Below are 72,089 nucleotides of genomic sequence, written 5' to 3'. Positions count from 1 at the left end.
ACAGGTAGAGATCATTAGGCATGTGAGTCAAACCAGCAGCATGTAAGAGAAAGATCATAATTAACAAAACAAGACCCAGAGCAAGCAGAGATCATTTGGGGAACAGAAGAGAATATTAAAATTTATAATTTCTATTTTTAGAGAAATTCAGAAGTTATTATATTCATATAACCAGGAGAAAAATAATGAAAAAGAATGTTTAGAAAAAAACAGAAGGAGCTCATGGAAATTTAAAAAAAGTAAGGATTGCCAAAATATAGCTTAATGGAAGAGTTAGTAGATGAAATTGATGAATTCTTCCAATACATATGAAGAAAACAAAGAGAAAATATGAAAAAAAAAAGAGAAATAGAGGAGTACTCCAATGGCCCAATGTCTGAGCATCTTACTGGATAGGAGTCCCAGGAGACAACAAAAAATGTGAAAGGGAACAAATGATCTAAAGATAATAAAATGAAATTTCCCAGAGCTGAAGAACCAGAATGTCTTCTGATTGCAAATACTTACAATAGCCTGGCCATGTTACATGAAAATTACACACAAAGAATAAAGGCAAGATTCCAATATTTACCAGAGTGATGACAAGGAGAAAGAATAGGAAGAGAAAATAGAGGCAAAAAAAAGGAGAAAGAGGAACCCTGTTTTGAACAGTGGGGGTAGTGGAGGGAGGCTTCTAAAGTTCTGAGGGGAAAAGATTTTGAGTTTATGATTCTGTACTCAACCAAAATTGTCAACTCAGTGTGAAAGCCAAATAGAAATATTTTGAGACATACAAGGATTGAGAAGCCTACCATCTATGGATTTTTTTCTCAAGAAATTATTTAAGATGTTACTCTAGTGAGTTGTGGGGGAAAACCATAGAAGTGGAAGATCTGAGATCCAAAAGAATCAAATTCAAGTACCAGGGAAGAGGAAGTGTTTGCATGTAAGCTGGGAAGACAGTTGAGAGCACAAGTAGTTCAGGTTGGAGAAGGGGACTAGTCTGTCTCCAGGAGAAAAAAAAAAAGAGTTTCCATGCATCACATAACCAGATTAAAATAATGGAAACTCTAGAATATTGTGAAGACAGATTATTCTTTCACCAAGAGGGAAAAGAGCTGAAACTCTGGAAGAAAAAAAAATTGCATGAGTCTGTCATGGTTAAAATACAAAGAAAACTAGAATGTGGCAGAATATTGGAAAAGAAAATCCATTAAACCTTAGTTTGCAAGCATAATTTGTTCTGGAAACATGTTTGTAATCCAAAGCACTTGTATATCAAAGTGAATTTCAAGAACCATTGGCTCAGTTGCAATCATGTGACATTTGGCATCATGTTCTAATTGTATTGCAAGACACCACTCATTTATCAAGTTAAAGTTTATTCAAAATGTTTGCTCATCTTGCAGAACACTTGCAGAACAAGTTACTCATGACCCAAGGTTTTACTGTACACTTGATTTTGATGCTAGCAACATTCCTCCTTGAGTGGCGCAGGGATTAGGGATCACTTCCTGTGAGGAAGTAGCATAATTCTAATATGTTACTTGGCTTTGAAATTTAAATGATTGTATAGACCTAGTAACAAAGCAACGCATGTAGGTGTTCAACATTTAGAATAAGCCAATAGCCAGATGTATGGATCATTTTTCACTCATCTTTACATCACCCATGTCTAGCACAGTGACATGTTTCATGACAGAAGTCCAATATATATTTATCAAACTGACTCTGAGCAATGACATTATTTCCAAAATGAAAAAAAAAATCTAATTTATCAAAAGGCATTTTTCTTTAAGCAAAATTTATATACGGAAAATCTTAAAGTGATCTTAAAACATAAGTAAATATCACCCCCCAAAAAACATTTCAATGACTTCTAGTTACACTTAGAATCTAAGTTCTAAAACTTCTACACAAGAACCCATATGACTGACCTTTTTTTTTTTTAACTCTTATGTATAGGGTTTCACACTCCATTTTCAGCATCTCTCCTACTTGAAGGAGATTCCTTACCATTATCATGCATCCCTAACACTCTTTAACATTATTCTCTATTTCAGCTCAATGTTTGTTACATCATTCACTTTACTCATTACAGGTGTCGCAATTCTGCTTCTTAAAACTGGTGTCTGTTTCTCAATTACTGCTAGAATATAAGTTCAAGAGGCAAGAATGATCTCTGTCTTGGTCGCTGTTGTGTTATTGCTCTTTGTTTATTCTGGCTCTCACATGTTTGTTGACTCACTGAATAAACGCCCTGGTCTCTCCAGGTCCATGTGTGACTTGGGAAGGTAGGGTGACATATTTGTGTAAAAGAACTGAACAGAATTCCATCAATTATTGATCATTTAATATTTCTAGCAGGTTAGGCACCCAAGGCACATGGTCATATGTGAGGCTGAAGGCTGAAACAGTACAAGTTTCAGTACACATGGAATCTACATTGTCAGTGACATCTTGATGAGTGTCTTAACAATGTCTAAAATAATAACTTTGCTAAAGATCACAAAATTTGAAGGGATCTTGCTGCCTTTTGACAAAATTTCCCGAATTTGGGCTGCCTTGTCGGCACAGGTGTAATACTTCGGCTCAGGCCCATGAAGAAGTGGCTTGGCTGTGACAGAGCATTGACTAATGAGGTTCCTCATATTTAAAAAGCCAAAACAGGTTATTAAGAATGATTTATGAAATGAGTAAAGAAAAGTGTGTGGAGTTCATGTACTTGAATTATAGCTGGACTCATTTTAATGAATATGCAAATCATCAGGATGCTACTCTGATGCTATACTTCTTCTTTTATTGTACCCAAAATAGCTGAGAAAAAGAGTTTTAAAGAGGATAAAAACAGTGATCTCATTAGCACGATACCAAAGTGAATAACTAATAAAACAATAAAAACTGTCATTGAGTGTGTAAGGGACGTTGGGCACTGTGTGCTGAGCCATCAACATACGTGACTTCATTTAATTTTCCTAAAGAACTTCTGATCTCATCCCCATTGTACAGATGACACCCACATTCAGGTACATTAAATAACTTAACCAAAGTTACCAATTTAGTAAGTGACAGAGCCAAGCTTCAAGAGTGTGATGTTATAAAAGGTCAAAATCACAAGACAATGGAAAATCAAGGCAATTCAAATGAAGAGAGAGATAATCTTTCGTAAAGTATTTATTCTGTCTAGTCAAAATAATCTGAATTCACAGTTAAAAATTATAGTGTTTTTCATGGTTCCAAGAATAAATTAGCAAATTGTATGCTAAAGGCATTAAAAAAAGAGTGACATGGAGTTCAACGGATTTGATAATGAATTTTATAATGAGAAAGAAAATCCAAGAGCTTTAATAAATCCTTTTCCCTGATAGAACAAAGATTTTTTTTCTAAATCAAACACGTAACAAATGCCTTTGCTGAATAGGAGTGTTATTATTAGAATAGGACTTAATGACATTAAATGCCTTGGCAAAAATTGTAAAGAAGTAACATTTGGATATGTTGTACTAAAATTCAAAGACTAAAGCAACCAAACTTTTGGTGATCAAACACTATTTTTAATGCTTAGTTCATAGGAAAAGCAAAAGAGTGTTCTATGTTTGTTATTTTTACAATTCAAAATAATTTGGATTATGCTGCAATGAGTAAAGTCAGCTTCCCAAGCCTCCAATTATTTCTGGCTGTATAGGATATACTTGGAAATAACATAAAAAGTTTTTAGCTACCTTGTACCATGTTCCCCAGTAATGCTATAGTTATGTAAAGTGACTGTTTAGTATAGCTGATCTCATAACAACTAGCTATTTCAATTTTTCAATAAATAAAGGACTCACAAGTCTTTTGTGTTATAAAAATCTAGCTTCATGATAGATAATATGCTAGCTATGGGTAAAATTTGAGAAGCACATAAATATATTTTTACCAAAAATGCCTTACAAAACATATGCATACATAGTATACACTCCCTGTTTCAATCATCAGTCACACAGCCTGGAAATCAGACTTTAGAGATTTGCTTCTGTATCACTCCCAAAGTCAAAACTTTCTGAAGTAATGTCAACCATGATTTGAAATAATGTCAGCCATGCCTGCATAGGGTTTCTAAGATATATATAGATATATATCTTAGATCTATCTATCTATCTATATATATGTATATAGATAGATAGATAGATCTTAGATATATCTAAGATCTATCTATCTATCTATATAGATATATATGTATATCTATATAGATATATATATTTCTTAAAAATATTTGGGCTGAAAAATGTAAGGAATTATTACTATTTGTATTTTAGCAGTGAAATTAGTTGAGCTCTCTGACTGCAATGAGCTCAGCATTGTTGGGGTCAACTTTTCCTTTGGTATTTAGTTAAGTGTCGTATTTGAGACAGAAACTGGATGGTGTCAGATGCATTGGGATGCTTAGTATATAGAAGCAAAGACTAAGAGGAGAAATGATAGTTAATTTCAAATACTATAAGTCTGAAGGAGAAAGAGTTGATATGCTATATGCTACTCAAGGCTAGAGAATTAGTGCTATCAGCTTAATGTTAAAGAGAAAAGGTTTGGGCTCAAAATAAAAGGTGTGTTTTATTAATCAGAGTTTACTAGTGGTGGATGATAATGCTTTGGCAGAAGGTAAGTTTTATCCTAAGTGTTCAAGAAGAGGCTAATTTGGTAGTTTGTCTAAAATGTTCTAGGAGGAATTTCTTAACTTCAGAGATTTGGTTGGATCCACTAACTGTTAATATGCCTAATATTGTCCTAGAAAGGACCAGAACATGATACAAGGAAGACTTAAACAGTATGGATACACTATTGTCTCCCAGCCAAGGGGATAGAACTCACCTATTTTCCAGGGGAATTTTTTCCTGATTGGGAGCAATTTGATCATCAGATTTATACAGATAAAAAGAAAAGTTAAAATCTGACATTTAATGCATTCCATTTATTTATTCACCCATTCACCACTTCATCAATATAACAGTATTCTTGGAGTGCCCAATATGTGAAAACACTGTGATGACAGGAAGCTTGGAAAGAGTCCAGATGTAGCCTGAGTATTCATGGTATCTAGAAAAAGGCCACAGTGATAAGTCAATGGAGAGGAGCACCATAATGCGTTGGAGGCTGAAGGATGAGAAGGGCTGGTGATTTGGGAGAGATTCTATAAGAAAGAAATGTCACAAAACATTAGCCAATTTATTCTTTCCTCTCTCCCTTCTTCCTTCTCTCCCTTTCTCTTTTTTTTTTTCCTCTCTCCCCTCTCCCCTATATTCTGGCTTATGTCCAGTTGTAGCAATAACAGTTTTCATCAGTCTTTTCTTGTATACCAGCTGGTATGAACTATCTGTTTTCCATGAACCCTGACTAACGGTAGCTTGGCTGTTCATTTATAATAGTACCTCTTTGGGGCGCCTGGGTGGCTCAGTTGGTTAAGCGTCCAACTTCAGCTCAGGTCACGATCTCGTGGTCCGTGAGTTCGAGCCCCGCGTCAGGCTCTGGGCTGATGGCTCAGAGCCTGGAACCTGCTTCTGATTCTGTGTCTCCCTCTCTCTCTGCCCCTCCCCCGTTCATGCTCTGTCTCTGTCTCAAAATAAATAAAACGTTAAAAAAATTATAATAGTACCTCTTTTCCATCTTATTAAAAACATTTATAGTAATATACCTCAAGATAGGATTTGGGTAAGGTTAATTGCTCAAAAAACCCACCACAGTAGTGGTTTACACAGAATAAATTCTCAATATTTGTTGAATATATTAATTAATGAATAAAGGGTACCAAATATTTACCATTTTTGTAATATTTTGTACTTTGATATATAGTGTCTCATCGAATGTCCTAATGCCCCTGTAAATTCTTCTTCTTTTTACTTTTAAATTTATTTTTATTATTTTATTTTGTGTGTGTGTGATTTGTTTTATTTTATTTCAAGCTAATAATAATTTCAAGAGTAAAATGTAGTGATTTATTATTCTTTATAGTTAATCTTTGTATAAATTAATTTTACTCTTTAAAATAGAATTTTTTGGGGTGCCTGGGTGTCTCAGTTGGTTAAGCATCTGACTTAAACTCAGGTCATGATCTCATGGCTCATGAGTTTGAGCCCTGCATCAGGCTGTGTGCTGATAGCTCAGAACCTGGAGCCTGCTTCAGATTCTGTGTCTCCCTCTGCCTCTGCTCCTATCCCACTCACTCCCTGTCTCTGTTTTTCTCTCAAAAATAAATAAACATTAAAAAATAAAAAAAAAAGAATTTTTCCCATAATAAGGTAAATGTATGCAGTCATGAATTGGGAATCATTCAATTTAAGGCTTAAATCCAGCCTTGAAGGACTTTGTAACAGGTCAGGAAGTATTAAATACATTTTAAAATTTAGCAAAGTGTGGCTTGGGTAGAATTGTATCTCATATCAAATAGCCATAACTCTTTGGAATCTAACTTTTTTAACCTCGAAATCACTTCTTTTTCCATAATAAACTGTCTTAATGCCTTTTTGCTGAGGGCTTTGCTAATTGGGATGTCTGAGGAAGTTAGGATATAATGGATAAGCATATTCTCTCTTTTCCCAAGAATCACAGAGTATACCCCTCTGGTTTCCAAGTATGAAGCAGAGCTGGAAGTCTTCAATTTTCAGTCAACCTTGGTAGCACAGACATTCTGTAATCTTGACAGAAATAAAATTAAAAAAAAAATTCTTAACAGAAAATTGAATGTTGTACAGAGTTTTAATAAAATGCGTTTTAAAAATACATATCACTTAGCTTTTCTGGGCTCAGTTTCCTTATTTGTAAAGAGAAGACAATTGGATTATATGGTATCTAAGTTCCTGCCAAGAGCAGGATTATTTCACTGTTATGAAGAAAGTTCTTACATTTTTTCCCAGCTATTAGTAGCTTTTCTTCTTTCTTTTCATCACTCTGTAGACAATTTTCCAGCGTGATACATTCATATATGATGGCTGATAGGGATGGCTTCCAAAATACTTATAAGATTATACATCTTCCTATCTAATGACACTAATTTTGTTAACTGTTAGAAATTTTGGAGGAGGAGATTTTAAAACCAAATGTCATTAGTTACTCAACAGTCTGCTTCATATTGGTGTGTCAATTTTAGGCGTTCATACTTATCTCTTTCTGAAGTGGACAGAAATTATATTCTCTTATTTGTATCTCTGAAACATATCACCTCATAGTGAAAGACATGTTGGTGATATCTTGCTGACAGGAAGAATGGTCTGTGTCAGCAGTAACAACCACGTTCCTCTTTCCTGACCCCACCATTTATCTGCTGGGTGCCACCTTTCATACCTTCTATAGGCTTGCTGGGGAAATTTTTAACCGACCATTGTGTCAATTTTCTCATGTGGTGAGGACATGCAGACTGCTACACTTGCCAAGTACAGAAAATGGCACTTGCAACAGCCCAGAAGTCACCTCTTCTGACTTCGCGGTGGCCAGTGACACAGACCAAAACACGTGAGAACTGCTGCTTGTCCGGGGAAGATAGGCATTTTCTAAAGAAAGAAAACTATTTTGGAACTCCTGGATATGACAACCTTTCTTGTTCACACTCAGTAAACACATTAGCTGGATTCATCTGATTGTCAATTAGCAGTGCTTTTGCTGGGAATACTGGCATTGATGCTGTTTTTAGCACTGAAAACTCCTGTGGGAAAAATGAGGAATTTAGCGCTTTGTAGGTATTATGATTCCCGAATGTCTGACAGCATTCTCAGAACCATTATAATTAACTTTTCAATCAGAAAAACTGACTTTTGCTGTTGGATTTCAAGAGGAATTTCTTTTAAAAATAGCAAGGGCTTGTGTTGAATCTGCTTTCTGAGGCAAATCACATCTCACATTATTGGGCACTTGGACTGAGGAGCTCATAGGGCAAATGAGGCCAAGGTCAGGAGGCTTCAGACATCATGGGACAAGTGCCATGTTGTAAGAAATTATTCTCTCCTCAGTTATAGCCCACGCCTCTGGTCCTGACTTGCTCTCTCACCAGGAAATGATGTTTGTTCCTGACACAAGGGAGGCCATAAAAAAGATCATGAATGACAGTGAAAATCATCATAATACTGAAATAAAGCAGAGAGCTAGACTAAATATGGATTTGTAGCTTCCCCTTTATATTAAGTTGAGCCATACAAAATTGCCATTTTGTTAGTCAAAAAGGTAAACTGATGGCAACTTCATATGAATTAAACTTACATTTTTTTTTCTGACTATAATACAGGAAAGAGAATTTAGAGAATCCTATAGTCAGCTAGTCAGATTCTTTTTCATGCAAACAACTTCCTCAGGCTAAATGATCAGATCTATAATATTTTTAATATGGGGTAATCTAAAATCAAATTTTAGTAGAAACAGGATGAAAAATCTGTTTAAAAAATCATCGGTCTTATTTAAACCCAGTTATTGGGGCCATACCATGTGGTTATTACTAACATTTAGAGTCAGGATGGAAGGGTTCAAATTGTAGCTCTGACAACACATTACCTTTACCTTGAGCAGGTTACTTACTCCATCTGTGACTCAGTTGCCTTACATTTAAAACAGGAATGATAATAATACCCCTCTCATAAAAATGCTGAGAGGATTAAATGGGTTAATCCACATAAGACATTTCGGATGGCACTCAAGAAATGTTAGCTATTATAAATATGGCTACTTATAATTACCAATGCCAAATGACACTGTGAAAGAAATGAAATAGATATGCAGATCTATGTTTTTTGAAATAGATTTTGAGTCTAGAGCAACAGAACCCAGGACTATATTTTAGTACAGACTAGTAGTGTTAAGTAAGCTCATGTGCTTGTTGGGTGATAACATTGTCAAAGATACTTCAACATTTCACATGGTGATCTTTAGAAGAGCCAAGAACTCCAGCAAGTTCTAAAGATAGATCATCAGTCTGCATAGAACTGATCTCTTGCTGGCTTACAGATCAAAAGTGTAATGACCCCACAGTGAGCCTTTTAGAAGATAAGTAGGATTGTATGAGGACAATGTTATTGACTTCGGTGGTCATCATGTTCTAACTTGTATCCAATCTTTGATGTCTGAACTTTTGTCATACTGATTCCTGTCACCAGGAAAAAGGAGCCAGCTCTCTCTTCTGTTAAGAATTGTGTGAGGCTCAAGAAATACAGAACAACCAAGTTTTCATTTGAGCAGGGAGAGAGATAAGTTCTCACTATGCCACTAGGGGATGAAATACCTGAGCTAGCGGTGTTCATGGTTGGATGAGTGCTGAAAATACAGGGAGGCAGAATCCAAAAGCCAGGCAGATGTAAAGTGATATCTCATTGTGGTTTTAATTTGCATTTCTCTGATGATGAGTGATGTTGAACATACCACTGTGTCTGTTTTACATCTGTATGGCTACTTTGGAAAAATATCTGTTCAGGTCGTCTCCTCATTTTTAATTGGATTATTTGTTTTATTGGTATTGGATTGTATATGTTCTTTATATATTTTGGATATTAACTCTTTATCAGATATATCATTTGCAAATATCTTCTATTCATTAGGTTTTGTTTTCATTTTGTTGATGGTTTCCTTTACTGTGCGAAAGCTTTTTATTTTGGTGTAGTCCCAATAGTTTCATTTTGCTTAAATACAGAGAACAAACTGGTGGTTACCAGAGGGGAGGTGGGTGGGGGATGGATGAAACAGGTGAAGGGAATTAAGAGTACACTTATCTTGATGAGCACTGAGAAATGTATAGAATTGTTGAATCATTATATTGTACACCTGAAACTAACATAACAGTGCCTGTTAATTATACTTGAATTAAAAAAAATTTTTTTTTAAAAGACCAGACAGAATTATCAGGGCAGCAGGCCAGTACCATTTCCTTTTTCCACTGAAAATTATGGAGGTCATGAGCAAATGGTTACAGCTGCTAGAAAAATGGGTCCCTTTCATACTGTATTTATCAGTAGGTCTGAAGCGAAAGGTCCCTGGTAATTGTTTTACTCTGATGATGTTAGGGAGAGTGGATGGTTGTGAAAATCCTGATAACCTCCCTACTCTCTCTCACTGTTTCAAATGTTTGTTCTGACAGTTCCACAACCCTAATTAATTATCTAATTATTCCTAGTTAAATCAAAGTAAAGTAAAATTACTGGAAAAGAAATACACAATTCAGCTAAGTCGTTTCACTTTAAATTCATAATATCTTTCAGATGGGCTCTTGATATTGCCTTATACGCCTATGAAATTTGCCTTTCTTTTAGGGTTTATAGAATCAGTTGTGATGAATTCCTTTTATCTTTGATTTTGGTAATTTATGTTTTTTCACCTTTTTTGTTGATGAATCTGGTTAGGGGCTTCTCAATTTTGTTGACCTTTACAAGGAACTATCTGTTGGCCTTATTAGATTTCTCTGTTGTTTGCTTTTTCTTATCTATATTATAGCTCGTGTCAGCTTATTTGGGTTTACCTTGTCCTTTTTTTTTTTTTCTGACTTCCTAAGGAATCTCAGGTCATTGGTTTTTAAAGGTTCTCAAACCTTTTGGTCTCAGGACTAATTTGCATTTTTTAAAAACTATGGACAACCCCAAAGAGCTTTTGATTTGTGAATTATATCTATGACTATTAATATTATATACCATATAAAAATTAAAACAAATGTTATATGTTAAAAGGGAAATAATAATAGATGTTAACAAAGTAACATATTTATGAAAAATAGCTATTTTCAAAAATAAAAATATCAATGAGGAGTGACATTGCTTTAAATTTCTGCAAAACTCTTCATATATATTGTCTGGCTTTATAGAAGATAGCTGGATTCTCATTCCTGCTTTTGTATTCAGTCTGTTGAAATACACTGTTTTGGTTGGAATTTATAAAGAAAATTCAGCCTCACGCAAATATATAGTTGGAAAAGAGAGGATTTATTTTAATAGCTTCTTCAGATAATTGTGGGTATTCTCCTTTAATACTACCCCAAAACTCAACAAATGGTAGTTTTTCAAAAGTTAGGTGTAGTGTAGAATCCAAAACCATGTTTATTAACTTTTCATTCTTTCTTGTATTAAAATCTACTGACCTACCTTAAATTTAAATGGATCTTTAGATCTTTTGTGTGTGTGTGGTATGTGTGTATATGTATACATATAACACCATGCATTGGTTTTCAGAAGACTCAATTCATGGAGTTATGCAAATCTTCCAAAGATTGACAATTTTATATAATGTAAAAAGTCCCACTTGTTAATATCACCACTGACCTCAGCTAAGTCTTTCAACATCTGGTATTTGGAATTGGTTAAATTCACTGTGGCACATAACTAGTTTCCCAACATTCTAAATTTTGTATGAAAGCTCAAATTCTTTATTACTAGCAACTCATAGTGTCACTTGTTTTCCTTAAAGTGACAAGCTCACTTCATTTACATTTGATAACATGTTTTCCAAACACCCAAGTCTGATTAACCATCCCTTGTCTGTCAGTCATTATTTAAGTAAGAACAATTGCATGAAAAATGCGGCTAGGTCATCTTACAACTCCACCACACAGGTGCTTTTCCTTAAGACTATCATTATATTTTGGTATGTGTCATACAGAATAATAAAAGCTGTGTACACCAGGGTTTAGATTTAATAAAATTAATATTTCACTGCCTTATTAATGATGTTCTTAAATGAAATTGGCATTTTTTTCCCTTGCTTCTAGTGATGGTGCAGAGTGTAATGACCACTATTAGAGTTTGGTGCCATTGCCTTGATTTGTCCTAAGGTATCAGCAGTTTTACCCGTTATTGATTTTACACCATAAGTACAAATGTCAACCAAGTGAAAAAGACAAAAAATAGCATAGCATTATTATGAAAGTAGTTTTCTCAAAGTGTCTCGGATGATCCTATGTTTCTCGAAAATCTCTGGCCTACAGCAATAAGAACAGGTACAAATATACACATTCGGTAATGCTTTTTCTACTAAAACTTTATTCTTTAATATACAGCATATTATTTTACTTACTGGATATTAATTTGGGGGGTACAATATAAGCGAGTGACAAATATCTAGAGAGAATTTAAGAACTTTTTTTTGTAAGTCTTAATGGCTAATCTCTGTGTAAACTAACTTTATTAGCTATTTGCATTTATTAGAATGACAGTAACTGCCCTTCATTAAGCTATTAGTGTATGCCTGACACTCTGCTAAGTACTTTATATTTGCTAATTCACTTGACTTTCACAGTAATGATGTTATGATATGGGAATTATTATCTCTGTCAGATAGATGAATGCATGATAACTTCTCAGCAAAAATGTGCTGAATGCATGCAGTCACTGGTCTAAGTGACTAAGACTAAGTCAGTCTAAGACTTTTCTCTCCTATACTCACCTCCCTTACACTACTCAGTAAATAGTAGAACCAAGACTCAAACCTGGCTATCTCTGAAGGTTACTCTTGATACTTATGGAATTCTGTTAGGTATCCTGATGGAACAAATGTTCTACATTTACATCCTTAACTAATTAGTTCTAGAATTTAATTTTTCTGTATTTCTTGAGGCAGAGAAAGGTAGCTGCCATCTGAAAAATCCATTCCTCTTTAAGGGTCCCAAACCAATGTAGGCCAACACTATGCATGACATCGTAATCCCAGATAGAAACTTCCTTTATTAACTGTATCAGTCACCTTGCAGCTTACTTCTCTAATCATCCCCACTGATTATGTAGCTTAGTAAATATGTTTAATACAAATGATTAAGGATTTTTAAAGTTATATTTTTGTAACTAGAAGTTCACCTCAAAATTTTTTTATTAATCTTTCCCTTCTATTAGTTTATCCATACTTTGCACTGGACATTTTGCAACTTTCCCAAGTACTGTGAACACCACTAAAGGACATTTAGAACAGATTTAGAAAAGATTTTCTTCAGAGGCCTAAATGCACTTGCCAGTGTTGGGGGGGAATGCCATTAAAATTGTTTTGATTTTTGAAGTGCTTAAGGTCTCATAGGGAAAATCACTCAAAACATGCAGATAAAAATAAGATTTTATCCTAAACTACCTGAAAACGCTTTAGTAATATATTTTGTTCTCTTCTCCTTTTTCATATGGAAAAAAAATCCACACACAATGTATCTTTATCTTTTCTTCTTTCCTCTGATCAAAGTCCAAGACAGTTACAAAGAAATACTCCTCCCCAAATGAAAGAGCACAATTCTCAAAGAAAAGAACATAAAGCTTGACATCCATGTATCTCTCAGTAGACTGAAATTTATTTGAAACAGAATATGATAATGTGATTGAAAGTTCAACCTACTAAAACTAGTGACACTCCAATATTCCTTAATACCTAACTTTGGCATTTGGCTGGTACCTATGAACTCACTATTTCAATAAAAACAAAACAAGATAAAACAAAACAAAAAAACGAGTTCAATTTCCTTGGTTGAGGCTTCACAAAAACTTAAGGTTTAACTGTATTTCCTGCACATCTTTACTATGATATTTAATGAGCTAAAAGTATGGTGCACTGTTGGGAAATAAACTAGGAAGAAGTCACATAAAAGCTGTTTGAAGTCTGAAAAATGTGGTACATTTGAGCCCATCAGAGAAAAGGTGACATTTTTTTACTGCCCCGTGAAAACTTCTGGTAGCTTAAGTCTGTTTCTTGTTATTTTGTGCCCATTATTTTTTTAAGGCATTTTTGCTTTACTCTTCTTTCCCCTTCTGAAACAGATTACTACAAACATTACCTATCTTAAAACAGTTTTGCAATCCTCATGCCAGGGGGGTATTATTAAGGGCTGACAAGATCCTGAAGTTTATAGTTTAGCTTATTCCAAATATTCTTCACCAACAAGGCATTTAAATCTTTGGCACTTTGAATATAAAGAATTGTGTTTCTTTCCTTGTGATTGATCACATTCCTATTTGCTGTTGTATATTTTTTTTACTTGTCAGTCAAAAAAAATCCCTGATATATATGAGATTTATCTTATAATTGTCATCCTGTTGGAAAAATTAAAGCCTATAAATAAAAACAATGTGAACATAAATCAAACCCACGAATTTTAAACAGGTTTATTTTTTCAAGAGTATTAGTTTTTTAAAGGACATTGGTTTAATGATGAATTAAAACAACTCTAATTTACAGATTTTCAATCTATTTGTCAAAATCACTCAGGCTGATCCTGCACTCACTACTCGTCACTATTTAATTTCTTCTAAGATCATCAATGGGCCTTTGTAGGAGAGGTTTTATTTTTTATATTTTATAATATATTTATATTTTCTACAGGGTCTATTTTCTGAAAATATTTGTATATTTGCTATATATATTTCCTAGAATTTTATAATTGTGTTAAGATTTTCCCCCATACATTTCAATTTTTTTTTATCAGAAGGTTAAAATATCTGGTCAGAATTTAAAAGTTTATAACTATTTGATTGACCCTACCCTACTCAACTTTACTGTGTAAATAAAGCAAACACCTCATTCTGCATTTCACGTTGATAATTAGGCAAAGGAATCAATGATGGCTAGTGTATTATGAAAGTAAGTATGTTTAAAATAAATGAAAAAAAATGCTTAGTTAGTCTGGAAAATATTTGGCTATCAGCATTCACCAAGACATATAATGTGACTAAACTTAAATATAATCAAAGTTAATTTAGTAGCATGTTTTTATCTGAGGATAAACAACCATCAGGACACAGAGAGTCCTCTGATTTCTAAGAGATTTTAGTGTATCAAAATCATAAGGTATAGAGCTTTCACTTGCCTCAGGGATTGCATCAAAAATTTGTTTCATTAGACAGGAAGAATTCTGGATTTTTACCAAAAAGGTAATATGTATTGCTATTTCAAACAGAAATTAAATTAATCCAAAATGGAAGAAACATTTTAATTTCATGGTTTAAAGTTCCATGAGGACTTAAGGAAATAAATAGGAAAAGAGAAAAGAATTAATAGTTTATCCACAGTTCTGCACTTAATTTGCTATTGCCAGTAACACTACTCAAAAAACAGGGTTAATGGGAATCTGGGATCATATAAATGAAATTAGTTATATATTAGAGTACAGACTAATCTAATATAATAAATATACCAATAACATAGCAGATCAGACAAAAGGTAGGTTTATTTCATCATCACAAAGGTAAGTGGAAGATTCAAGGTAGGTAGGTGGCTCTGTCTCAGGGGGTCTTCCAGAAACCCAGGTTTCTTTTATCTTGCTCTATTACTTTTTAAGATGTTGACCTTATCCATATGGTAGAAGCTGGTTCATGGCTAAGTGCATTCTAGACACAGTGTGTGGTCTAAGAGTACAAACACTTGGGGGTGAGAAAGGAAACAAAGACTGAGCCAATATGGGCCACCTGGGTGGCTCAGCCAGTTGAATCCAACTCTTGATTTTGGCTCAGGTCAAGATCTCACAGTCATGGGATCAAGCTCTGCTTCAAGATCTGCACTAAGCATGGAGTCTGCTTAAGATTCTCTCTCCCCGTCTCTGCCCCTGTGCTCCTCTGCCCCACTGGTGCTTTCACTCTCTAAAATTAAAAAAAAAAAAAAAAAAGGTTGGGCCTATATGATTTAGGAGTGTATGGATATAAAGGGGTGTATTAATAGAAAGAGAAAAAGAAGTGAGAGATTATGAACCATCTTAGGAAAAAAAGGTTTACAGCAGAGCTCTAAAAATAGGGTGATCTCATTAAATGCTGGAAAAAGAAGACACTCTGGCACTTATCTTGAAGTTTGACTCAAGATTTGATAGTATGGTGTCTAAAGAAGAATGATAGTATGAGATGTCTAAAGAGGAAGATAGTGACATTTGTATGGTAGTTTTGTACATCACAGATCAGTAACTCAATATTAATGATGTGCAATGGCATTAGGATGAATAGCTACTTTCTAATCACCAAGATGCCATGTAGAATCCCACTGAGAAGGAAGGAGTGTGGACATGGATATACTTATATCTCTTATTGTTGAATTTCTGAGGGGCATGTTTTTTCCTAAGGATCTCCAAGAAGAATGAGCTGGGAAAAGAAGTATTCAGGCCCCAACAAATAGTAAGATTGAGCAGACAATGATTCTGTAAAGCAGAGATCACTGAACTTTTTTCTGAGAAGGGCCAGATAGTGAAGATTTTAGGATTTGTGTGTCACATAGTTTCTGTCACAACCACTCCTTTCTGCCACTGTAGAGCACTGTAGAGCACAGCATAGGCAATATATAAAGAAATGAGCACAGTTGCGTTCCAATAAAACTTTATTTACAAATAAAAAGTGGAGGGCTGGATTAGGTCCCCAGGCAATACTTTATTGGCCTCTGTTCTAAAGCAATAAAGTGGGAGTAATTAAGTAAATTAGGCAAAGTTCTTTTGAGTTGTAAGTTAGTAAAAGTTTATAAATAAGTTACACTCTACTAGGTATAAACTATTTGGAGAGATAGAGAATAACATAGGAATAGATTAAACAGTATTATTTACTAGGCAATGAAGAAGATATTGATGCCCTTAGAAGGTGCAGATACTTCAGAATAGAAGATAATAAATGTTATTTTGGGGGACACCTGGATTTCTCAGTTGGTTAAATGACCGACTTGGGCTCAGGTCATGATCTCACATATTTGTGAGTTCAAGCCCCGCATTGGGCCCTGTCCTAACAGCTCAGCTGAAGCTGGAGCCTGCTTCAGATTCTGTCTCCCTGTCTCTTTACCCCTCCCATTCCCTTGCTCATGCTCTGTCTATCGCTCTCAAAAATAATTAAACATTAAAAATGTTATTTTAATTATATATAAATATTATTTCTTGTAAATATTTTGATCCTAAAACAGTATTGATAAATTAGCATAAGTTGTAAGAAAAAACTTCAGAACATTAAAAGTATATTTAAAGTAACTTTTAAAAACATGGACAAATGAGCAGTTATTGAGTACTTCATTCTAAGGGCTTCTTTCTTTCTTTCTTTCTTTCTTTCTTTCTTTCTTTCTTATAATTAATTTAGTCTGTCAGTCCAAAAAGAATTCATCCTGCATTTAGATAAACTTAATCTAAGTCTCATGCCAGACTTTCAAATACCTTCATAATCTGGAAAGTTTTATCAGGAAAAGGTATAGAATTTGAAGTAGAATAGCAACTGAAAGTTATTATTCCCTCCAAAGGATTTTAAACACTAAATACAAGCAGTGCAGTGCTTGTAAAGATTATAAAATAAATGCTATTTTAAAATATTACTTTAGAAAAGCATTTCCTATGTAACAATGCTTGAGGCCCAAACAATATTTTTTGTATAAGATATAGCATCACCTATTTTTTCTCTCAGGTAGTAAAGGTCATCAGAAATAATTGCCTTCAGTACTTTGGAAATTGATGATCAAGTAAATAATAGCAGTTCACTCTAGTCTGAAAAGGGTAAAAACTTCTTCATTTGTGAAAGAGTATGATTGCCTGAGGGTTGTGCCCTAGGTGTGTTAACCTTTTGGATTCTTGAAACTCCTGGGGAGTAGAACACTTGGGGCCAAATTTGCTTCTAACCAATGGCTTCATGTTAAGTATCTCTCCATACAAGTGTTATTTCTCATCAGTTAAGAACCAATTTGGAAATCTTCAAAAAGTGAAATGGCATTGTGTGATGATACCCTACAGTTGAGACACTTTACAGTTTATAAAATGTTTTAACCAAAATGATTGATCTTCATTCAGGTTTCTTACCACCCATGGAGGTAGATAAGGCAAACATGTGGTTCTTACTTTCTCAAGGAGAGCATAAACTCTAAAAGGTGAAGTTAGCTGCAGTCCACAGCTTTTAAGAAAGCTGAAGCAAGGACAAAATCTCAAGTTTTCTGAGACTGCCTTGTTAGTCCATTTCTCTGTTTTAAGCCTGTCAACATTTGCATTCTAATATCTCCAAGGTCCATGCCCTCTTTTTACTTCCCACTGAGAACTTTGAGATGAACTTTATATAGTTACTGGGGAAAGAATATCACAACTAAACACATCAAAAAGTAAAACAGCACCTATACAATGGCTACCATTACAAATATCTACAATATCATTACAAGAAACTAGAGTTCTTGGCCCTCTAACTCTGCATATTAATTGTGTCCTTGGACAAGTCAAACAACCCATCTGCACTCAGCTTCCTTATCTATTAGGTGAAATGATTGTGCAAGATCCCTCCTACACACACAACTCTGAAATATTTGTAAAGGAATCCACCTTCTTAAAAAAAAATCTTTCTGTGTTGCTTTCTCCTAGAATTGCTGGAATGAACTTCAGACTACAATATTACAACTGCCAATTTTTTAACAGTTTGGACTGTGTAGCACTAACTTAAATCCACCTGTGGGAATAGAGTTGGAGGCAATACACCATCTCAGCTTGCTCTGTTTGCGTTTTCAAACCACTAAGGGAAGTCAGGCTGAAACTGGTTTTGGAAAAATACAGAAACTCTATATCAAACTTGACAAGAAAGATAACTCTATGCCATATTAATGTCTTCTGATCATATTAGTAATTTCCTATTGCATTGTTTTGGGATTCAGTTATGTTGGCACAAAATAAAAAACAATATGGTTACAATTTAATTTAATTTATTACCCTCTCCAACATGGGACACAGGTGCATGCGATTTGAATGTATTTAACTAGTACAGCTTAAAATTTACATAATTGACAAATTGCAGGCTTGATTAGACTGACATCCATAGGAGTGTCTGGCTAATCTGCATTTTCTGAATCTCTCCTGGGAGCCATCTTGCCTCTCTTATCTTCGTTCATTACCAGGCCCTGATTTTAGCTTGATGAATTTCCAAAGATAAAATGGTCAGTCTTACAATCAACAACATCAATCCCATGCCTCTTATTTCTTCTCTCCTCTACTCCTATTTTCTGAACTTTAAAAAGATGATTATAAAGGACACATAGTTCTCAAGAGTATCCAGCCCTGCTGCCCACAAACATATCTTTGGATCCAGCAGACAGGCCTGTGGTCAGTGCCTTTTTTGCCTTTCCTTTATAAGGTAGGGTTATCCAGTTCAATTCAGAGGTCACATGCTGAACTGCTGTGTCTCTTGTTCCAGAAAGTAGCTTGCCATCCAAACACATAATTAAAGAGGGAAGAAGCATGTGTTCCAGAATGGTGATGCAATATTTCGGGGAAGAGTCTTGTTAGTAAAATCAGTAGCACACCCACCTAGCCACTACCATATTTGTCTAACAGAGGCTATTTTTCTTCTTTGTGAACATTTAAGGTCAAGTCTATTAACTGTTTCTATAAATGTAGTTTGAGTCCAAGATTTGTCCATATCAAAATTAATCATGCATATCGTAATGAATACAAAACTGTGTAAAATGCCAGAGAACTTGTGTGTCAGTTTCCATGGTGTAAAGAACTTGCCAATGCCCTTTATCAAGTAATTAAATCTTTCTTTGCTTTAGAGTTCTGGACTCTAATCTGTAAAATAGAATGCATAACTCCTACTTACTTTACAGGGAATCATAATTAAAATTTTTTTTTAATGAATCGTAAGCCTATTAGGAAAAAGTTCTCTATAAATACACAGTATCTTCCCACTAATTCACCTATAATTTGTCAATTTGAGCAGTTAATTTTTCTGTGTTTAAATTGGATCTTCAGAAATGTTTCTAAAGTGCTTCATTTAAAGAAATGCCTTGACAATTTCCACTACCAATTACTTTTCTTCTTAGTATGTCTGTTGAAATTATAAAAGAACTGTAGAGACTGTTAATCAGAAATGGGCAAGAAATTTTGCCTTCTTTGTATTTAAATAGGGAGTGTGTTTTGGTACCTAAGCTTAGTTTTATTTATTGTGGAAGCTAAAAGCAATTTTTTAGAGAGGGACTTTTAAACCAATTACTGGTACACACATGAAATATTGTCTGTCTTCCCTTTACCTCCACATACAAAGCCATATGTCTTTTCTGGAAAGTATGGCATAAATAGGGAATATAGAAATATACCTCCTTTCCTGCACTTCCTAATTGCAGGGTTACATTAGTATTAGTAAGAAATTCTGTTTATTTTTAAAAATCTTTTTAATGTCTTATTTATTTTTTGAGAGAGAGAGAGAGACAGACAGATACAGACAGAGAGAGACAGAGAGACAGAACACTAGCGGGGAAGGAGCAGAAAGAGAGGGAGACACAATCCGAAGCAGGCTCCAGGCTCTGAGCTGTCAGCACAGAACCTAATGTGGGGTTCGAACCCATGAACCATGAGATTGTGACCTGAGCCAGAGTCGGATGCTTAACTGACTGAGCCACCCAGGTGCCCCAGAAATTCTGTTTATTTTTAATTTTGACTCCAAAGGAAAGCAAACCCAGGAGCAGATGAGTGACAGTTCAGGTCCAGTTGGAAACTTTTGTGTGTGTCACTTTGTGAGAAATTTTGAGAGACTTTTCTGTACCAATCTTTCTGGTATAGGAGACCTGAGAGAAGACAGGAATGTGATGTGCTGATCTCTCATGCCATGTGTAGCCGTAAACACCCTGACCCTTGGAGAATCTAACTCTGGCAAGAGCATTCTGAATCTTACCATCTCCTTCCCTGTCTACAGTGCTTCAAGAAGTTAAAGTAGTTTTTAAACAAATCCTGGGAGAATTAAGACCATCTAAACTTATTTTTCTAGACTTTTCTACACATGTACCAGGATGAACTCCCAGCAGACTAGACTTTTCTGAAGTGAATAGAACTTGTCATCTGCTGACAGAAGCCGAAGGACAGACTTTCACACCCTCTCTCTGCATCTATATAGAGAAATTGTAGTTGGGAATTAATAACATCCATATGATTCTGTTCAAGTTTCTTTGGAAAGTATAAAAATGGATTTTGGACATTTCTGCATAAAAATCACCTTTGACATGTCACTGTTATGAAAGAGATGATTAGAGAGGAAAAATACTCAGGGAAGGGCTTGAGCGGGGTGGGGGGGGGGGGAGGAATTGCATGGCTGATGTACCATTTCAGAGAAACCAGTTTCCCCAGAGAGTATCTTAACTTTCTACTTTATTTTGCTATGTAAATGTAGCCTCTGCAAGCTTTTATTCTTCTCCTTTCTCTTCTTTCTGCCCTCTGGAATGAAATTCTCATTTTTCTGTAGCTGAATTTCTGAATGTAGCAATTTGAGAATTTATTTTATATTCAATTTACTCAGCTAATCATACAGCTCTTCTTTATCTGGGTTTTCATTTTGGTAAATGTGAAGTAAACCATATTAAGATTCAAGGACAGATATAATGGAGGGGCAACTTATCAATGTTTAACCATCTTCAAAAAAGGAGAACTTCCTGGGGTGTCTGGGTGGCTCAATCAGTTAAGCGTCTGACTTTGGAATGATCTTGGAATTCGTGGATTTGAGCCCTGTATGAGGCTCTGTGCTGACAGCTCAGAGCCTGGAGCCTGCTTCAGATTCTGTGTCTCCCACTCTCTCTGCCCCTCCCATTCTCATGCCCATTCTCATGCTCTGTCTCTCTCTCTCTCTCTCTCTCTCTCAAAAATGAATAAAAGTTTAAAAAAAAAAAAGAAAACTTCCTAAAAGTATTCTTTTCATTGCCTTCATCTGGCATTTTTCTTTTTATTAGGATCAAAGATTTGACAGAGATGAAAGAGCCCCAACTTTACACAGAAATATATATCAACCAGGAAGAAGTCCTTAAGTGGAAACATTCCTACAATAGCTTTCTTTATTTCCATTTCTTTATCTAATGAATTTTCTCAGACACCTTAAAGATGGAATGGAAGAAAAGAAATATTCTTGGTAGGCAATTTAGATTATGGCTGCATTCAACAAGCAGATTGAAAAAATAAAGTCAACCCAGCTATTTTTTTTTCATCTGCAAGTTTGTGTCATGTAGACCAAATATTCAGATGACTAAGAAATATTCCATTGTTATTAAGATATTTGGCACCAAATTGAAGTAAAATTGGCACATAACTTATTGTTCAGACAATTTAAAGATGCTTTAGGTTTCTTTAAAGTTCCCAATGACCTTTCTGTACCACTGAGGACAAGCCATGTCCATATTTCCAATTCTGATCTAAACAGAAAATACATCTTTTATTTCTTTGAGACATATGGGTAGTTCTATGTCATGTAGAGTAAAACATAATGCATATAATTGGTATCTTATTTCCAGGGAACACTAATAAACTCACATTTGCTTTGTCTTTCCAATCATTATAAACATTTTATTTTTATCACAAAAACAGTATCATAATAATACAGAAAAGAAGAAATTTAAAATTACTTATAAGTTCCTGTTCTGCACCACTCAGAGATAGTCATCTGCTGCTGCTCCAGAGTGGTGGGAGATTCCATTCATGGGAATTGGGTTAAATGTTCATGGGAGGATTGAGGATTGGGCCTTGAATCTTCCTAGAAGAAGGAATATTTGAATAGAAGTCTTCTTTTAAAGCCTAGGTTATTTACATAAAACGAAAACAAATCTGCACAGCAAAGGAAACAATGAACAAAATGAAAAGGCAAAACAAAGAATGGGAGAAAATATTTGCAAATCGCATATACATACAACTCAGTAGCAAAAAACCAAATAACCTGATTAAAAAATGGGCAAGATAGGGTGCCTGGGTGTCTCAGTCAGTTAAGTGTCCAACTTTGGCTCACTCAGGTCATGATCTCACAGCTTCCATGAGTTTGAGCCCTGCGTCGGGCTCTGTGATGACAGCTCAGAGCCTGGAGCCTGCTTCAGATTCTGTGTCTCCCTCTCTCTCTGCCCCTTCCCCACTTGTGCTCTGTCTCTTTCTCAAAAATAAATAAACATTTAAAAATTTTTTTTAAATGTGCAAGAGACTTATTGAATAGATGCTTTCCCAAAGAAGATACAATGAAAAGGTGCTCACTATCATGAATCATGAGGGAAATGCAAATCAAAACCACAAAGATACCACATCAAGTGTGTTAGGATGGCTATTATCAAAAAGTCAAAAAGCAGCAGGTGTTGGCAAAGATGTGAAGAAACGGGAACTTTTATATACTGTTGGTAGGAATTTAATTAGTATAGGCATTATGGAAAACAGTATGGAACTTCCGCAAGAAAGTAAAAGTATAACTATAATATGATCCAGTAATCCCACTTCTAGGTGTATATCCAAAGGAAATAAAATCACTATTTCAAAGAGTTCATTGCAGCATTATTCATATTAGCGAAGATTCAAAAACAACCTAGAGTAAAGAAAAATGTGGTGTGTGTGTGTGTATACATCATATACATATATGATATATATGTGTGTGTATACATCATATACATATATGATATATATGTGTGTGTATATATCATATACATATATGATATATATGTATATGATGTATACTGTATACATATATATAATAAAATAAAATTCCACCTTTAAAAAGGATATTCTGCCATTTGTGAAACCATGGATGAACCTGGAGGAAATAAGCTAGACAGAGAAAGACATACACCATATGATCTCATTTACATGTAAAATCTAAAAAAGCCAAACGCATAGAATCAGAGTAGAATTCTGGTTACCATGACCTGGGGGTGGCAGAATTGGAGAGATGTTTGTCAAAGAGTACAAACTTTTAGTGTAAGATGAGTAAGTTCTGGAGACCTAACATACAGCATAATGGCTACAATTAATAACAGTATGTTGTATACTTGAAACTTGCTAAGAGAGTTCTCATCATGGGGGTAGAGGTGGGGGAAGCATAGCTATGTGAGGAAATACGTATATGAGTACGCTAATTACCTTGATTGTGTCAATCATTTCACAATATATGCGTATACCAGAACCTGAAGTTGTTCTCCTTAAATATATACTATTTTTGACAATCATGCCTCAATAAAACTAGCAGAAAAAGCCTAGTTTCTCCAAACATTTTATGTTAAGAGATAAATTAAAAAATAAAACAATTTCATAGGAAACTTGTATGTTTCTGTCTGGGCTCAGGGTCAGCAGCCTCTCCTGGGGAAAATAAAAATCCCAGGCCGGGCGCCTGAGTGGCTCAGTTGGTTAAGCATCTGACTTCAGCTCAGGTCATGCTCTCCCAGTTCCTGGGTTTGAGCCCCACACTGGGCTTTGTGCTGACAGCTCAGAGCCTGGAGCCTGCTTCAAATTCTGTATCTTCCTCTCTCTGCCCCTCTCCTGCTTTCCCTCTCTCTCTCTCAAAAATAAATAAACATTAAAAAATTTTTTTAAAAATCCTGGGCTATTTTCCCCATGAATTTGAGGTTTGAGATTCCCCCCAAAGAGAAATCAACTAAAAAAATGAATATTTGTTTGGGTTATTTGGCAGAAACAAATACCCCACCAATTTTGGAAGGACTCTCCCATTGTAGAGTTGTTATCAAGAACTTCTGATATTAGGAAAATGAAGTGCAAGATAATATAAAAATGTATGTTTAGAATGATTAAGTATCAAAATAAGGAATCAAAACATAAAGAGAACACTAGCAAATAGCATCTGAGAAAGAACAAAATAGAAATTCTAGAAATGTTTTGTGTGTTTCCCAGAGACCTCTTAATATTGGAGACCCTGGAGATAGTTCTCTTCTGTATTCCCTCATGCGCTCTCTCTCTCTCTCTCTCTTTTTTTTTTTTTTGAAACTTGTTATTGAAGTATAGTTGACATGCATGTTATATTAGCTTCAGGTGTACAACATAGTGATACAGTAATTTCCTACATTACAAAATGCTTACCACACTGTCACCATACAATGTTAGTACAGTATTATTGACCATATTCCCTATGCTGACTTTTTATCTCCATGACTTATTTATTTTGTAACTGGAATTTTGTACCTCTTTATCCCCTTTATCAATTTTGCCCTTCCCCACCCTTCCTCCTTCTGGTAACACAAGTTTGTTCTCTATATTTATGAATCTTTCTGATTTTTTTGTTTGCTCATTTGAGTTTTTTTTAATTACACATATGAGCAAATCATATGGTAATTGTCTCTCTGACTTATTTCATTTAGTACATAACCCTCTATGTACATACATGTTGTCATAAATTACAAGACTTCATTCTTTTTTATGGCTGAGTAATATCCCATTGTACATATATACTACATTTTTATTCATTCATCTATCAATGGACCCTTGGGTTGCTTCTGTGTCTTGGCTACTGTAAATAATGCTGTAATAAACATACGGGTGCATATATCTTTTCAAATTACTGTTTTCATTTTCTTTGGGTAAATACCCATTGTATGGTATTTCTATTTTTTCATGTTTTGAAGAAACTCATACTGTGTTCCACAGTGGCTGTGCCAATTTACATTCCCACCAACAATGCACAAGGGTTCCTTTTTCTCTGCATCTTCGCCAACATTTGTTATTTCTTGTCTTTTTGATTTTAGCCATTCTGACAACTGTGAGGCAATATCTCATTGTAGTTTTGATTTGCATTTTCCTGATGATGAGTGATGTTGAACATCTTTTCATGTGTCTGTTTTTCATCTGCATGTTTTTGGAAAAATGTCTATCCAGGTCCTTTGTACATCTTTAATCAGATTATTTAAGGGTTTTGTGTTTTTGGTTTTTTTTTGTTTTGTTTTGTTTTGTTTTTTTTGGTGTTGTGTAAGTTTTTTATATATTTTGGATATTGACTTATTATATATGTGGTTTGGAAATATCTTTTCCCATTCAATAGGTTGTCTTTTTGTTTTGTTGATGGTTTCCTTTGCTGTGAAAACCCTTTTTATTTTGATGTATTCCCCATTTGTTTTTGTTTCTTTTACTTGAGGAGACTTAGCTAGAAAAGTATTGTTAAGGTGGATGTCCAAGAGATTACTGCCTATGTTTTCTTTTAGGAGTTTTATAGTTTTAAATCTGACACCTTATGCTTTTAATGATCTCTCTAACCTAAACAGTTTCCTTCAGCAATCCATTTGAATATTTAATAGACCTCTCAAATTTAATATGTCCTTAACTGAACCAGATCTTATACCCAAATCTGTTTCACCCACAAATATCTCCATCTCAGTTAATGGTTCTACGCTTCCTCTTTTTGTAACTCCACATCATCCAGTTGTCTCTGCTCTTACAATAGATGTAGAATTATGCCACTTCTCACCACCTTTATGCTCTTACTCTATTCTAACTCCCGATCATCATGACTCTCCTGGATTACTGGTCTCTTGGCATCCATCTTTGGGTCCTATAGAATGTACTCAATGTAGTGGTCAGAGGTAAACCAGATCTTGCTGTTCTTTGCTCAGAATCTTCCAGTGCCTGCGCATCTCACTCAGATTAAAATCCAAAGTTCCTTAAAGTTCCCACAAGGTTCTTCTAGTTTTGCCTCCCTTTACCTTCTCATCTGATCCTTGCTCCCTTACTCTTTGTTCTAGGCATGCTGGTCTCTCTGTTCCTCAAAACCCTGGGTCTTTGGATTAGCTATTTCTTTCTCCTGGAATCTCCTGCCCCAGGTTATCTTCATGGCCTCTCTCTCACTTTTTTCAGATCTTAGCTGACACTTAACCCCTTTGAGAGCCCTTTAGTAACCACTCTGTTTAAAATTGCTCCCCCTCCCCAACACTCAGTAACCCTTGTTCTTTATTTTTCTTTTCAGAAATTGATCCTTCTAATCTACTGTAATTTACTGATTTGTTTCTTGTCTCCCCAAACAGAATACAAGCTCCATGTGAGTGTGGCTTTTGTAGGCTTTGTTCCCTGCTAATGGGATTTTAAACAACAACAACAACAACAACAACAACAACAACAGCAACAACAAACAAAACCTTCATGGACTTGTTCCTGTCTGTCTTAATGACATATTTCTCTGAATTCATGAGAACACAGAACTTTTATTTTATTTTATTTTATTTTATTTTATTTTATTTATTATTTTTTAAATGTTTATTTATTTTTGAGATAGAGAGTAAGGGAGGGACAGAGAGAGAAGGGGACAGAGGATCTGAAGCAAGCTCTGCACTGACAGCAGAAAGCCCAATTCAGGACTTGAACCCAAGAACCATGAGATCATGGCCTGAGCTGAAGTTGGATGCTTAACCGACTAAGCCACCCAGGCACCCCAAGAACACAGTATTTTAAGTAGAGTTTCTTATGCAGAGTTGCACTGAGAAAAAACATTTTCAAAAACATACTATGTGATTGGATAAAGGCTGATGAAAAAAGGAAAAGGAATAAAAACTGGTTGAATATTTTAAACTAGAGAACTGAAGCAGAGGGGTTTATTGATAAAGACAGAAATACTACCAATAGTTGTCACTTTGAATTAGAAGATGGCAAGTTTGTTCTTTATTTTGGAAAAAATGTCTTTTTTAGGCATTTAAACAAAATGTCTTGTAAGCAATTTGGTTTTAGAGATGCAGTTAAGTCTTAGATTGAAACTTTTCTCTTTTGGTTATCCTCAAATTAGTTATAAAAATTCTCAAGTTTAAGGGTAGTGTTTTAAAATTTTTTACACTTATGCATATTATAAAAACATTTGGACACTAGTGACTTTAGGAAAAATGAGTCTCTCCCAATTCCTTCAAAACTAAGTTTTAAACACTTTCAGTTCAGCTTTTCCCTTGTCTGTTGTGAAATGCTTTTTATCACAGGACAAAGTACCAAAAATCTGATAGATTTTTAGTGGAAGTAATACTTATCCTCAATTAAAAAAAAAAAAAAGAAATGTTAAAGAAACAAAGAAATTATTTTTGAGGGAGATTTTAAGGTTGAGAATTTAAACTGTAAAGGCTTTGTTGTTCTTCTGTTGATCTTTTTTACTTCAAAATATGGTCTTTGATTTTGTGCCAAAAGATTTCTATTTTTGCTTTACTAAGAAGTTGTCTGATGGATGATGATATTCTCCATACTCTGGCTAGTGATTCGTCTCGACATTGTCCTGGTGAATTTTATACAAATAATTTTACAAAGGTTTATTTTGTTTCTAACCACCTCCCATGGGAACTTGGGTTTGGCAGCCTTCTATTAGTGATTATAATATTTAGCTTAAGTTGAATCAGCACACAGGCTGCAATGTATTCTATTTAGAAATCCATTTGCAGGGGCATTAGCAGAAAGTTTATGAGAGTATTGTCATACTGTTTAAAGGAAGATAGGAGTGTCTTTAGCTGTGTGAATAAATAGAATTTGATTAGATTTCAAGCAGTGGTTTAAGGTTCACCATTTTCCTATGCATTTGACAAGGCAGCCAATATTTTAGTTAAAAAAAAAACTCAGGTGTTAATTTTTATTTTTTTTTTAATTTTTTTTTAACGTTTATTTATTTTTGAGACAGAGAGAGACAGAGCATGAACAGGGGAGGAGCAGAGAGAGAGGGAGACACAGAATCGGAAGCAGGCTCCAGGCTCTGAGCTGTCAGCACAGAGCCCGACGTGGGGCTCGAACTCACGGACCATGAGATCATGACCTGAGCCGAAGTCAGACGCTTAACCGACCAAGCCACCCAGGCGCCCCTAAGGTGTTAATTTTTAAAAACAAGTTAGAGGTGTATTCTTCTGGGTTAAATCTACATGAGGCAGAAATTTATCCTGAAATGGGTCAAAGATCTTCTAACAGTATCCCCCTCCCACCTGCCCTTGGCGTGCCTTCATGCTCCTGTCTTCTGAATATCAGTGGCTCAAGACTCAGACCATTGGCCTCTTCTCTTATCTTATTATACACATTCCCTTTTTCTCTTATCCAGTCTTAAAGAAATTTAATAGTATTGGGACACCTGGGTGACTCAGTCAGTTAAGTGTTTGACTTTGGCTCAGGTCATGATCTCACGGTTCGTGGGTTTGAGCCCTGCATCAGGCTCTGTGCTGACAGCTTGGAACCTGGAGTCTGCTTAGGATTCTGTGCCTCCCTCTCTCTCTGCCCCTTCCCCACTCATGCTCTGTCTCTCTGTCTCTCAAAAATAAATAAACATTAGAAAAAATAAAAAGATATTTAAAAAAAGAAATTAAATAGTATCAGTGTACTGATGACACCAACATTTTTGTTTCCCATCCAGAACTCTCTGAACCCAGAAACATATATACAGTGACCTATATGCAATTAATTGCTCCTCTAGATATCCCATAGGCCTATGAAACTTACTATATCTAAAAGTTAGTCCTAATGTTGAACACTCCTCACCCTCAATTCAGCTCCTCCTACAGGCTTCAACGCATTGAATCCAGATACTGCAGTTTTGCCTTTCTCAGAATAATTATTAATAGCATCTTCTTTAACTTTCAAAAAGTTTCGTTAAGTCATGATATATTATATACTCACATTAGTTAATGATAACTGTTTCCCATGTTGCCTACACTCCCAAGGGATAGCTATACTGCCTTTCTTTCTTACATACCTCACATGCAGTTTATCAGAAAATCCTGTGGGCCTTATTGCAAATGATATACAGAATGAAACCCACTTCTTACATGTCCCTTGTCACCACACTGATTCAACCCAGTGTCATCTGTTACCTGGGTGATTGTTACAGTCTCCTACCCAGCCTTGCTGGTATGTAGAGTTCCCTACTAAAGTGTATATCAGATGATGTTATTGTTCTGCTCTAGAGCCTCAGCAAAGTGACTAAGCTCTTATTACTACTTTCCAGACTTCCTGATGTCAACATTTTACATCTTGCTTGGACTTAGGAAAGGTAACCTCGTGTCCCAATTAAATTGCCTGTTGCTATATTCTTCTTACCTGTTTAGAACAGCTAAAACCTCTATCTTGCCCACTTGCCAAAACCAAACCCTGTTACCTGATTCCTGGTCAACAAGGCTATCAGACTGGACTTTAGTTCCTTATGTTGCATCTGTAACTGTGTCTCCTCTCTTCCTTTGCTCTTGCTTGCCCCAGCCATGTTAAGTAGGCCATGAATGGCCGTAATAATTCCCAGTATGCTCCATCTTGCTTTAAGTAACTGGGCCAGATCCCTTTAGTTGTTTAATTAAGAACATCAACACCTTCAAGTAGAGGAGAAAGACAAGTTCATTAGAAGGGTGGACTAATTTGATGACCAGTAGTAAGGATGTTCATGATATTTTACTCAAATGTGTCTATTGCCAAATTACCTATTCTTTGATTTGAAGAATATATTTAGACTTACATTTAGAATTCACAATATAATTTTCTTTTCTTTTTTTAAAATTTTTTTTAACGTTTATTTTTATTTTTGAGACAGAGAGACAGAGCATGAACGGGGGAGGGTCAGAGAGACGGAGACACAGAATCTGAAACAGGCTCCAGGCTCTGAGTTGTCAGCACAGAGCCCGACGCGGGGCTCGAACTCATGGACCGCGAGACCATGACCTGAGCCAAAGTCGGCTGCTTAACCGACTGAGCCACCCAGGCGCCCCAATAATTTTATTATTTTCAAACACTGACCTCCTTTTAGGTAAATATGTCTTGAGATGGCGAATTTCCACAAAGACTTTAAAGGAATTTTAAAAAGTTAACTTGGGAAGAAATACACAAATATTTCATCAGCATAGCCCTTGAGAAATACAGTCCTTTAAAAATGATAATAGGTAGTTTATTAACACCTCAAATTTTTATTCAAGCCCCTTACCCAATACAACGTTTATGATGGCTTTTGCAAGCATTGATGTCACATGCCTTTTTCTTAACCATGTAAAATTTTTGTTCTAACGTTCAAAATGAAGTAAGAAATGGAAAAATTTTGATATGCCTTTGTGTCTAAGCAATTACTTGCTGGAAAGCAAGTGCCTCAGTCACTGATATTTTTGTTTTGTATCTTGCTAAATGCAAAATTACACTAAATGACTTCAAATTTAACTCAAATAGTCACTCTCTTATTCCTTTGTTAAGTGAGCAATTTGTAAAGGTTTAAAAATAACCTAGAAAGTCCAATAACACAATGACAGGTCATAATCATCATTCTTGTATTAATTCTTACTGAAACCTACACTCCCTTTGCTTCTGTTTAACTATAAAGTCTACCTTTAGAAACTTACGGAGGCACTACTTAGGATCTTTGGTTTTTAACCAAAGTGGCTTAGTGCAATTCAGCCTTCTCTTTGCATCTAGTTTTCAGTTTTAAATTCTATTTTTAGTTTACTTTTGGGTCAGATATTTCCCATATAATTTGCTGTCACAAACACTTTGTGGAAAAGATTAGGAACTATAAGCATGAGAACCTAATCCTTAGTTTCATGTTTTTATACAAGAAAGTGATGTTATAGAGTCATTTTAAGTCGATGTTGGAGGTCCATGAAAAATCACATAATCAATGCTGTATACAATTTTAAGTGTCTTGAGAAAGACAGTGTCTTCAAAGTTCTTAGTTAATATTTGAAAATATTCAATTGAATGAAAAAGTGAAGTATTGAACAAATACATGAATAAATGACACTTCTTTAAATTGCTTTTAATAAATTCGTACAAAAAATAGTTTAAAATGCAAAAAAATAGTTTGTTGTTATTTTCAAAGACTAATTTATACTTTATTTTTTTTAACTTTTTTTTTTTAACGTTTATTAATTTTTGAGACAGAGAGAGACAGAGCATGAATGGGGGAGGGTCAGAGAGAGAGGGAGACACAGAATCTGAAACAGGCTCCAGGCTCTGAGCTGTCAGCACAGAGCCCGACGCGGGGCTCGAACTCACGGACCGCGAGATCGTGACCTGAGCCGAAGTCAGATGCTTAACCGACAGAGCCACCCAGGAGCCCCAAATTTATACTTTATTTTGTTTAGTTTTTTTTCTCTCCAGTTTATTTAGTTTGCTTCAGTCTTCATATATTTTTAAATTAACTCTTAGTTTTAAGATAATTATAGATTCACATGCAGTTACAAGAAGTTATACAAAGAGATCTCATGTACTCTTTACTGTATTTTCCAATGGTAACATACTACAAAACTATGGTACTGTATCATAACCACGATATTGATATTAATACAGTCAAAATACAAAACAGGTCACTAAAAAGATTCCTTATGTTCCCCTTTTATCACCACACTCACTTCTCTCTTTGTTCCTTAATTTCTACAACCACTAATCTTCTCTCCAAATCTTCAATTTTGTCTTCTCATGAATATCATTAAAAAAATTTTTTTTTGAGGGGCACCTGGGTGGCGCAGTCGGTTAAGCGTCCGACTTCAGCCAGGTCACGATCTCGCGGTCCGTGAGTTCGAGCCCCGCGTCAGGCTCTGGCCTGATGGCTCGGAGCCTGGAGCCTGTTTCCGATTCTGTGTCTCCCTCTCTCTCTGCCCCTCCCCCGTTCATGCTCTGTCTCTCTCTGTCCCAAAAATAAATAAAAAACGTTGAAAAAAAAAAATTAAAAAAAAAATTTTTTTTTGAGAGAGAGAGAGAGAGATAGAGTGTGAGTGGGGGAGAGGCAGAGAGAGAGGGGGACAGAGAATCCCAAGCAGGCTCCATGCTGTCAGCACAGAGCCCAATGTAGGGCTCAAACACATAAACTGTGAGATCATAACCTGAGCCAAAACCAAGAGTCGGATGCTTAATTGACTGACCCATTTAAGTGCCCCTCATGAATGTCATTTAAATGGAACTATATAGCATTTACCTTTTTGAAATTGGCTTTTTCCACTCATTAAATTCTCTGAATATTCATCCAGGTTCTTGTGTATATCAAAAGTTGTTGTTGTTGTTGTTGTTGTTGTTGTTGTTGTTTTCCAAGTCAAAACCACAATGAGATATCACCTCAATACCTGTCAGAATGACTAAACTCCAAAACAGGAGAAACAACAAGTGTTAGTGAGGATGTGGAGAAAATGAAACCCTCATGCACTGTTGATAGGAACTCAAACTGGTGGAATCATTGTAGAAAACAGTATGGAGGCTCCTCAAAAAATTAAAAATTGAACTACCATATGATTCAGTAATTCCACTGCTAGGCATTTACCCAAAGAATATGAAAACACTAATTCAAAAAAATATATGCACCCCTATGGTTATTGAAGCATTACTTACAATAGCCAAATTATGGAAACGGCCCAAGTGTCCATCAATAGATGAATAGATAAAGAAGATGTGGTACATATGTACAATTACTCAGCCATAGAATAGATCTATCTCAGAGAAAGATAAATACCATATGATTTCACTCATATGTGAAGTTTAAGAAACAAAACAAAGGAAAAAAAAGATAAACTAAAAAACAGACTCAACTGTAGAGAACAAACTGATGGTTACCAGAGGGAAGGTAGGTGGCGGGATGGGTGAAATAGGTGAAGGAAATTAATAGTATCTTAATAAGCTTATCTTAATAAGCACTGAGTAATGTATGGAATTGTTGAATCACTATACTGAACACCTGAAACTAATATAACACTGTATGTTAACTATTCTGGAATTTTAAAACAAAGTGATTTTTTATAGATGAGCAATATTCCATGTTTCATGTACCATAGCTTGTTTAACCATTAATCTGTTGAAGGACATCTGGACAGTTTTTAGTTGCTGGTTATTATAAATAAAGTTTCAAGTAACATTCATGTGCAGGTTTTTGTGTGAACCTGGTTTCATCTTTTCCAAGATAAATAACCAGTAGTACAATTGCTAGGTTTATTAGTTGCATTTTAGGTTCTTAAAAACTTAAAAAAAAAAAAAAAAACCTGTCACACTGTTTTTCAGAGTAGCTGTACCGTTTTATATTTCCAACTGTAATATACACTAATTCAGTTTCTCCACATATTTGTCAGCATTTAGTGTTGTCACTATTTTTAAATTTTAGCCCTTTTGCTAAGTATATGCTGATATCTCTTTGTGGTTTTAAATTGCATTTCCCTAATGAGTAATAATACTGAACATCTTTTAATGTACTTATTCACTACCTATATATCTTTTTTGATGAAATGTATATTTACATTTTTTGTCCATCTTCTATTTGGATTTAGTTATATTTTATCTGCTAGATTTTGAGGGCTCTTTATATATTATAGATACAAGTCCTGTTAGATATGTGGTTTGAAAATATTTTCTCTGGCTCTGTAGCTTAGCTTTTTATAATCTTAACAGGATCTTTCCTGGATCAAATATTTTTGAAATTGATGTAACCCAATTTATCAATTTTTGCTTTTTTGGATTGGTGGGACACTTAGGTAGAGGTTTTTGTTTTTGTTTCCATTTGTCTGGCACCATTTACTGAAAAGGTTATCCTTTTATTCGTGGGTGAAATTGATGAAGGTGATCAAAGTATATAAATTTATTTGATTTTATTTCATCATTGGTTTCAGTTTTAAGCATATACATCATGTATTTTTATTAGAGTTATACTTAAGTATATACATTTTTGAGTGATTATAAATGGTACTGCATTTAAAATTTTAGTGTCTGGATGTTTATTATTACTATGTAGAAATATAATTGATTTTTGTGTGCTTATCCTGAAATCTTGCTGAACTACTTTTTTAGTTCTAGAAAGTGTTTTGTGTATTCTTGGGATTATCTATGTAGACAATGATATCATAAGCATATCAGTCTGTTTTATTTCTTTCTTTTCAAGTTGTCCCCTGATTTTAATTCCCTTTTCTTGCATCATTGAATGCATAGAACTTCCAGCACTATGTTGAATAAAAGTGGTGAGAGCAGACATCTTTTATTGAATTTAATTCTATTTCTCTTTTTAGTTTATTGAGTTTACTTCAAAATTCAAATTGTTTTTAGTCTATAAGGGTTCTGACCAGTGATTTCTATTACACTTGCATGTTAAGTTGCATACAAAGTTGCTCACCTGTAAAATGAACAAGCATGCCTCCTATTCTTGTCTTTGAGTTCCTAAAGACAATATTAAGCATTAGTACAACAATATGACTTGAGAATCACCAATTGGAAATATCCTTGCCTTGGCAGAGACAATGCTAAATCTCTGTGTTGATACAGTAATAATATAATCGTCAAACAAGAAAATTCCAGTGGCGCTATAAGCAATTGTTTGTACCTCAACTGCTTCTACAAGCTGAGGCAGGAGAAGAGAATAAGAAGAAATGCGATAAAACATAGAAGAGAATAACTGCAAAGCAAAAGTCTTCACTAGTAATGACAGGAAAATTTTTTAGGTTCCATAGAGCCTAGAAACTGTAATATAAAACAAGCTGAGGCCCATAGATTATACATATTTGTCTCCATCAGTAACTAGTATATGACCTGGGCATGTATCTTTGCCTACTGAAGTCTTTCTTGATGTCTTTAATTTTAATTTAAGGATAAAAATATCTACCTTAAAAACTTAGTATAAGAATTAGACAAAATATAATGTTTCTATGGTGTAATAGTCTTGCACATCGTAAGTGGTCAGTAACGGTTTTATTTTCCTCTTTCTCCCATTGTTCTGCTTACCTAAAGTGTTCCACAAAACCTATCTGATACTAAGGAACAGAAGGTAGCGTTTTATAGAAGGCACATTGCATCATGTGAAATGAAGATGGTAATGCTACATGTTGCATCTATAATTACAATCATTTGTTCACTGTAAAGTGCAAACACACATAGTTATTGATGTGGACATGTTTGTTTGAGACATTGTATTGTATTTTAAAATATATAGAGTGAACATCTGCAGGGGCTGGTATTTCTTACATAGTATGGAAACAGTCTAACATGGAGGATGAGGAACCATAAGACAAGAGAAGGACCAGCTGGTAACTCAATTGAGTAATAACAGGAAACAATTGAAACCATAACAGGGCGTATTTCCTAGTGACTTCTGTCTAAGGTTTACTGTAAAAAGAAAAATTGGTACTTTACTCCAGAACTGCATAAAATTATGCTTGATTAAATCTCTAGGTGACTATTCATTGTGCAGGTGTAGCTATATTGTTCCTGGATCTTGATAAATGGCAGCTATTGATAAAGAGAGATGTTTTGTTTTATTTTATTTTTATTTTCATTTTAAAAGCTTTATTAGTTGTTCTCTCTGTAAAGAGGAACTGTACCCTTTTAGGTGTGACACTGATTATACAATTGTTCAAGAGCTGGGTTTATTAAAAACTGTGCCAGGGCATCTGGTTGGCTCAATTGGTTAAACGTCTGACTCTTGATTTCAGCCCAGGTCATGGTCTCACGGTTCATGAGATGGAGCCCTGCATCAGGCTCTGGACTGAGCATAGGAGCATGCTTGGGATTCTCTCTGTCCCTCTCTGTCTGCACCTCCCCTGCTCACGCTCTCTCTCTCTCTCAAAATACATAAATAAACTTAAATTTTTTTTCTAAAACAACAACAACAAAGAACCCCTATGCCATACAGGAAAGACTCAGAATTATTGAAAATAACAAAGAAGATTATAGCTGTGTAGTATCAGTGTGTTATAAAAAAGTATTCATAATTGATGGCTGAAATCACTGCTCCAAAAACAAGGCTGAAAGGAGTACATTTTTCTGGGTGGCTTAGTAACTGATCTTTGATGATTACCTCTTTCAAATTTAATAAAATATTTTTGAACATTCCTGTTAAAGAACTACATAGCAAATCAAGATGCTCCACCTGGCTGTTGCCCTTTTATTTGGCAGGAACTGATGAGCTGTGTAATTAGATAAGCGTTCCCACCATACCAGTGGTGCAGTAATGTTTTTCATCTTTTCCATTATTGTACATTTAACTATGAAGCATACACTCATTTGGTATTCTAAGCACTTTTGATTGATTTACAATGTCAGTAAAATTTACAGATTATGCATTCCAAAAAATAAGAGGGAATTAATGTCTTAGGAAAAGTTTTTAGCATAGCTCCTCTTGCCAACATTAATTTTTTTAGCATTAGTGCGTCTAAGTGTACAGAAGCAAGTAAACATGGATAGATGTAATCCAAATTAAATTGCTGAGAATATTATTTTCCATTTCATTTGCTCTGGGTTTATAAGTAATAGTTCTTGATGTATACTTTGAAGTATGTCCTGATTTTTATTAGAGATGTCAAAATAATGTTTAAAATGCTACATCAGATACTGTCATATGACAACGTCTTTGGACATACTGTTCCCCGTCTTCCACAAAACACATGTACATTTAAAGCAAATGTGAATCCATACAAACAATAAAAGAAGTACAAAATGAATTTTGAAGATGGAATATAAAAGCTCTTCTTGGTATTTCATAAATTTTACATCGTCTAATAAGAAATAATCTAGGATTTTTCACAATCTATTTTAGTTTTACTTACAAATTTCATGTACCTTATTATAAAGGCTATTCAAACAACTGGGAAAGTAGATCTCTAAAATATAGTTGACTGAGAGATTTGACAGCTATATAAAATTCTTCCTACTGTTACTTAAATCACAATGTGGATATATCAGTAGAGAAAATAGGTATTAAATGTAATGGTTATATATTATTGAAAGTAAAAATCAATATTTTGAAGTCTGAGTTTAAATAAGCTCCACAAGACTTTATTTTATAAGATAATTGCATTTAAGTTTTAGACCATTCTTTCATTTATGATTTATAAAAGGTGAATCTACTATTTTAGGAGCTAGGTGAGGTTTTAAAATAAATATTTAGAAGCTCCAACAGGCATTTTGCTGTCAGGAAAGGAACCAGATTTTTAACTAACAAAAGAATCTATTTATAATCAAGTTCTGAATAGTTTTTTGTTCAGGTTGCATTTTGAGTAAATGCAGACAGAATTGTTTCATGGAAATTCGGAAGTATGAGTGTGTGTCTGATACAAGACACGTAACTTGGCTTCTGAAAAAAATGAATATCCACATAATATTAAGACACAGACATTCCTAATGTTGGAGTCAGTGAGCAGAGATTTTAAGGGACATGTGGTTATGCCAAACTATGATCAAAGGTGATTTTTCTCTTTGGGTTTATAGCTGGCTGTTTATGTGACTCCTGAGAAGTCTGGATGAGAAGAGAATTTTCTTTGTTTTCTTTGTTGTTTTTATTTTGATTCATTTGAGTCATCATTTTGAATGCATTTTTCATCAGATCTTGACAAATCTCTTTGGGCTATCTTATGACTTTTGATTTTAGAATCTAAAGATTGAACTATTCATATTTTTCCTTTATAGATGTCCAAAGGGAAGAGCTACTAAAGCATTAGTTAATTAAGAAGCCACACTTCACTTACAAAGGATTATCAGGTATATTATGAGACTAGGCTCATGTTTAAGTGTTCTGATAAACTTTAGGGGATTCATAGAGCTTCTCCAAAGATTTTTGTGGTGGACGGGTATTTAGGTTAGAAGGTGGAGACAGTGGGCAGTTATGATGTGGATCCCCTGTTTCAATCAATACAATTCCACCTTTATCTCTTATTTTCCATGTGGACTTTCACTTAAGAAAAAGTTGCAATGGGGGCGCCTGGGTGGCACAGTTGGTTAAGCGTCCGACTTCGGCTCAGGTCACGATCTCGCGGTCCGTGAGTTCGAGCCCCGCGTCGGGCTCTGTGCTGACTGCTCAGAGCCTGGAGCCTGTTTCAGATTCTGTGTCTCCCTCTCTCTCTGACCCTCCCCCATTCATGCTCTGTCTCTCTCTGTCTCAAAAATAAATAAACGTTAAAAAAAAAAAAAGTTCCAATGAAATTTGTACTGGCTAAACTCAAATTTGCATGCTTTTTAAAATCAAACATTATTTAGAATTTAATTCAGTGCAATTCATCAACAAATTTATCAATTTAAGTGTCTTCTATGTATCTAGCATTTTTTCTGTGTATTTTAAATTATTCAGAGAAATAGAATCGTACAGTAGCTTCTATGATTTAGTTTCTTTAATTGAAATAAAATTAACATATAATATTACATTAATTTCAGGTGTATAACATGATTCACTATTTGTATATATTGTGAAATGCTCGTCACAGTAAGTCTAGTTAACATTTCTCACAGTACTAGTGTTTTTCTTATAATAAGAGCATTTAAGATCTATTCCCTTAGCAATTCTCAAATGTACAATATAATGTTATTAACTATAGTCACCATACTGTACATTTCATCCCCATGATATTTAATTTATATCTGAAAGTGTGCCTTTTGACTACCTTCACGCATCTGGCCTATTCCCTGGCCCCTGCCTCTGACAATCACTAGTCTATTTTCTGTACTTAGGAGTTTGGCAGTTTTGCTTGTTTGTTTTCAGATTTTACATTTACTTTACATATAAGTGAAATCATATGGTATTTGTCTTTCTCTGTCTGACTTACTTCACTTGGTAAAATGACTTCAAGGTCCATCCATGTTGTCAGTTGGCAAGATTTTCTTTTTTATGGCTGAATAATACTCCATTGTATTTACATACCATATTGTCTTTATACATTCATGCATTGTTAGACACTTGCTTATATGTCTTGGCTATTGTTAAAAATGCTGCATAGAAAATGAGGGTGCATATATCTTTTTTGAGTTAGCGTTTTTGTTTCCTTTGGATAAATATCTGGAAGTAAAATTGTTGAATCATATGATAGTTCTATTTTAAGTTTTTGAGGAATCTGCATAAATGTTTTTCATATTGGCTGCACCAATTTACAGCCCTTACCCCTCACTGTAGAGGAGCACAAAGTTTTCCTTATCTTCACTTCCTCGCCAACACAGTTATTTCTTGTCTCCCCTCCCCCTCCCCGTCTTTTGATAATAGTCATTCTGGGGGCGCCTGAGTGGCTCGGTCGGTTGAGCGCTTGACTTTAGCTCTGGTCATGATCTCACTGTTTGTGAGTTCGAGCCCCACATTGTGCTCTGTGCTGTCAGCTCAGAGCCTGGAGCCTGGTTCAGATTCTGTGTCTCCTTCTCTCTCTGCCCCTCCCCCACTTGTGCTCTGTCTCTCAAAAATAAATAAATGTAAAAAAATTTAAAAAAAAGAATAAGAAAAAAATAAAAGAAAAAAAGTAAAAAAAAAAGATAATAGTCATTCTGACAGGTATGAGGTGACATCTCATTGTGGTTTTGATTTGTGTTTTCCTGATGATTAGTGATGTCAAGCACATTTTAATGTACCTGTTCACCATTTGTATATGTTATTTGGAAAAATACCTATTCAGATCCTCTGCCTATATCTCAATGGAATTGGTTGATTTTTGTTTGTTTTTGCCATTGAGTTGTATGAGTTCTTTAAATATTTTGAATATTAACCCCATATTGGATCTATGATTTGCAAATATTTTCTCCTATTCAGAATGCTGCCTTTTCATTTTGTTGATGTTTGCTGTGCAAAAGCCTTTAGTTTGATATAGTCTCACTTTTTATTTTTGCTTTTGTTGTCTTTGCTTTTGGAGTCAGATACAAAAAATCATTGCCAAGAATGATGTCAAGAAGCTCACTCCCTCTGTTTTCTTCTAAGAGTTTTATGGTTTGCAGGTCACGTTCAAGTCTTTAATCCATTTTGAGTTAGTTTTTGTGAATGGTATAAGATAGTGGTCCTCTTTTTCCTTCTTTCTTTCTTTCTTTCTTTCTTTCTTTGGTTTAATTTGGTTCAGTTGGGTGGTTGGTTGGTCGGTTGGGGATTTTTTTTGCATGTGACTGTCCACTTTTCCCAGCACCATTTACTGAAGAGACTATCTTTAGCCCCATTATATATTCTTGGCTGTTTTGTCATAAATTAGTTGATCATATATGCATGGCTTTACTTCTGGGCTCTATTTTGTTTCATTGGTCTATATGTCTATTTTTAGGCCACTACCATAATGTTTTAATTACTATGGCTTTTTAATATAGTTTGAAATCAGGATGTGTGATGCCTCCAACCATGTTCTTTCTCAAGGTTGCTTTGGCTATTTGAGGTCTTTAATAATTTTCTTATATTCAGTTTTTTTTTTGTTTTTTTTAAATTTATTTTATTTTATTTTTGAGACAGAGAGAGACAGAGCATGAATGGGGGAGGGTCAGAGAGAGGGAGACACAGAATCTGAAACAGGCTCCAGGCTCTGAGCTGTCAGCACAGAGCCTGACGCGGGGCTCGAACTCATGGACCGCGAGATCGTGACCTGAGCTGAAGTCGGCCGCTTAACCGACTGAGCCACCCAGCCGCCCCTTATATTCAGTTTTTTTAATGTTTATTTATTTTCAGAGAGAGAGTAGGGGAGGGGCAGAGAGAGAGAGAATCTTTAGCAGGCTCTGCACTGTCAGCGCAGAGCTCCATGTGGGGCTCAGTCTCACAGTTTGTGAGAATCAAGAATCAGACAATTAAGTGACTGAGTCACCCAGTCATTTCATTTAATAATTTTGGGACTACATCAAAATAAAAAGCTCTTGTACATCAAAGGAAATCATCAACAAAACAAAACAAAACAAAAAACCCTACTGAATGGGAGATTTGCAAATGATATATCTGATAAGAATTAATACCAAAATAAATAAAGAACTTATACAACTCAACACCAAAAAAACTAACAATCCAATTAAAAAATGGGCAGAAGACCTGAAAAGACATTTTCCCAAGGAAGACATACAGATGGCCAATAGACACATGAAAAGATGCTCAACATCACTAATCATCAGGAAAATGCAAATCAAAACAACAATGATATATTATCTTACACCAATTAGAAAGCTAAAATCAAAATGACAGGAAATAACAAGTGTTGATGAGGATGTGGAGAAAAGGGAGCCCTCATGCACTGTTGGTAGGAAGGTGAATTGGTGCAGCCACAGTGGAAAACAGTATGGAGCTTCCTCAAAAAATAAAAGTAGAAATAACATATAATTTAATAATTCCACTACTGGGTATTTACCCAAAGAAAATGAAAACACTAATTTGAAAATATATATGTACCCCTATGTTTTTGAAGCATTATTTACAGTAGCTAAGATATAGAAGTAACCTACATGTCCATCAATACATGAATGGATAAAGAAAATGTGACATGTATACATATATACATGATGGAGTATTATGCAGCCATAAAAAGGATGACATTGTGTCATTTGAGACAATGTGGATGGACCTAAAGGGTATTATGCTAAGTGAAATAAGTGAGACATAAAAAGACAAATACCATATTATTTCACATATGAGTGGAGTCTAGAAAAAAAGAATAAACAAAAAGCAGAATCAGATCTATAAATGTAGGAACAAACTGTGGTTGCCAGAAGGAAGAGGAGTAGCATGTTGGGCAAAACAAGTAAGGGAGAGGGAGATACAGGCTTTCAGTTATGGAATGAATAAGTCATGGAAATAAAAGGCACGGTATAAGGAATCCAGTCAGTAATACTGTTAATAGCAGTGTAAGGTGGCAGATGTAGCTACACTTGAGGTGAACAAAGCATAATGTGCAAACCTGACAAATCACAAAGTCGATCATTGAAACTGCAATATTGTGTGTTAACTATACTCAAATAAATAAATAAAAGTTCAGTCTTTGCTCTTCTCTGCCATCGTGGTGTGTGTGGCTGACCGTTTCTCGCCATGTCTTCTCACAAGTCTTTCAGGATCAAGCGATTCCTGGCCAAGAAACAAAAGCAGAATCATCCCATTACCCGGTGGATTCAGATGAAAACTGGTAATAAAATCCGATACAACTCCAAGAGGCGGCTTTGGAGAAGAACGAAGCTGGGTCTGTAAGGGATCGAACATGAGATGGCACACGTTTATGCTGCCTGAAAGTCATGTGTTTCTACACCATCACATCCTTACTGCCTGACCAGTAGATCTGTTCTATCAGGAAATTGACTTTTCTTGGTTATGATGTTCTGTTCAGTAATAAACATGTGAGACCTCTTGGTTGAGGAAAAAAAAAGGTCAAACGTGCCATTGGCAATTTAAAAGTTAAAAACATTATTTACAGGGGCGCCTGGGTGGCTCAGTTGGTTAAGCCTCTGACTTCAGCTCAGGTCATGATCTCGCAGGTTTGTGAGTTTGAGCCCCGCGTCGGGCTCTGTGCTGACAGCTCAGAGCCTGGAGCCTGCTTTGGACTCTGTGTCTCCCTCTCTCTCTCTCTACCCCTCCCCCACTTTCTCTCTGTCTCTCTGTCACTCTTAAAAATAACTGAACATTATAAAATTTACTTATTTATTTATTTATTTTTAATTTTTTAAATGAAATTTATTGTCAAGTTGGTTTCCGTACAACACCCAGTGTTCATCCCAACAGGTGCCCTCCTCAATGCTCATCACCCACTTTCCCCTCCCTCCCACCCCCATCGACCCTCAGTTTATTTTCAGTTTTTAAGAGTCTCTTATGATTTGGCTCCCTCCCTCTCTAACTTTTTTTTTCCTTCCCCTCCCCCATGGTCTTCTGTTAAGTTTCTCAGGATCCACATAAGAGTGAAAACATATGGTATCTGTCTTTCTCTGTATGACTTATTTCACTTAGCATAACACTCCAGTTCCATCCATGTTGCTACAAAAGGCCATATTTCATTCTTTCTCATTGCCAAGTAGTATTCCATTGTGTTTATAAACCACAGTTTCTTTATCCATTCATCAGTTGATGGAGCACTGCTAGGAAAATTTTTTTAAATAAATTAAAAAAACACTATTTACAAACTATTTAAAAATAAATAATAATGAATGTGACCAAACTGATTCTCAGTTGAAGTTTTATAACTGTAAATGCTCAAAGGAAAGAATGTAATCAATCAGAAAAATAACAAATATATGCAATAGTAAATTAAAAATAAAATAGTTGTCAATAAATAAGCATTCATCAGAAAAATTAGGCATACTCAATAACCAACAAGGTGTGCTTTCAAAAAAATCAATGAAATGGAAAAGAGGGATCATTTTTGGAAGTCTATTTAATCAAAGAAAGGATACTGTAGAAATTGACATAAATGAGAATATCATAGTAGAATAGATGTGTATTGAAAGTATCATCTGACTCCGTGCTGCCTATAATCAAAAGCTAGATGGAGAGAAAATATAAGAAACAAATGATTTAATATAAACGAGTCAAGTCTTTTAAATTAAAAAAATTAAATTGGTTTCTTTTTCTCAGCATCTTCTGATAGCAAATGATTCCAAAATTAAGAAATGGCTTCTGGTCAAAAATCATATTCAAGCCCAACACAAAGCCCTTGTGAAGACCTCAAAAATCTTTGCGATATTATCTCATAGATCCCTTCAAATACTCAAAAGATCCTATAAGTGTCTTAAGGACACAGTTTGAACACCCTTTCTGGTAAACATTAGGGCTTCTGAGAGTGTTAGGGGTGGTGTTCCTCCTGCAGGCTCACAGAGATCACAGGATGAAATTATTTACTTCAAGGAGATTTGTGAGTGGTATAATGGAGTGCATTACAAACTGACACAAAAAAGCCTATGATTTTTTTTTTTAAGAATTATACCAGCTTAGACTGAAAGGAACAGGGACAATACAAAAGGGAAGGAGGGCTTTGAGTTCCTTAATTTCCATGGGCAGGAAAAAGACTTAAAACTGTATTCAACTGTACATATAGGCTAAATTTTATTGAAAAGAAACAGTAATTACAGGGCCTTGATGGCAAGGCCAAGAGCCACAGTAAATAATTCCCAGGAAGTAGGATTGAGCTCCACTCAGGGAACTGGTAATATGTGCAGGCTGAATTTCAGAGTTGGTATCGACCATTAACTCCTTTTTGACTGGAAGTGTGCATAATGATTATCTTTTGCCTTAAATTTGTCTCTTTATTTCAAAAATCATTAATTGAGTGGAATGTACTCAAAGAGATATACCTGAGGAACTATATCTGAGCATCATTCATACTTCAATCTGATTTAATTGACAATTTCCTGGATTTTGAGCTTATTGTAATGAGATGGTATTTGTAGGTGTTGAAGAAGGGATGAATATTTTTATCATGTAGGAGGGACGTAAACTATGGCTGGAGAGTGAACTTTTGCAGACTGTATTTTCTCCAAATGGCCACATATTATGTTATCTATCATATGTTATATTATAATGCACTATATTGTGATGAGATGTGGTATTATATTTTGTTATACTGTGATGTTATATTATATTATATCCTATCACACAAGACCTTCCCATGGAGTGATACTGATATTCTGACCATGATTGGGGAGGAGGGATCTACATTATTTCTCCTTGAATCTGGATAGGTCTGTGACTATGGTTGAAGTGACACTATGTGACTCCCATGACCATGTCATAAAGTCTCATAAAGCTTCTTCATAGTTCCTGTTGGAATACTTACTCTTGTATTGCCATGCTGTGAACAAGCCCAGGTCATATAGAGAGAAAGGAGAAGGAATACCCTAGTGACAAAAATATGGGGAAAAATAATGAATTATGTTTTTATAAAGAAATTTTAGAAAGTAGACCAAAGCATAGAATACTTAGGAGATGATGCCATCAAGAAAGAATATAGTACATGACATTTTCAATATATGTGAATACTTTTTTATGCAAACAGTTACAGGATTTCAATATCATGAATAGGAATAATATGTCAACAAATATGAGTTCAGTTATTCAGTGGTAATTCAAATTATGCAGCCCAAGATCAGAGGCTCACAGTTGTTTTCTACAAGAGTAGGTAATAGAATCATTTTCCTTTCCTTCTAAACTGAGGCTCTACCCTGAACCACCTCAGAGCCTTTTTTTCTCAGCCTATACCATCTAATTCTTCCTTAGTGTTAACACAACCTCCCAATAAATAACACACAGAAATAAATGTTGATGAAAAGATGAATGAAACTCTTAGGAACATTGATAGGTGCTCTCCTATGTGCTAGGATTGACACACTTAAATAACCAATGATTAATATATATGAGAAAGCACATTTCAACAGACTGCATCAAAATATCCCATAATTTTAGTTGAATCTAGTTTGGGTATTTTGTCTTTTTCTGTATTGACTGTTTATCTCTTTCAACTGTTTTGTTAACACAGGTTCAACAATTCATTACAACACAGTTTTCTTACCAAAAAAATCTTGTCAGAGGGACAGGCAGAGATTTCTTCTAAATCAACTTTATAAACTCATGCAAATCATTCACTTCCCTCTACCCAGATATACCTAGATACTAGATGGTAAATATCTTATGTGTTTTATATTTTCATACAAATTAAGTTTCTTTTAAAGTATCTATTTCATTACAGCTAAAAATAAGTAAATGAGTGATATAGTCATTAATGTTTATTAAAAGTAATTCTTGATGAAATACTATGATGAATGAAAATGTCACTACAAAAAACTCAGATTATAAGATTTTAGCCTTATGATACTTAAGCCCTGTATATTAGTGAAATACTTTTATTTTAACCCATACCATATTAAAATGGTCAAGAAATGGAAACCCCAAATATAAAGGAAATTGTTTTATTTTTACTGCCTTTAAATCTTTCTTTGAAGCAATTCTAGAATATAATAATTTATCTTCATAGGAATAATGATTTAGAAATTTATAGAAGTGAAAAATCTCTCAAAATAGCAAAATAAATAGACTCTATAAATATAATATGGAAATAATTTACTCAGAGTGGGTGGGCTTTAAGCATGTAGTTTCCCCATGGCAAAATACCACTGCTTTGTTTTTTGCAGAAAACATAGAATTAAAAATGTTCAATAAATTGTTTTAAAATTTATTTTCATGTTGTAGAATGACAAAACAGATTAATAATTTCACCAGAACTGAGTAATAACTTGTGTTATGAGTTTAATCATAAAAAGAGTCAGTATAGTCAAGTGGCTGAGGCCCAGGTACTGGAGCCAGCCTTCTTGGATTCCAGTTCTGGCTCTGCTAGGTACCAGCTGAGGATTTGGGGCAAGTTATTAAACTTCTCTGTAAATGGGATAACCACATGACGTACCTTAGAGTGTAGTCATGAAGATTAAATGTTAGTATATGTAAAACCCTTAAAATAGTATGTGACACATTGGAAGTGCCATTATTTGCTTTTTATACATTTTTTTAAAGTTTATTTATTTATTTGAGAGAGACAGAGACAGCATGAGTTGGGGAGGGGCAGAGAGAGAGGGAGAGAGAGAATCTCAAAAAGGCTCAGCACCGTCAGTGCAGAGCCCCATCCAGGGCTTGAACGCATGAACTGTGACATCATGACCTGAGCTGAAGTTGGATGCCTAACCCACTGAGCCACCCAGGCACCCCTAGAGGTGTCATTTTGATGAATAAACTTTTTTTTGCTTATGATTATTGTAATATATTGAAACAAAATATAATACCATTCAGTTGGCACATAGAAATCTCATTTCTATATATCCTCCAGAAAGATGTTAAGACTTTTATAGAGTTTTTCTTTTTAAATTTGTAATGCCTTTCCCCAGCTATAGCTACACCTACTCCCATCTCTATCTCTCTGTCTCTATGTCTTTCTGTCTCTGTCTCTGTCTTTTTTTCTCTTCATCTCTTTTCTGTCTCAACAGGGAGATATACTATAACATCCTTTTTGTCTTAATTTATTATGGGCATGTATGCTCCATAGTCTTACATCTAAATATTTGTAGATGGCCTTTAACTTGGTTGGCAATATGTTGGAAATGTTTTCTTAAATTTTTTACTAGTTTATAATATTCTTGACATACAGGTATTTTATAACGATGATTTTCTTAGTATATTCTTTAAGGAATGTGTAAAAAAGACTTTTGGCTGCCATAATTGTCCTCCAGATGTGGTGTTACTTTATCATTTTTCCATTTCCTATGAGATATTTGGGGGGAAGAAATATGGTCAATTATTCCTAAAGATATTTAAATTGCTAAAGGTACACAACTTTGCAGTCTTGTGTATGCAGTTGTGCGAAGCCACATATGAAAATGGGGGAGCCAGAGAGTATTCATGAGAAGGCTTTGGTCACCCTTTGTCAGGCTCTTCTCTACTGATGGTGAGTGGTGTTGCGAAAAATGTCAAAGTTTAAGCTACTCTTGTAAGGTGGCTGTTTTATAATTTATATGTATGTATGTGTGTGTGTGTGTGTGTACACAGTTTTTCTTATGATACATATCTTTGAGTCAATATTCTTTTTTTAAAGATTTTATTTTTAAGTCATCTATACACCCAATGTGGGGCTCAAACTTACAACCCTAAGATCAAGAGTTGCATATTCTACCGACTGAGCCAGTCAGGTGCCCCATGCATCAGTATTCTTAATTATCTCCTTGAGATGGTTGTAAGACTTGTGTCAAAGGTTACAAATGTAAAGGATCTTGTATGTGGTTGATACCTGTTGTTTGGGCTTTGCAGCCTCTCCCAGCTGCTGCTTCTGGAAATTTCACTTCACCGGTTTCTAACATGCGATTTCCAAAAGAACCTTCCATATGCTGATTTAACTCTGTTTCTAGAGCTACAGTTTGTTGGCTAGGGCCAGAGGCCCTCATTTCCACTTTGCAGAGCAAGTCAATGTGCGATGAAGGGGGAAATGAAGTTCACTTATGGAAACACAGATAGTGTCCTAATTGTAGTAGAGTTCCCAATTTCAGTGGTGCATGTGCTGTATCCTTGTCCTTTTTGTGGCCCGATTTTTTAACTCTTCCTTGGATATCAGGAGTTTCCCTCAGTCTCTCTCTTATTAAGGAAGCTTGAAATGGAGTCATATTAGTAAACAGTTGTTCCGAAGCCTGTAACAATTAACTGCCACTAGAGCAGGAGATGAGGGCACTCTGATGGGAACTGGCTTTTTAATTCACTCAGTTTAATAATCTGTAATTGTTTCAATTTGCATTTAATTACCAGCAAGGTGAGACTTTTTCCCACATGCTTATTAGACATTTATATATCTCTTTTATGTAGCCTGGTTCATATTTTTATTAAAATTCACATTTTTCTTTGTGTAGACTTATTCACATTTTTATATATAATTTCTAACATAAAATCAAGGTATAATTATTGTAGATAATTGCAGATAATTTATAATATCTGGAAAAGTATGGAGTAAGGGTATTAGTATATGTCTTTCCAAATGTTTCTGTTCTAAGCCATGTCACTAGGCATCACAAAGTTGGGTTCATGCTGTACTTACTGAATTGTGATCTGCTTTGCATTGACATGCACTTAGCCATTTTTCCTAGCACTAAGTCTTACTCTAAAGCATAATGTGTAAACTTTGCTTAAATAAACTCTCATTATTGGCCATTTGGCTCATTTGTACTTTTTATTCCAACTAAATATTATGCTCAGTAACCTTACACATAAATATTTGTAGATGACTTTTTTTGTTGTTTTTTATCTTAATTTCTTTATTGCGGTGAAATACAGAACATAATATTTACCATCTTCATTCTTTTCTGTGTACAGTTCAGTAGTACTAAGTACATGTTGTTGTGCAGCCAATACCATCATCTCCAGAACTCTTTCTTGCAAAACTCGGAATCCATAGGTATTAATAACTCTCTGTTCTCCTTTCCCTACAGCCCCTAACAACCACCATCCTACTTTCTGTCCTCGTAATTTTGACTATTCTAGGGTAACTCATGTAAGTGGTATCATACAGCATTCGTCTTTTCGTAACTGGTTTATTTCAGTTTCTTTCTAAGGCTGAAGAATATTTCATTGTGTGTATACATCACATTTTGCTTATCTGTTCTGTCAGTGGACACTTGTATTGCTTCTATGTTTTAGCTATTGTGAAAATGCTGCTATGAACATAGGTGTATCTTGCCAAGACCCTGCTTGTGGTTCTTTTGGATATAAACTCAGAAGTAGAATTGTTGGATCTTATGGTAATTCTGTTTTTAATTTTTTGAAGAACCACCATACTGTTTCCCACAACGGTTACATTCCCACAACAGTGCACAGGATACTTGAAAATATACTGTTCAAAGGTCATTTCTCATTGCTCCTTGAATCCTCTCACTCCCACAGACCTGGTCTTTCTCCTGTACTGTGTATTGTCCCTGACACACAAACAATGTGTGTGTGAGAACCACATAAATGTAAATTTCTTATTAACTTTTCATCACATTTGCCAAGACTTCATCTCCATTTCTGCTTCTTCTGCCTTAGCCTAGGATCTCATTTTTTCTTACCTGAATTTCTTCAATGACTCCCTACAGATCTCTTACCTTTTGTTTCTCCTTTCTCTAATCTGCACATGATAGAGTAAGCAGCAGGATATATCAACTTAATGCTCTCCCTTCCCCATCCTCCAATATAATTTCCCAATTATAACATCTTTCTACCATGTCCATAGGCAGAGCATTGAGGATGGAAACAACAACCCCCTGATGAACTGATAGTTTCTGTTACATGGCTCGTGTTGTACAAGAATTGAGTACAAGATAGGGTCAGTAGTCTGCATGAAATGGTGGACAAAAAGCATTCATATTGGTTATTTCAATATTGAAGAACAATTTGTGATGACTTTTTCAGTGCAAAAGAATACAAAGAAAAACAGTATTTAAAAATCAATTCTATAAATATGTTTGGAACACTTTCAGATAATTTGTGGGAGAGAGGGACATTTGTAACATGAAATGTTCACTATGTTTCCCTTCCTCTTTATATGCCATGGGAAACCCTACTTACTTTTTAGAGTAGTCTTGCAAAATGCAAAATTAATAATGCTACTCATTTGCTTTGAAATCTTTCAATGGCTTCCCATTGTCCCTAGGACAAAACCCCAACTACATATGACAGCAAGGAAAGTGCTCCAGGACTAGTCTCATGTCTTTTCATTTTACCATGTTCTGTGACCGTTAACTCTTTAACACCTTTTTGCAAGTCTTTGAGTGATATAGATGATAGATGACAGATGATAGATAGATAGATAGATAGATAGATAGATAGACAGATAGATAGATATAACTCTTCTCTGCTCTGCCTTGTCCCTCTCTGGTTTTCCTTATGTACTTGTCTTCTAATCTTACCCAGAGAGTCCCTTCTTCTAGAAGTGTCTCCTCAGTGCCTCACAGGCTGGAATTGGTGTAGCAGATGAACACAGTTTGGGAATTGAATACCACCTTTACTATTAATACAGAATCTTAGTTTTTTGGTCTCTGAAATTTGCACCTAATTGTCCAATTTAGGTCACTGGAACCCTAGGCAAAGACCTGTGTTTGGCAAATATTAGGTACTTTTGCAAGGAATGTGTGAATCAAGCGCTTTCTGTGTAAAGTTGGAGATTTTTGAGTAGTCTTTTATCATTTAATTCATTCTCCCCTTCAAAGTTTTTGAAAGTTTATGAAAACCCTATAGACTCCCAAGAAAAGTATTAACATCATACTCTAGGGAACAAATCCTCTTTGTTCATATGGAAACTATCTCTTCCTGACCTCTTTACTGAAACCTAATAAGGCAACATTACATCTGAGGCTGCTCTTTGTAAATCCATTTGGCTGTATAGTACAACCTAGAATGTTTTTATGGCTCACACTGAGAATGTTTTTACTGAATTCTTTTTTTTCCCCTCCCTCCACCCGTTTTTACTGAATTCTTGTACAACACAAACCTTGTAATAAGTATTATCAGTTCATCAAGTGACTCCTGCTACATTCATGTTGTTGTTGTTGTTGTTGTTGTTTGGTACACATCATGGATGAGTTCTATATATGAGCTATAATTCTTTACTCCAGCACACTTAAAAAAAATAAGGCTCAAGAGTGATGGAGATCGGACTGTAGTTCAGTCTGCATAGGTTCAAAATTCAGTTCTGCCACTTACTAGCTTTTGACTGTATGCAAATCATTTTTATTTTCTAAGAATCCATTTCCTCCTACATAAAATAGAGATAATAACAGGATAGTTGGGGAGAGTAAATAATATGGTTTATATTAAATATTTAGTTCCAGTGCATGTTACTGAGTAATCAGCAATTGATACCAAACTATTGTTTTACAATTAAATATAAAAATCATTTCCCCACTTAACTTACCTTTACATGTTTAACTAATGTACAACATCAAAAGTGAGATTTCAGTGACAGAGTTATCTCCATTTTTCTTTAGATCCAGACATTGCCATCTAAATAGAGATAATTTTGGTTATTATTGTTAAACATATGTGTTGTTACTTGAGAACAATCTAACTTGACTTTTAATTCTCATTTACCTTTATTCCAGATTCAGGCATATATGTTTCATTTAAGAACAGCTAGGCAGGATTACTTTTGGTAGGTTTTTAAAAGAATTTCTCATGAAGAAAAAACAAAATAATGTCTGGACATCTGGTAAAATTCTAAGCCTACAAACACATATTTTAAACTTTTTTTTTTCTGTAAGGAACTATAAAATTGCCACTCCCCCTCAATCCTCCCATTTCTCATGAATAAAGTATCAGTAACTTTCTTAAAATCTAATGCATTAAAGACAGAGGAGGTGAATAATAAAGCACATAATGTAGTTAATTTAAAAAAAAAGAAAAAAGAAAAACAACATTAGGCTTTTCTTTTTCATTAGAGTTCCCATTCCCACCCCAAAAAAGTTCACACTATTATGCTTCCAGAAAATCATGAAGTCATGGGTTAAGATTTGGGGATCACATATCTTTAGCCCTGTTTGTATAAGAAAACATAATAAGGAATTGTGGGTGAAGAATATATACTCTGTAGAGAAGTACTTGTAGAGGCAGAGGGATCCCAAGAATTGTAACCTGTAAGACCCTGGTTTGTGGATTGCATTCAGTGGGGAAAGTCTAAATGAAATCAATATAAAAATTTCTTTGAGACTTTTATTATTTTGATTAACTTCTTGTTTTCATCATATGTTTATGTTAACCATTAAAGTTTCACTTTCAAACTCAAAGTGACCACTCACAAAGCACTCACAGTGCTTTGAGTCTTAGGCACCAGTCCTTCTTGCTAGATCTATAAATGTTCTAACATCTCCCACTATTCTTCATTCTGCCTTCTGCTCAACTACCTTCATCATTCTCTTTCATTTTGATTTAACTATCTTGATAAAGTAGTACATATATTCCATCTCCATTTTTTTTTGCTTCTCATTTTTACCTCACACCATTAGAATTTAATGTATTTTTTCATCTTCGTACTGAAATTGTTCTCTCAGAGGGTCAGTAAAATATCCTAAATATAATAACTACTTAACTCATTATAATATAGTTGGTGGGTACATTCAAGTAGCTGTAGACTGGGAACTGTGTCTTTTCTCATTTTTTCAATTCAGATGCCTAGAACAGTATCTGGTACATGATAAACATTTAATAAGTATTTATTGAATTAAATATTCAAACTTCTTGATAAATAATTCTGACACTCTGGAAAGAAAACAAAACTGAAATGGTCTTTTTTAAATCCTCAACAGATCGTGTAGAGTAACTACTATTATCTCCATTAGTTAAGGACTAAAGAAACTTATTACAAATAAATTAATATTTCTTGAGTGCATTTTCACAGGCATTACATTGTGGGATTAACATACACTATCTCATTTATCCTCTCAACCATCCTAGGTATTTAGAATTATGATTTTCATTTTACCATTAGAAACCTAAGGCTCATGGTTTAATGTACTTAAAATCACACAAGTTGTGAGCAGCCACAGTAGGATTCAAACCCACATCTGACTGATTCTAAAGTTGGTGTTCTTTCTACTCTTTTTTTTCAAACATATTTAATATCATATGTCAGCAGCCTTCCAACTTGGGCATGAATATTCCTGGGGTCTCCAAACACCTGCCTAGGCATTCATTGGCACACACAGTTTTAGGTACTCAATTTCTAGTCAGGGTATCATATGGGTTCTACTTTCCACCTTTTACATCCACCATTTTTCCACTTTAAAAAAAAAAGATATCCTGGGGTGCCTGGGTGGCTCAGTCGGTTAAGCGTCTACTTGGGCTCAGGTCATGATCTCACCGCTTGTGAGTTCGAGCCCTGCATGGGTTGTGTGCTAACAGCTCAGAGCCTGAAGCCTGCTTCAGATTCTGTGTTTCCCTTTCTCTCTGACCCTCCCCCACGTGTGCTTTGTCTCTCTTGGTCTCTCAAAAATAAATAAATGTAAAAAAAAAACAAAAACAAAAAAAACTTTTAAAAAGAAAGACATCCTAATCCCTAATCTTGCCATGGAATATTGTCCCAGAGAGTTAAAAAAAAAAAAAAAAGGCAACTTCATGGTGACCAAAAGGCAGTTCATAATATCAGTGTCGAGGAGGTGTTATCAGGACACCATCTGTGTCTCAGTTATATATTTTTCATGGAAGAGGAGTTAAAAAGTTTCAAATTTAATTCTGATGAATCAGTGTTAAATCTTTAAGAAAAAGAAGTCAAACTAATAATTTATAGTTAAAATTTATAACAGAATACTATTCTATATTTTCTTCAATATTTTTCCCACTTGTAAGCTACATTATTTCTTTATCATTTTTTCTTAACATGGGCAAAAGTCTTCAGCCCACTGTCACTCCTCACCACTTTTTTTGTTTATTAATTGATACTATATTTTGATTAATTCAATACAATGTTTGCGATGTAAGACTCAATAGCAGTGACTAATACACCTTTGGTAAATCACACCCTGAAGTGGTCAAATACTTTCTCTTTTGTTTGCTATTTTCACAAAGTCCTTCTCATTCTAGCAACAAGTAATATTTATTCATAGGTGCGTCAGCCAGTTGGAAAAAAGCTCCGTCTATATTATTAAACAATTTATTCCTCAGAATGTACTTTTATTGTAATAACTGTCAACATTTGGATTATACTTATATTGTTTTGGTCAATATTTGAAGAAACTATTTTAATACTTAGACCCTGAAGTGACAGAAAGTTAAAAAAAAAAACATTCAAATGCATTTATATATATTTTTTACAGCAAAAAATGTAAGGGTGATTTTAAGGATAACAATATGTCAAAATAGGACATAATTATGTAGGGGAAGTAGAATGGAAATATGAATCTAAAGGGAAAAGTTAAGAAGTAAAACAGTAACTTAAAACAATTTGCTCATGTATCTTAAAAATGAATAATGATTGGCATTAAAACACTACAATATATGTTATCTTGGATAAATTAAAGGGATGAAGGAGTTTCATTTTAAAATACCTAATTTAAACTGCATCAGAAATCACCATATTTATAACTACTTAAACTTCGGAAACCTTGTTAACTTACAAATGTTCCAGGGGGTAGAAATGTTTTCAGAATTCCTTTAGGAGACATGTGAGCCAAAATTTTGAAGACAACTTTGTGAAAGTGATAGAATGTGAGAGGGAGTGCCCTGAATATACACAGAAAACTCCGAAGTCTCTGGCAGCTTGTACTTTCCCGGAGGACTCACTAATCCTGTGGATTTGGGCAAATTACTTAACTTTTCTGGGTCTCTCTTTCCTCAGCTACAAAGTCAGTATAACCACGCCCACTTCACAGGTGGTTGGAAGAAGGGAGTTCATAATAATGCAGTTAGCAGTCTTCCCTCACAGAAACCTCTCAATTAAAAAAAAATATTGCTAGTATTTTTATTGATATTATTGTTATTGTTACATTTTAATGACCAGGCACTTAATGGCCCTGATATCAGTTTGCAGTGAATTTGCCAGCACTTAGGAAGGGCGGGTCTGTGTCAGCTCTCCTATCCAAATTTCCTTTACTTAGTGAGGGCACAAATGTTCACGTTTTGCTTGAGTGTGAATCTGTTTCTTGTTTAAAAATTTTCTGGCCTTTCCTGTAACTGCCTCTCCAGTGCTCTTCCTTCCCCTCCCCAAATATTGGCTCTAGGCCCACTCAAAGGTTTCTCTCTTCACTTTTGTCCAAAACTGTTGGTCTCAGCATGAACTCCTCTACCTTGTTGACTTCCTTCACCCCTCCCCACACCCAGCCCTGCTCCCCTCCAGCACAGTTTAGTCTTCTTCCCACTGGGGCCAATAGAGCCCCATTCCACCTTAAGCAAACTGCTAATTCTTCTAGAGGAACTCTATGCAAAATTATTTTGAGATTAAATGTTGTACATCATATCATTTTAATTATTTGACATGTTAAAATTGTCAAGAGGAAATGCTGATAGGCTGAGTTATAAGTTGTTTTTCAGCAAAAATGCATTATGTCAGTAAAAGAGCAGGAAACCAGAAGAGGCTATTGTGTACTGAATTAACTTTCGGCAACTTTAGTTGTGAGCTACATATTACACTCAGTCATGTCGTAAAGCAGTAATGTCCAGAAATATGCTAAGGAATTGGTTAAGAGGGAGCTTGAATTTCTAAGATGAAGGAAATTGTAGAAAATACAGCAACATCTTTCTTTTGCAGCTTTATTAATAACCTATTTGAAAATAAATTTATACCACTTTTTAAGTTCACAAGGACACTTGCAAAATGTTATCAGAGAAATAGAGGAGATCGTTATCCCAGAAATATGAGATGAGAATTCTTTCCATTAAACATAAATGTAGGCATCTTTCTCCACTTGGCAGTTTGACATGCCAATCCTTCTTCTCCAGCCCTTGACCACTTATATTCATATTTAATATATACAAATGGGTATATATGCCATATATGTAAGTTATAAAGCATAATAATCATCATAATGATAATAAAACACTTTTGAATCCACCACCTAACTTTAAATGATAGAGTATTATTAATTCTGTGTTAGGTTCCTGTGCCCCACCCAACCTTTTCTACATTTTCCACCTTATTTCCTGCCACTTCCCATTTGCTTGAACCACAAATGATTTGTATAGCCTCATCCAAATGCTTCTACTGATCTTATTTTTTTTTATCTCTTCTCTTTCTTGTTCTTTATCTGTTTAAGTTGATCCCTTTCAACAAGGGCCAAGCAAACCCTAACTCTTCATTACAACAACATCCTATACCACACTTGGCTCAGATTTAATTCTTATGTCTGTAGGGTTTACCTGCTACTTTCCTTCCTAAAATAGTAGCTTATCTTAGCTAATGATTGGGTGCTTTCTGTTCATTGGTTCAATAACTTATGGAGAACCCACCAGGTCTGTCATTGGTCTATGGTCTATGTAAGAGCGGAGCTGCACTGCTTAGGGCATCATCTCAAACACTCCTCCCAGTGATCTGTGTACTAACACTGGTGTTATCTGCAGCTTACAAGTGAGGACATTGAGGCCTGGAGAGACTAAGCAACTTGCTTGAGGTCACTGGTACATAAATAAGTGGGGACACTGAGATTGGCTTCAGAGCCGAAGTACTGCTAATCTGCTGTCCCCACTGCCAGACTTTTCACTGCCACGCTGGTGACCCCACTGGCTGAATAGAGGGTCATATGCTTAGTACACATAGTCGTCCCTTGGTCTGCAGATAATTCCTAAGCCTCCTAAGTACAATCTGTTCTTGGTCAGAGTTCTCTAAAAACTTTTTTTTTCTTTTTCTTAACAGGCAGCACTTTTCTTCCCATTTTGCTAGTTCCAACCTTTTGTTGAATGACTGCTTTAAAACTCTCACATTTTCTTTGATCCCTGTGGTCTAAATGGCTGCATTTTATAGACTCAGAGGCATTTAATGTCTGTTTAGGAAAATGGGAATAATCTCCAAATCCCTATTGCATTTCCCAAATTATTTACAGATTTCAGTTACTAACTGAACAGAAGGCCTTCATTCAAATATGAATAAAGGGAGCAATATGGCATTTATCAACATTTCATTTTTTCTTCTTGATTCTTTTTATTTCCCAGCTGTTCCCATTGTCCTTTCTCTTACCTCCAGACCATGCCAGCCTTACCAATCTTGGCAGAGAAGGGATGTCTGTCCTAAGAGGAAAACTGAGCTTTCTCCTGTCATTTGCTTTAAATTTACCTACCCTACGCTCCATTTCCTAAGACATTGGCCTTTCCATACTGAACTGATGGTGGGTGCTAGAGGGTTCAGAGATTTTCTCTTTGAGATACATTAGTACATTAAAAACATGTTACATTTATAATATTCTAAGAATAATACATTTTAACTAAAAACAAGTTTGGAAAATTTGAGAAGTACAATTTCCTTCCATCTTATCTTTCTATTTATTTTATTTTTACAAAATTAAGATCCATATTATTTATATAATGTTAAATTTTAATATTTTCTACTTAATATTTTTATTAAAAATGCCAAAAGAATATGAAAGGAAGAATCCTGTAAGAAAATACTAAGAAGTTTGGCCATGTAAAATTGAAATTCTTCAAATAGAAAAAATGCTATATAAAAACAAGTAAACATCAGAAAACATTTAAAATCTATGATAGATAAAAGAACTGTAAAACAAATAGACAAAGAGCTTCCACAAATAAAGATGAATGACCTAATTAAAAGCAATCAAAAAACACAATCAATCAGTTCATAATAGAACAACACCCTAACAACATTACATATTTTTAGTCTTTTAAATCACTGTCTATCAGTTAGGCCTAAAAGATACATTATTATTTCACTGGTAACTCTCTAATGAGTATTAAGTCACTTTTACTACAACCTTTACAAAGAGAGTTGCAGTAATGACTGGAATTTTGGAATGAATATAGAGAAACTATGTTTTGGTGATAATTAATTTTCAATTATACCATATGAGTAGCTTATGCTGCCTCTTAGTCTGCAAGTTTCTTGATGTCAGGGACCATTTCTTTTTGTCTTCAGCATCTGGTTCAGAGCATGGGGATAGTACATGTCCAATACATATTTTTTAAGAAAGCCTAATGTTATCGAGGTTTTTAGAATCTCTAAAAATCTCTATTAGTATTATAAATTAAAGTGTGCATTTAAAAAAATTATTATCTAATGGTGTCACCATGGAAATAGTTGCTGTTTTACTCTTTGCTGAAGGGAATTTAATATCTATCTCAGCTTCAGCACATGAGGCCTAGGGGTGTGATTAGCAATATATGGGAGTAAGGCACAATCAACATGATGCTCCTTAAATTTATCAAATTAAATGTTTTGCTGAGTCATTGTAAGTGACCTGTAAAAGAAGAATTGGCAATAGGACACTTATGAAATAAGGCAGGGTAAAAAAAGAATGATGGAAAGAGGGAGAATGACCAGAAATTAATTTAAAAGTGGGAGTAAATTTAGCAAACAAAGCAAAAGGAAAGAACAAAGTTGAGACAGTAGAACTAATGACTTGTACAATTTTGGCATCTATTCTGTTTTATGGACTCATTCAGTACATTCATGTCCCTTTGGGCCCAGATCCTGAGGTCACAGCTGTCCTTAGAAGCCATGTGGGTAGGAGCTGGGACGGTACCCAAATATGACAGCATTGACTAACGTGTGATTACCTCTGTGTCAAAGGTGATGGCTAGTGCTGAGGTGCTACCATTATGCTGCTGCAGCTTCCTAGGAAATCTGTGATCAGATTTTAGGATGATTTGGGCAACAAAGCATAACTCCCCACTCCTTTAAGTGTGGGCTGGACATAGTGACTTCTTTTCAAAACAATATAAAGAGGGGGAAAAAGAGTAATTCTAGAATGGCGAAACTCGACAGACTGTCTCAGCTGTATAATTAAAGTTAACATTCAAGGCGGTAAGTCATGTTGATGGTATATACCCTTGATATGATATGGTAAGAATTGCACTTTACCCCTGTGTTCTTCCTCCTCATCCTGGTCTAACCATGGAAAATATATCAGACAAATCTCAGTGGAAGGGCTCTCTCAAAAATACCTGACCAGTACTCCTCAAAATGGTTAAGGTCACCAAAAACAGGGAAACAGGTGGTGGGATCTCCCATCACTGGGGATTGGCAGTCTTGCTGCTCAAATGGAGGATGGATTGGAACTCTGTTGAAAATCCAATTTTGAAAAATGTGAAAAAAATTTTGAAACAAAAAATCAAAATTGGAGCCACTCCTATGAGTAGGAAATTTGCTAGCAATTTCAGAGTTGCGTTTGCCTTTTTTTGAGATCTAGTATTATCTGATCTTAATTTTTATTTGTGCTTAAAAGATGTCTTTAAATATCACAAGTGTTGTCAATTACACTTTTTATTTTCTAGCCAAATTGTATTTTCCGATACTACATGATTCTGGAGGATAATATGAATTTTATTTGAACTGGCAATTTTTTGCCTTTGTAAATAAAGCACAGGTAGAAGTTTGATTTTCTTAGAATATGTTTTCTGTTAATAAATAGTAAGTGAAATGTAGTCAACAAATTTTCTAAAGAAAGAAACTTCTCATACATGTTCTTCCTCTCAGTGTGCCTCTGGGTGTGCTAAAAGCACTCCCTAATGAAACCTTGCAAAGTTTTCTTTTCATTCTGCAGTGTAATATGGAAGAGCCATTAATCAGGCTCTGTTGATTTAGTTACATGCACTGGCCACAGTGTAATTTATCACCACGAGCCTGTGCTATGGTCCCCTTTCCTGTGTTTCCTGGATGTTTCCTTGCCTGTGTCAGCATGGTGATTGATTTTTTAAAATTTTCTCTAGTGTAAAAGTAGTAGACACATGTTTTTGTTGCCTATGCTTTCATATTTTATGGACAATATTGAGCATGAACATGAAACTAACAAAAAATTGAAGAAAACATTGTTTTGCTAAAAATGTTGAGAAATGAGAAATACAATTTGTGACATAAACTATTAATATGTCATCATTGTCCTTGAAATTAAACTCACCAATGAGAAAACCAAATCGCCATTTCTATACCTTTACTGCTATGCGTATGTTTAACAGAGAAGGAATGTTAAATACAGATTTATCCCATTGGTTGTATTAACTCACCCAAAGCACATATATTTGTAGTTAATAATTTCTATCTCCTGGGATTTATATGTTAAGGTGAAGATTCTGGAGTTCATTTTAAATTTAGTAAGATACGCTTTTGGAACTAAAAATAAAATCAATGCTATTTGATCGAAACATATAATGAATAATGAATTTAAATAAAACAATGGGACAAAAGCCGTTAAAAAAACTCCTCCATATAATCTTGTCACAGAAAAATAATAATAAGGTTTAAAAGTAGATAGTGGATTTTTTTGGACAATAGAAAGAACGTAAATGAAGTTCACAAAGTACAGAAACAATTTTGCCCAACATGTTAAGTACTCAGCATTATTGATATGCCACAAAAGCATAGACTTCCAAGATCTCTAGGACTGGAAAGAAACCCCAAGGTCAATCACTGTGTCATTGATTAAGCTCATGCAGGGCTTAAGACATGGCCATCCAGTTTTTGCTCGAACTCTTCCAGTGAAAAGGTTGGTTACTTGTTAGAGCAGTTCTTTCATCTTTAACAACATGATGGATAGAAATTCATTATGTTAAATAAAAATCTGTCTTCTTGCAATTCCCATCAGTTTTTCCTGGTTTTGCCTCATGTGGCTAAATCTCACAGCCACGACACAGTGAGGATCACATGGACTAATGAGTAAATTCCTGGGTATTTGTTTCTCTTTTCTTTCTTTAAGCACAGCTTTGATTACATCATTCCCCAAAACAAACATTTCCAATGGCTACCCCACTGCCAACAGAATGAAGACCAACTTCTTTGATTTCTACAAGTGATAGTGACCAATATCTATCCCAAACATCTGCATTATTTTTTTATTGCTATCTTCATTGAGACATTTATCTCTTTCTCCCTTGTGTGTTAGTTATTTATGTATATGTCAGCTCCCTCCCACTCTACTGTGACATCCTTAAGAGTAGGATCTGTGCTTGATATAATTTTGTATTCCTACATTCTCAACCTTACACGAAACATTGTAACTCTTCAGTAAGAAAAGAATAAATCATGGCCTCACAAAATGGACATGCTCCAGATGGCTTTGAGAGAACAGAACACAATAGAACCATTCCTTCTCTTGTCCTTGACACTCAACTTCTACTAATGAAGCCTCAAGTTGTCTTTACTATTTTAACAGCTAAGTCATGCTGCAAGTTCATTCTGACCTTGTAGTCAACTCCAACTGCCAAATCCCTTCACATGAATTGCTGCTAATCCTGTAAGTATGAGGTTAAAAAAAATTTTTAACAGAAATTTAGAACTTCATGTTTCTAGGTCTTAAATTTCTCCTTGTTTTTTCTGGCCCATGCTGGCAGCTTGTTGAGAACTATTTTGAGTCCTGATTCCAACATCTCTCCTATTAATTCTATCATCTAGTCTTATATCATCTAAAACATTGGTAGTCGTGTCTTATCTTTCTTCATCCAAGTATTAACCAAATGTTGAACACTTGACTGGCCAATGGTGGAAGCATGAGCATGTTAGCAGAGAGAGAGCGCTATCCTTCCAGATGGCAACAGTCCAGTCATCAATGCTTGTTTGGTACAGTCAGTCAATCAGATATGACCACATATAATGACTATCACCAGGTTTAGGAATTTTTCGCTCTTTCACTGAGTATCAGAAGAGATTCTATTAAATGTCTTGCAAAGTCACAATGAACTCCATAATAAATTATAGTTTTTTAAATATTTATTAAAGTCCTTAAAAGTAACATATTTGTTAAATACCTAGTGAGTTTGAGGCACTGGACATGGAACAAAACATACCTTTCTGAACACTGCCAGTTCCAGACATTAGTATCCTGATTTTAAAGATGAGAAACAAAGTCTCAGAATGGTAAAATACCCAAGAGACTTCACAGCTGGCAGTGTCAGGACAAAGCTTCCTACCTAAAATCCAACTAATGGAATACCAAGTCTATCCTTAATTCTTCTCTTTGCTATAGTTCTTACAACCAATCCATCAGCAGCAAGTCTTTCCAACCCCATCTCCAATATCTATTTCCCAAATTCAATCTTTCCTTCTATCTCCATAATATTCTGGTCCTGGGGGACCATCATTTCTTCCCTGGATTCTATGATGGTTTTCTATCTGATCTCTCTGTTTATCCTATTGCCCCTTATGGTCAATTCTTAAGAACAACCAGAATCATCTTTTAATCCTAAATCAGATTATGTCATTCCTCCACTTAAACACTCTCCAATGGCCTCCATTGTACCAGCAAAAATTTTAAATGCATTTTATATGCCCTTAAAATATTAGAATCTGATTATCCCTCAGTTATTTGCTACATTGCTTTCCATTTCTCATATTGTGGCCACAGTGGGTTTTCTTGCCATTCCTTACATATCACCAAGCTTACTTTTTCTTGCTAGAAAGTTATTCTAGCATATACTTGTACATCTGGTCCTATCTTACATCAAGGGCTCTGTTCACATATTCTCTCTTCAGTTCTTTCCCTCCCACGTATCTATTTGTTTCTTCCCAGCTCTTTGTTATTTTGGTGTGTTATTTTATTCACTTCTTGTGTGTTTAATTAAAATTATATTTATTGATATTTTAAAATTTTTTTAATTTATTTATTTTGAGAGAGAGCAAGGAGGGGAGGGGCAGAGAGAGAGAGAGAGAGAGAGAGAATCTCAAGCAAGTTCTGCACCATCAGTGCAGAGCCTGATGCGGAGTTTCAGCTCATGAACCATGAGATCATGACCTGAGCCTAAATCAAGAGTCGAATGTTTAATGAACTGAGCCATCCAGGTGCCCCTGTAGATATTTTTTTTAATAAAAAACATTTTTCCCTATTAAATATAAGCTCCATGAGGGTCAGAGACTTCTATTGTATTTTTCACTACTATATCCCCCAAACCTAGCTGATAGTAGACTCTTGGGAAATACTGCTTAAATCAATGAAATAATTCTCTGATTTCATAATACTAAAGAAAGGAGTCTTCTAAAAAATCAAGCATTTTCCTAGCCATTATATAGCAACTTAGATTAGAAAGAAAGGGAACAATTGAGTAGGGCAGAATTGAAAAAAAGAAAGGAAGAACACATTTCATACTAACGACTCAGAAATACAAATGAAAGTAAAAGCACATTGAGAAGGAATGTACTTTCACATCCTGACAGTATTTTTCAATTTATGATCTATCATTTCTGGCACACAAATTAGAGGAAATAAGTGCAAGGGAGAGTGATGCGTACTAGGAGAAATGTAGGCAAAGGTGTTGGTGGATATTGTTTTATTTCTTATAAGAGAACATTTAAAATCTTTCTTCATTAAACTATGCAAATTTATCTATTAAGGTTGTATAACTTAACAGGCATTAATATCAATGATAATAACTCTCAAGTGAATTTTTATTTAAGCTAACTAAAAAAAATCTCTACACTTAACAAAATCATGTTCTATAATTCCAGGAATTAAGGAGAAAATTACTTTTATTATACATATAAAAGGCTTAAATATATGTAAATATGCATAAATCTTAAACATAATTTTATAACCAATTATTTGGTAAGCTTATTCATATTACTGACTATATTATTATATTTAAGAGTTTATGTTGATAAAATAGTTTTACTTTCACTGGAAGGATTTTAGGGGAAAACTTGAACACTTTTTCCCAAATATATATTTTATTATTCAAAATCAAGCATAGAGATGTTTGCTTCCCAACATTTGCTCAGGTTATTGTCTTTTTTTTCTTTTTTTTTCTTAAACGTCCTACCCTTCTTGGCAAAACTATATAAATATCCCAAGATCCAGTTCAATGGAGAATTGATAAAATCTCCTCTATGGAGATTTTTTTGATCCCCCTCCCAACATATATATAATGTCATGATCAGTTGTTCCCTCTCTGATATCCCCAAAGTCGTTTCCTATATCTCTATTGTAGCACTTATACTTAATTTTCATTCTCAAAGGATTTGTAATTTAATGTGAGATGACAAATTAACAACTTGTATTCCTCATGTTGTACTCTTCAGGATCTGTAACAGTCTAAAAAATGGTAGATTTTCAAGATTCCTTCCTCCCTCCCTTGTTTTTCTCCTTCCTTCCTTCTTTCTTTCCTTCTTCCTTCCTTCCTTCCCTCTTTCCTACTTTTCTTCATATATTTATCCAACAAATACTTATCAAGTGCCTACTATTTACTAGTTACTATTTTTAGTGGTAAAAACATATCTGTGATTAAGACAAACCTTCCTATATTCTAGTGAAGTAGAGAATATAAATGTCAAAAAATAATGTCAGCTAGTGATAAGTGCTGAGCATAGAAAATAAATAAATAAAATAGGCTAAAAGAGTAAAAAAAATGACTGGGACAGAGGTTCCCAGTTTTAGGGTCAGGGAAGGCTCTTTGGGAAGTTGCTGTTTGAGTTTAAACCTCAATGGCAAGAAGAAACCAATTATATCAACTTCCTGGAGAAGAATCTTTCAGCTAGTAGACCAATGAGTGACAAATGCTAAGGGGAGAACAAATTTCATTTGTTTTAGGGATAAAGGGAAAATTGAAGGGATTTTTTTGGTATCAGTCAATATAGATTTCTGAGCAAAAATTATTTCTAAGGATAAAGTCATTTTACAATAACAAAGTGTCATTCATCAAGAGGACATAACAATCCTAAATGTGTAGATACCTAATATAGAATGTTCAAAATAAGTGAAGTACAAAATAATAATAATAATAATAATACAGCTAAAATGAAAAATAGGTAAATCTATAATTGTATTGGAAAACTCCAACTCTTCTTTCTCAATAATAGATGAACATGTAGACAGAAAACCAACAAGGTTGGAAAAGACCTGAAAAACTACTAATTTTAACTACTTGACATTATCCACCCAACAACAGCAGAATACACTTTTTTTTTCAAGTGTCAATGGGACATTTACCAAGGTAAACCACATTCTGGTCCATAAGACAAGTCTTAATAGACTCTAAAGAATCCAAGTCATATAAACTATGTTCCTCACCAGCACTGAATTAAATTAGAAATCAATAACAAATATATATGAAAAATCCTAAGTATTTGTAAATTAAACAAAAAATTACTAAATAACCCATAAGCCAAAAAAGATATTACAAAAGAAATTAGAGAATGTTCTAAATTAAATGAAAAATTTAAAAAATATTATGAGATGCAGCTAAATTAGTGTTTAGGAGGGAACTTTATAGCTTTAAACTTTATATTAGATATGAAGGAAACATGATTAAAATTAATGACCTTAGCTTCCTCCTAAAGAAACTGAAAAAATGAAAAAATTCAATCCAAATTAAACAGAAAGGAGGAAATAAAAAAGATAATAGCATATATCAATGAAGTAAAATTGAAGAAAGTAAAAAATTAATAAAAATTAATGGGACAAAGTGTAGTTCTTTGAAAAGATCGATAAATTGATATATCTCAGGCCAAAGTAATCAAGAAGAGAGAGAGAAGATAACAAAATACCAGTATCAGGAATCAGGGAATGAACATCATTTCAGATCTTACAGGCATTAAAAGGTGAGTAAGGGGAAACTTTTGCCAAGTTTATGACCATAGATTTGACAAATTATTTGAAATGGGAAATTTCCCTAAAATATAAAAGCTATCAAAACTGACTCAGATGTGTTCTTTGGTTTTGGCTTTATTTTCTCCTATTGTAGAAGAGCTGCCATTACAGGGTGATGATGCTGAGTATTTGTGTTCCTCTTTTCTTTCTTTCATGAAATGAAACACAGCTTTTTGTATGTCCATATGAAAAGAAAAAAAAAAAAGAAAGAAATCCCAGAGAAATTTTCTGATTAACTTTTCTTAGATCAGGTACCCAACCTTTGGCAATTACAATGGCCATTCCTAGACTATATATTTACTCTTTTGACCAGTAGGTTAATACAGTGATCGGCAGACTCTCAGAGACACATGGAGTAGGGGAGGGTGTCCCTCCCAAAGGGACTGATATTATCAAAAGAAAGGGGAGAGGTATGTTTGGTTGGCAAAACCAACATATGTTCCAAGATCTATAATTAAGGAACTTCTGTGGGAAAGTGTAGAAGACCACAGAGATCAAGTCTGAACAATATCAGTTTGAAATTGAGTGGTTTGTTTGGAAGTCAGACAAAAAAGCATCTTACTTCTCTAGTGAACAAAATTGAAAAAGGAAGCCTACTTCCTTTGTCCATTATTGAGGTGTATGAGGGTGAGCCATAATAAAATGTCTCTGTTTTATTTATTACAGTAATAATTCGGACTGCAAGCAAACACACAAACAAGCAAATATGGCCCTTGAAACTTACATGGCCCCTGAAATAGATAAATGGTTATAAAAACATAATGATTGTACTGTGTATACAAGTATATACAAGTAAAATAATGATTATAATACTACTGCCCCTTCTCATTTCTGCCATCTACTAATGCTTTGACCTGTTGTCACTGATTTTTAGTCCTTGATTCACTGCTACTTTCTCTAAATGCTACTACTATTTTAATTCTTGGCTATTTTAATAAATGTGACAGTAATCCCTTCAGTACCTCACATTGTGGATATCTGAGTAGGATCTGGTGGATGCTGACTACAGCATCCACTGAATGTATTTCCTCAGTGTCACTTTAAAATATTGTCCTGAAACCAAATAGGGAGTAAGCTTTTTTGTTACTGCCCATTCTGAAAGCATCATTGCAGTATCCATGAGATGGCTTTTTGCGTTTCTGAGGTCTTAGAAGTTGTGCTTCTTTAAAGATGTTGAAAAGTTTCTAATATAATCTATAATCCATAACTCCTAATATAGGAAAAGAAACACATGCATTAATGTCGCATGAATAGGTTACAAGAAATTTTCATAATTTCTTTTTTTACAAGTGGTGACACGGAAGCTCAGAGATAGTAGGTGACTTTATCTAGATGGGCTCTTCTCAATCTCAGCACTATAAACATTTAGGGCCAGGTGATTTTTTGTTGTAGGGAGCTTTCCAGTACACTGTAGGATGTTTATTAGATTCCCTGGCCTATACCCACTAGTGGCACACCTCTGTCCCACTTGTGACAAGCAAAAATGTGTTGGTCATTGCCAAATGTCTTCCAGGGGTCTAAATCGCCCCTCAGTTGAGAACCACTGGTCTCGAAGCTGGTACAGCAGTAACAGAAATGATCTTTAACTATTTATTAGTAGGGACTGAAATGTGTCTTATAAAAATTATTTCCTGAACATGAAATAAATTTGCGCTTGATCTTAGCCAAAAGGCCGAGAAGCGATAAACATAAAATAAAGTTGATGTAAACATATGGACACAGAGACTACATATTTCTTAGCAACACTCCAGTGATATAAGCCTCTGAAAATAATGGCATGGTTCTGTAACCCAAAGGCCAATGCTCAATAACTTTGCTGAAGTCCTGGATCCAAATAGGTGCGTATTTTGACTAAACAATAGAATGGCATCTTTAAACAAATTATTTAAAGCTTTGTACACTCAGTCCAACGACAATTTAGATTCTCCCCAAGAATTAAAAAATGCATTTCCTGTCTGCAGTGAAGTGCACAGTGAAAGTCATCAGAGAAAATGCGAGGACTGGACCATTTAGCCCAGCCCAAATAAACAGTTTTATTTCCTCTCCTTTTCTAAAACAAATACAACTCAACCAAAAGTTTATCTTTCCTTTATTTGGAATTCTATTGTGGCACTCACATCACACAGAAAAAGTGAAATGTTAGTGAACAAGCATGCCTCAGTAGAGGAACATAAGGCATTTATTACAAACGAATTCCAAATAATTAGTGGAGGAGATCATGAAATGTGCAGAGGGGAAAAAGGGGGCTGAATTTCAAACAGGAGGGGGTCTGAGCCATTAATGGGTAATCTGCACGACTTTTGTTGATCCCCTGGGGCTCCTGTTACAGGTGGTTCATATTTCTAAGCAGTGAAGTATGTGAGATGAATGGAAAATTTCTCCTTAACATTTTCCACTTCCCAACCTTAGCATGAAAAGCCCTATACCAGATCAGGCAGCTGGTTTATTATAACTTCTAATTCAGAAACATATCACCATTCAGTATTCTCACTCTTTGCTACTCACCAGAGATTTTCCTTTCTGCATTTTTCTGGTATAGAATTTCTTTTGGAGAAAGTTTGCAGTTAACTTTTAATATGGACTAGAAGTATTATTTAGTTTCGAAAAGACTGGAGCACTTGAGTCAATGTTCATATATTTATTAGGTCTGAGAAGGGGATTTCATGTTTTAAAAAAATTACATATATTGTACATATGAAATGGCTCTAACCTCCAACAATAGTTGCAGAAAGACAAATTAGAAAAATATGGATTACTTTTCCTATAAATATCATATAAGTTTAAAAAGGAGGTAGACTGACAAATGTGCAAATACACGGAGAAAAAAACTAAAAACAAACCAAAACACAAGTGCTGTATTGCCTGACCCTGAACTAAGGAAAGAAAATACTACACTGGCACTTTTATCTTTCATATTTAAAGTATTCTTATATTTATTCTTGTGAGCCCCTGCCACAATCTCTATTTCTAGTGAAGCTGGTCTTACTTCATTAAAGTACTTCCAGCTCTCTTTCTCTCCCTGTGCCTTCTTCTTACTTCTCCTTTCTAAAGGCATTCCACTCACACTTTGCAACTTGCCCTATACAGCATTCTTGATGTTAATTAATCAAAAGCTATTTCTGTCAGTTTCTAACTATATTTAAATCTACAGCCTTGCCCAGTTCTCTGGAGTTTTTAATGAGGTACAGCCCTGGCTCTAGGCTTGGAATCATCAGAGACCTCAAGGAGGTGAGATGCAAATAGGACTTTAAAGATATGTGGGATATTTTATAAGAAAGGAGAAGGCATTGATACGTCTGTTTCTTATGTTGTTTGCCCTCTCCTCCCCTCTTGTATTGGTAACATCCATTTTGAAACTTTTAAGCTTTTCATTAAAAACCTGGAAAATGCAGTCAGGGCTTTCTTAGTGCTGTTAATACGTGATTGCTGTAGCAATTTGTTTGTAAACTATTACCCCCCCCCCTCCAATGCCCTTTCCTTCTAATGATTCATACTCCGTTGCTACCAAAAGTCTTTTGCTGATATTCAGATTATATTACATCACTTGTCTACCTTGAAGATTTTATTGGTTCTTGTTTGTCTATAGTATGAAGTCCAAACTCCTTATCATAGGATGTAATTAAGGTTGTTCATGATTTGACCCCACTCTCTCTACAGCCACATTTTCTTTTTTTTTTTTCTTTATTCTTTTTTTTTTTTTTTAATATATGAAATTTACTGTCAAATTGGTTTCCATACAACACCCAGTGCTCATCCCAAAAGGTGCCCTCCTCAATACCCATCACCCACCCTGCCCTCCCTCCCACCCCCCATCAACCCTCAATTTGTTCTCAGTTTTTAACAGTCTCTTATGCTTTGGCTCTCTCCCACTCTAACCTCTTTTTTTTTTTTTTTCCTTCCCCTCCGCCATGGGTTTCTGTTATGTTTCTCAGGATCCACATAAGAGTGAAACCATATGGTATCTGTCTTTCTCTGTATGGCTTATTTCACTTAGCATCACACTCTCCAGTTCCATCCATGTTGCTACAAAAGGCCATATTTCTTTTTTTCTCATTGCCACGTAGTATTCCATTGTGTATATAAACCACAATTTCTTTATCCATTCATCAGTTGATGGACATTTAGGCTCTTTCCATAATTTGGCTATTGTTGAGAGTGCCGCTATAAACATTGGGGTACAGGTGCCCCTATGCATCAGTACTCCTGTATCCCTTGGATAAATTCCTAGCAGTGCTATTGCTGGGTCATAGGGTAGGTCTATTTTTAATTTTCTGAGGAACCTCCACACTGCTTTCCAGAGCGGCTGCACCAATTTGCATTCCCACCAACAGTGCAAGAGGGTTCCTGTTTCTCCACATCCTCTCCAGCATCTATAGTCTCCTGATTTCTTCATTTTGGCCACTCTGACTGGCGTGAGGTGGTATCTGAGTGTGGTTTTGATTTGTATTTCCCTGATAAGGAGCGACGTTGAACATCTTTTCATGTGCCTGTTGGCCATCCGGATGTCTTCTTTAGAGAAATGTCTATTCATGTTTTCTGCCCATTTCTTCACTGGGTTATTTGTTTTTCGGGTGTGGAGTTTGATGAGCTCTTTATAGATTTTGGATACTAGCCCTTTGTCCGATGTGTCATTTGCAAATATCTTTTCCCATTCCGTTGGTTGCCTTTTAGTTTTGTTGGTTGTTTCCTTTGCTGTGCAGAAGCTTTTTATCTTCATAAGGTCCCAGTAATTCACTTTTGCTTTTAATTCCCTTGCCTTTGGGGGATGTGCCGAGTAAGAGATTGCTACGGCTGAGGTCAGAGAGGTCTTTTCCTGCTTTCTCCTCTAAGGTTTTGATGGTTTCCTGTCTCACATTCAGGTCCTTTATCCATTTTGAGTTTATTTTTGTGAATGGTGTGAGAAAGTGGTCTAGTTTCAACCTTCTACATGTTTCTACAGCCACATTTTCTGCAACTTCTCAGCTCTTTCTCTGCACTCAAGGACCCAAATACTTGGCAGTTCCTCAAATACATCCAGACACAACATGCCTCAGATGTATTGCAGGTTCAGTTCCAGACCACTGCAATAAAGCAAATATCACACTAAAGCTAGTCAAATGAATTTTTTGGTTTCTCAGTGCACATAAAGGTTTCTATACTGTAGTCTGTTAAGTTTGCAATAGCATTATGTCTAAAAAGATAGTGTATATACCTTGATTTAAAAAATTCTAACCATCATCTGAGCTTTTAGGGAGTTGCAATCAGTGGTTGCAGATCACCATAACAAATATAATAACAATGAAAAAGTTTGAAATATTGCGAGAATTACCAAAATGTGACACAGAGACATAATGTGAGCAATGGTGTTGGAAAAATGGTACCAATGGATTTGCTCCATGCAGGGCCACCACAAACCTTGAATTCATAAAAAACACAATAATATCCGCAAAGCGAAATAAAGCGAAGCACAACAGAATGAGGTATGTCTGTATTTCCTATATCTTTATAATAGTAGCTAATGCTGTTCTAAGTACTGTATGTAGATTAAGTCATCCCCGGATCCACATAAGAATGAAAACATATGGTATCTGTCTTTCTCTGTATGACTTATTTCACTTAGCATAACACTCTCCAGTTCCATCCACGTTGCTACAAAAGGCCATATTTCATTCTTTCTCATTGAAGACCATGGGGGAGGGAAAGGAAAAAAAAAAAGGTTAGAGAGGGAGGGAGCCAAAACATAAGAGACTCTTAAAAACAGAACAAACTGAGGGTTGATGGGGGGTTGGGGGGGTGGGGTGGGTGGGTGATGGGTATTGAGGAGGGCACCTGTTGGGATGAGCACTGGGTGTTGTATGGAAACCAGTTTGACAATAAATTTCATATTAAAAAAAAAGATAGCTATTATGAGAGTTCCTAAAAAGTTACAAAAGTTTTCAAAAAACTTTTGAAAAGTTATAAAAGTTACAAAAGTCAATCTTAAATTGATTCAATCTTCAGTATTTTCATATTAAAAAAAAAAGTCATCCCCATATGAGAGAACTGAGGAAGAGTATTGAGTAACTCATAGAAGGTATGTGTTGACACTCAGTATGTGTCAAGGCAGAGTCAGGATTTGAACCCAGGCAGTCTAGTTCCAGAGTTCGTGATTTTCCTCGTCTTTCCATCTATGTTTTCCTGACACAGT

The 72,089-nt window shown here is 35.0% G+C and overlaps 1 protein-coding gene across 1 annotated transcript; it reads left to right on the top strand.

Annotated features, from left to right (window-relative positions):
- Positions 1 to 42,219: 42,219 nt before the first annotated feature.
- Positions 42,220 to 42,472, top strand: LOC125938871 (60S ribosomal protein L39-like). The gene has a single exon (XM_049654270.1). It carries the CDS (start codon positions 42,249 to 42,251, stop codon positions 42,402 to 42,404), a length of 156 nt encoding a protein of 51 aa, XP_049510227.1. The 5' UTR covers positions 42,220 to 42,248; the 3' UTR covers positions 42,405 to 42,472.
- Positions 42,473 to 72,089: the final 29,617 nt, after the last annotated feature.

This window comes from Panthera uncia, assembly GCF_023721935.1.
Source record: "Panthera uncia isolate 11264 chromosome B2 unlocalized genomic scaffold, Puncia_PCG_1.0 HiC_scaffold_24, whole genome shotgun sequence".
NCBI classification, from domain to species: Eukaryota; Metazoa; Chordata; class Mammalia; order Carnivora; family Felidae; genus Panthera; species Panthera uncia.
This window is presented reverse-complemented; position numbering and strand designations above follow the sequence as displayed.

Excerpts from the sequence above, each read along its gene's own strand:
- LOC125938871 (XM_049654270.1), top strand. The coding sequence starts at position 42,249 with ATGTCTTCTCACAAGTCTTTCAGGATCAAGCGATTCCTGGCCAAGAAA.